The 72,089-nt window shown below is 35.1% G+C and overlaps 6 protein-coding genes across 6 annotated transcripts; all 6 read left to right on the top strand.

Annotated features, from left to right (window-relative positions):
• Positions 1 to 11,674: 11,674 nt before the first annotated feature.
• Positions 11,675 to 14,500, top strand: LOC107423091 (calcium-transporting ATPase 12, plasma membrane-type-like). Its single transcript, XM_060815430.1, has one exon. It carries the CDS (start codon positions 11,675 to 11,677, stop codon positions 14,498 to 14,500), a length of 2,826 nt encoding a protein of 941 aa, XP_060671413.1.
• A 31,658-nt stretch (positions 14,501 to 46,158) lies between these two features.
• LOC132803163 (calcium-transporting ATPase 12, plasma membrane-type-like) lies at positions 46,159 to 47,286 on the top strand. The gene has a single exon (XM_060815429.1). It carries the CDS (start codon positions 46,159 to 46,161, stop codon positions 47,284 to 47,286), a length of 1,128 nt encoding a protein of 375 aa, XP_060671412.1.
• Positions 47,287 to 48,408, top strand: LOC132803162 (putative calcium-transporting ATPase 13, plasma membrane-type). Its single transcript, XM_060815428.1, has one exon. The coding sequence runs from the start codon at positions 47,287 to 47,289 to the stop codon at positions 48,406 to 48,408; it is 1,122 nt and encodes a 373-aa protein (XP_060671411.1).
• Positions 48,409 to 52,252: 3,844 nt separating this feature from the next.
• LOC132803161 (calcium-transporting ATPase 12, plasma membrane-type-like) lies at positions 52,253 to 55,138 on the top strand. The gene has a single exon (XM_060815427.1). It carries the CDS (start codon positions 52,253 to 52,255, stop codon positions 55,136 to 55,138), a length of 2,886 nt encoding a protein of 961 aa, XP_060671410.1.
• A 4,302-nt stretch (positions 55,139 to 59,440) lies between these two features.
• Positions 59,441 to 61,850, top strand: LOC132803160 (calcium-transporting ATPase 12, plasma membrane-type-like). Its single transcript, XM_060815426.1, has 2 exons — positions 59,441 to 61,657; positions 61,755 to 61,850. The coding sequence occupies exons 1-2, from the start codon at positions 59,441 to 59,443 to the stop codon at positions 61,848 to 61,850; spliced, it is 2,313 nt and encodes a 770-aa protein (XP_060671409.1).
• Positions 61,851 to 61,852: 2 nt separating this feature from the next.
• LOC132803159 (putative calcium-transporting ATPase 13, plasma membrane-type) lies at positions 61,853 to 62,269 on the top strand. The gene has a single exon (XM_060815425.1). The coding sequence runs from the start codon at positions 61,853 to 61,855 to the stop codon at positions 62,267 to 62,269; it is 417 nt and encodes a 138-aa protein (XP_060671408.1).
• Positions 62,270 to 72,089: the final 9,820 nt, after the last annotated feature.

Genomic DNA, 72,089 nt, shown 5'->3' with positions numbered 1-72,089 from the left:
ATCCCAAATATTTCACTATTGTTCCTTTCAGTAAAGATATTTGCAACTTTAAAAAATAACTCATCATCATCAACAATTTCTAGAATCTCATTTAAAACTTGTATCACTTACACGCTACAACCAAGTTATCTTTACCTTATTTATTATACCATCAAGTAAAGAATTTATTTTGTTGAGATAGCTACTCCCTACTCCAACATTTTTAGAATCTATTTTCCTCTTTCTCTTTCTCTATTAGAATTCCAATTGTGTTATTGCAGCATGACCTTCAAACAATTGTGTTATCCCATTTATTTTTAAGAAGAAGTGTGTTTATTGGAGAATGGTAAAAAGAAAAAATTGTTGGAGACTGTGGCTGGAAAATTTACTTATTTTTAAAAAGAAGGGTCTGCTAGGCTAGGGCGCAAAGCCTGGAGATGACACTTTGAAAATTTGAAGGGAGTTAGGAGGTACTAAAGCCTGATCAGTTAGAACAAAAACAACAAAACGTATTTAAAAAAAAAAAAATGAAAAGCTATTACCAAACTTGGAAAATGCAAAAGCGGAGAAAAGGGAAAGAGGAAAAGAAAGAAACAGGGCCAATGTATAAATTTTATGTCGGACAATGGGCCATGCTCTCTTAAATGGGTGAGACCCATATGGACCTACTTACATGTGTAGATTCCATCAACTTGTAAGAGTAGGGAGTTGTGCTTTTGAAACCACCAGAAATTTGTCCTTTGAAAAAGAACGAAAAGTAAGGGAATACAAACAAGAATAGAAAAAGACATTAAGCTTATTTAAAAACACATTGCATAGATGTTTTTATGGAAATCCTTCAACTCAAAAATCTTGTAATCTAAGTACTACCATCGCCAAGTTTGAAGGCTTAATTATAGTTGTAAAATTTTAACAGATATGCCAACTTTTACCATACCAACTTTTTTTTATTAATAAAAAAATTAAAAATCATGTAAGATTCACAGTCCAACCATTTTATTGGAAGAAAATACCACTCATCCTAGAGAGTAATGATTTTAAAATATTTAATCCGATCAAACTCTTCTTTTCCATAATTTTCCATTTCAAGGAAAACTATGCATGAATATATATATATATATATATATGCAGCACAATAAATTTGTTTTTTTTTTCTTCTAAACGTCATTTTAAGAAAGTGGTATTTTCTTTTTCCCTAAATAGATGTCTTGAGGAATGATTTAAATTATACAGTTTTTTTCCCCATAATAACATGGTTTACGCGATTAAGTAATTTTAAGAAAGATTAAAGGTCTCATGTACAATTTTCCAAAAACTAACAGTTAAAATGCCCCAGCTAGTCAACTAGTTTTTTTAAATTTTTTTTTTTTTTTTTTTATCATTTACAATGATTTCCGCACTTTTCATTTCAATGTCACAAATTTATGACCTTCTAAATATAGAAACTAATCAACTAGTTCAGGGTAGTAGTTTTTGATATTTTAGGAAAGACCGAGGAGAAATTTAAATTTTAATTACCTTTGTCCATGGATTCATCTCTAATATATCCTTGGCTTTAGAGAGCTAGAGAGCTATTAAAAAAAAAGTCAAATACTTAGAGGGTATGGCTGCTGAATTTCTAGGTGAAAAGAGATGGAAAGTTTTAAAAGTGAAATAAACAGTAATTCTAGAGGCATAAAAGTTTTCTCCCGAATTTATTTACTAAATTGCATGGCATAATTTTATTGGCTCATTTTCCATCAATCTTAGAGTATATATATATATATGTATATATATTTTTGTCAATCTTCAAGTACTAATGTTATGTCATATTATTTTCTAAATAAATTTTATGAAAAAAACTAATATCTCTAGTATTATCCTAAAATAAAAGTATGGTTATCCAAGTCTTTTTGGCTTGATCACTTTCTAATTTTTTTAATAATGATTGTGTCCATTAATTGGTGGGAGGTTGAGGAAGTGTCAGTGTCAGGATCCGTCCAAAATTGCTTATTGGAACCCTATACAAGCCTTGATCTCAGGGAAACCCTACTGGACCTTCCAATGGAAAATCCGGCAGAACCTCTCCTAAGGGTTGGACTTACCACAAATTTCCTGTACTGAAAACATACTTCTATAAACACCACCTTATTCCTCACATCTTACTACAATTTGTTTCCACAAATTTACAGCACTCCAAAATAATAATAGGAAATTAATGCAGTATTTAATAAAATGTGTCTAATACAGTATACAGAGCATTATACAAATAAATATGAAATTAATACAATGTCAGATAAATAAGCAATATAAGATAAAGAGGAAAAAGGGAGGAAGTGCTTCTTGGACTTTCGGCAATGAACTGAGACATCGGGCTCGTCCCGGATGATCAACATCTCCCAATCCTTGTACCTAGGGGAACAGAGTTTAGAAATATAAGATGCTAATCATCTCAGTGAGTGACCCTATCTTCTATACAATTATAATAGTAACGATAATTATAGTACATTTGATTAATTAAAAATAAATAAGTAAATAAATAATAATTAATTAAAAATAATATTTTCTCTCAAAACCCTCACCATTCACTCCATTGAAAAGGTTCCCCTTTTAAAACATTTTCGCAAACCCAATCTTTTATGCCCCAAAAATCAAGGAATAATTAATTTAATAAATAATTAAATAATCCAAATGCGAATAAAATGTAATGAAATATAATAAAATAAATTTAGAATACTTGCATTAAAGGAATATAACATAAATCAATATATAATTTGTAAAATTTGATTTAATAAATCAAAATAAACAATACCAAAAATATAATTTAAATAATTACGAATAATCATGTAAAATAAGTGGTAGAAAATTACTATAATATTCATTTTGAAATATTCAACCAATCTATATAATATTTTTATGGCAAGATGTATTTTAAAAACATTAATTTAAAATAAGTGATATAAAATACGAATAAATACATTTTAGAAAATACTAATTGGAAATAGGTAATAAAACAAATTAAATTCATTTAATTTAAATGCTACTTTAAAACTTTAAGATTTGAAATTTATATATGAAAAATAATACTTGACGCACTACATTATATACCAGTGATGCCCTATAAAACCCAGCGTCCCGAGCACCATTTGGTGGGAGGTTAAAGAGAGAAACTTGCATGCGGTCGCTTCGGCGTCCCCGACAGCGTCGTTGCTTAAACCGTCAGCCCGGCCATGGAAGGGGGCGGCTTATGTGCACCTTATAGAACTTGCTTGCCTTCGGTCCAATGGCAACTCACGGGAGACATTATAACTTGCGCGCTCATCCACATATACAGTACAGAACACTAGTATTGTATGAATGCGTCTAAAACAAATAACCAAGTTTATTATTAAAATACCCAATTTTTCCAAAATTCACCGTGGGAATTATACCATTTTTTAAATTCACCATCCCACATTTTTCTTTAATAACATCAGCATAAATCCATCAATAATATATAATTTTTCTCATATCATAAAATCAATTAGATAATATTTCAAGTGCATAAATATATATTTTGAGAGCACCATAACTTAAATCAATATTTTTCTTGAAATCTTTAAAATCAAATCATACCAAAAACAATATTAAAACCACATGAATTTCATATATAATTTAATTCCACAAATCCTCAATACGATAAAATAATTTCCACAATGCATAAATTTATATAAATGCATTTTTTATTAATCAAAATAAATTCACAAATAAATTCCGTAATAAATCAAATAATATTACTTTTACAATTCCTTTAAATATCAAATTGTCATAAAATCTAGATTTCCATAATTTATCAAAAATCATATATTTCAATTTATTCAAATATGGGCATCAAAATTTAATTCACAATTTATCTAACAATTAACATAAAATAAAAACATTCAAATATTAAAATATCACAATAATTAATTTGACTTCCAAAATTAATTTCGAAGGTGGGTCACTCACCTCGACCACGCAATTAATCCAAGATCCTCTATGGGATCAATTCCACGACGCACACGTGCTCCTAGAACAACAATATTACACAACTCAAATAAATTAATATTTTATTCGGATAAATAATACCTGGTACCCGGGGGGACTAACACAAACGTTAACCAAAATTTACGAGTAATATACTGAAACGAAGCTTATGGAACGAGGATCGCATTACTGGCCTCCATTGACCCAATTCCGTTGGTGGTGGTCGGAATTTGCCCGAGAAGTACCGGCCAAACTTCACCTTCTCATAACTCGTGAACCACTTCGAATTTAAACAATTGGAGACCATATTTGAACTCAGAGGACTCAAAATAGGGGGAAAGGGGTGGAAGATCGGATTGGACTGGCCGAAAACGGTGAGAATGGCCGGAAAACTCAAACTCACCGCCGCCAACTTCACCGGCCCGATCTGGGCACGTCCGATGGCGTTTGGCCAGGAAATATGGAGGGTGGCATCCCCGAGGAATGGGCTCCTTCCCTGGCCGGAATTTCAGAAACGGCAAGGACCCGAGAGGAGGAAAAGGAAAGGGAAGGAAAGAAGAAGAAAGGCTCGGGGGGGCTGGGGGGTGTTTTTCCCACGTGGGGGAAGAAAAAAAAGAAAAGAAAAGAAAAAGAAAAGAAAAAGAAAAAGAAAGGAAAGGAAAATAAAATAAAATAATTAAATAATATTAAAATAATATATTGTATAGAATAATAATAAAATAATATGATACTTAATCATGGTTGACATGTGGCATCGCCCATTGTGACACATGGCACTCTTTATTAAGTCACACGTGGCACACTGTTCACATATTTAAAAATAATATTAAAATAATACTGTATTTGAAAAATTCTACAGGTCCATAACTTTCAAATCACATGTCCAAATCGGACGTACCACTAGTCTATGAACTCGTATCGACGAGTACTTCACAACCATGCATGAGTCAAAACTCAACCTTGCATGAACAAAAAGTCAACTTCGACACCCCTTGGACAATTTGGACCTCAACTTATTTTGCTCATAACTTTCAAACCGTAGCTCCATTTTCGACGTGCTACTAGTCTATGGACTCATGACAACGTGTACTTTTTAATGGTACCTCGGTCAATGTGAAATTCCATCAAGAACAAAAAGTCAACATTTGATTCCTTCTCGGTCAACGACAGTCAAATCCGATCAACCTTGGTCAAATTTTAGAAATTCCGATGTACTTCAGGATGGGGTATTACAGTTAGAGGATTTCATAAAAAGAAAGAAGAGTATTATTTGTTGGGGCAACGTGGCTTAGTTTGAAACTTCGAAGTTAATCCGAGGGTGTGTGCCGTATAGTAAGTTTTTTTTTTTTAAAATAGTAAATAAATAAATTAAAGAAGCAGTTTGTTAATAAAGTAGCTAGGTATTATTTATTATCAAAAGTTATATGAATATTGAAAAATGTTTTTCTTTTAATAATTTCTTAATTTTCTAACTTTTTTTTATTTTAATAAAAGCGATATTATCTCGTTAGGATAAAATAGGACCAATATCCTTTTTTACAACTAAAGGGAGAGCCATGAAGGACCCTTTTCCCCAATAGAAGCGATTGTACTTAATTAAGCTCTTGCAACAAAAAGAGAGAGCCATGAAGGCCTCTTAGCTACCATATTGGTTTCTCTGGATGATCAAAGAATCAAAGTAGCTTACTTTGGACTTTAATTATAAATTCCACCATATATTGCCCTCCACAGCAAGACATTCTTCCTTCCCCTTGAAGCAACAAGAAAGCCTGAAAAAGTTGCATTAAATGCATCCAAGTCGTATCCAAAAGTTAAAATCTAGATTGAATAAATGGCTCTTTTGGAATTAAGCTAAAAACTAAATTTAACTAGTGATTTTGAGTGCATATAAATAAATAAATGACATTTGAAAAGAGAATGCGGTCCAATGGCAACTCACGGGAGACATTATAATTTGCGCGCTCATCCACATACACAGTACAGAACACCAATACTGTATGAGTACATCTAAAACAAATAACCATATTATTTTTAAAAATAACAATTTTTCCAAAACTCACCGTGGGAATCATACCATTTTTCAGATTCACCATTCCACATTTTTCTTTAATATCACCAGCATAAATCCATTAACAATATATAATTTTTCTCATATCATAAAATCAACTACATAATATTTCAAGTGCATAAATATATATTTTGAGAGCACCATAACTTAAACCAATATTTTTTTTGAAATCTTTAAAATCAAATAATGCCAAAAATATTATTAAAACTATATGAAATTCATATATTCTCAAAATAATATAAACGCATTTGTTATGCATTATAAAATCAACATCAAACTCAACAATAATTAATTAAAAACTTTAAACCATAATTCCTTTAAAATCCCAAATACATTTTTCGCAAAAACACATATATTAAAACCATTATAAATCAGCATTGTAAAATTAAATGGAAATTCCTTTAAATATTGAACATATATTAAAATTCACATGAAAACTTTCTAATTACACAATATTCCAACAATAAAATTTAACAATTATAATAAAATTCCATATCCATAAAATTTTTGAAATCAAAATATTTTTTTGATGCACAAATAATTATAATTCATTCAAATTTGGCATCAAGATTTCAAATATAAATTTACTAAATATTCAACACAAAAACAGATTCTTCCAATAACCAATTAACACAAAATATATATATTTTAACATCCTAAAATAATTTTGAAGGTGGATCACTCACTTCGAGTACGCAATCCAACCAAGATCCTCCATAGGATTAATTCTACAGCTCAGACGTGCTCCTAAAACAACAATATTACACATGGTCAAATAAATTAATATTTTATTCGGATAAATAATATCCGGTACCCGAGGGGTTTAACACAAACGGTGTCCAAAATTCATAAATAAGGTATCAATGGAAATCTAAGGGGACGAGGAATACGTTACCAATTTCCGTTGGACTCAATTTGATTGGCAAGGACCGGCAGAATGGACGAAAAGTTTTGACCGAACTTCAACTTGTTGTATCTCCCAAATGACAAGGAATTGAGCTGAATGGACCTCAAAATCGAGCTCTGGAGGTCCAAAATAGGTGGAAAGGAGTATCAATTTGGCCGGGTGGTGGTCGGATTGCCGACTGATCCAATCTTGCCATCGCCGGTAACGAAGCCCGATCCGGCCACATCCGGCGACAGTTGGGCACCATTTTCCGGCTACTGGCCGGAATCTTCCCCCTCTTCCTCCCATCAGGCGCATGTGGCTTCATATGATCGAAAAAAAAAAGAAAAACGGGATGAAGCCAAGAGGGAGAAGGAAGGAAGAAGGAAGAAGAAGAAGAAGAAGAAGAAGAAGAAAAGAAAAAGAAAAAGAAAGAAATTTTCGTGAGCGTTTCCCCAGGTGAGGAAAAAAGAAATTTTGTTTTTTAAATAATAATAATAATAATAAAATAATAAAATAAATAAATAATATTAAAATAATATAGTATTTAATATGGTTAACATGTGGCATATTCTCATTGTGACACATGGCACCCTTTATTAAGTCACATGTGGCATACTGTTCATATATTTAAAAATAATATTAAAATAATACTATATTTGAAAAACTTTACAGGTCCATAACTTTTCAACAAAATGTCCAAATCAGGTGTACCACTAGTCTACGGACTCGTATCAATGAGTAATTCACATTTGTACATGAGTCAAAGCTCATATCCTCAAAAATAAAAAATCAACCAGCACCCTTGGACAATTTGAATCTCAACTTATTTTACTCATAACTTTCAAACCGTAGCTCCGTTTTTGACGTGCTACTAGTATATGATCTCATGCCAATGTGTACTTCGTAATGGGACCTCGATCAATGTGAAATTCCACCGGAAGCAAAAAGTCAACATTTAACCCCTTCTCGGTCAATGATGGTCAAACTTGGTCAACCTCGGTCAAATTTAAAAAAATTTCCGGTGTACTTCGGGACAGGGTGTTACAGTAAAAATAACAACAATTATTAATTAATAAAAAAATTCAAATAAAGTTAAAAAAAATCATCATAACATAATTATAATTATAAATCAAAATCAATACAATAGTCAAATGGAAAATAAAAAAGAAACCATGTCGTTCTAGTTTGATATTACATAATATTACTTGAAGATTAACATAAATAAATGAACAAATGTCATATCAAATATTTGTTTTCTTAAGCCACATAACTTGTCGGCTTAGTTGCTATACTGCGATAAACATTTCTAAGTTATTCCTTTCAATAAAGATATTTGCAACTTTCAAGAATAACTCATCATCATCAATAATTTCAAATTTCTCAATTTACATCATTTTCTTGATCCTACTGTGACAGCCCAGACCACCCGCATGCGATATTATCCTTTTTGGGCCTAGAAAATCCTTTTTGGGCCTAGAAAATCCTCTTACAACCTAGCCTTCAAAATTTTAAAAGACCTCGCAATAGTTAGGATGAATCCTCCACAGGCTTCCAGGCCCAATCACGATATTGTCCGCTTTGGGCCCAGCCCGTACGGTTTTACGTTCTCTCATGGGAAGGCCTCGCAAGGGACAGGTATCCACATCCACTTGTATGGAGTATTTCGTTCTCTTTTCCAACCAATGTGGGACTTCACACTACAACCAAATCTATCTTTATTTTTGTAAGTGATACTCATATAATTTGTTATGGCATCAATTAAAGAATTTAATTATTTAATTATTGAGACACTTTAGCTTCTACTCCAACTCGTTTAGACTCTCTTTTCCTTTTACTCTTTCTCTTTACCAGAAGTGCAATTAAGATAATAATTTTAAGAAGAGGATTATTTCATACTTTTCTATGGAGCAATTGTTCTAATTGAACCTCACAACTTCACAGGAATTTTATGATATTGTTACGTTTGTTAATTCTTTATTTTAAGAGAATGGTTGATTTTTTTTTAATATATATTTTGAAGAATGAATTAAATTATATAATTTTATTTGTTTTTCATAATAAAAAGTTTTATGTGTACTCCTAGGTTTAGTCCAATAATAAAATCAACAGTACACGTTTCGGTTCAATATTCAAACTTTTACCTTAGCAAAAATCCTTCCTCCCCCAAATTGTAATAAAAAAAATAAAAGAGGTTTATGCAATTACTTTAACAAAGATTAAAGGATTCATGCTTATTTTCCAAAGATTAACAGCAAAGATGCCCCACTTGATTACCTTTGTTCATGGAATCAACCGTAATATATCCTTTGCTTTAGTAAGCTAGAGAGCTATAAAAAATCAATTAATGAACCTTTGCTTTAGTAAGCTCGTAAAATTGTGAAGCCTCTTCCTCTGTTTACGTTTTAAATCCTTTAATTTATTACCTCTTCCCTACAACCATCTTGAAGCTCTCTGAACATTGGGTAAAAAAAAAAAAAAAAAGAAAGAGAAGAAAAGAAAAAGAAATAGATTATTATATTCGGGCTTAATATTGTGACCTTAATTTTCTGGGGTTCCTCCTAATAGAATAATTGATTAGTTGTTCCTAACCCAACAACCGCAGATAAGAAAGAAATGATGTTCCACATATTGTTCAACATTTGATGCCCGTCACGAGTCCTTTTTTTATTTTTTTGCTATTGCTTTTCATTTCAAGTGCCAAAATAATCAGATATAAACAGGTTTCCTAATTTCCATTAGAAAACTCAATTATTAGGGATAAAGAGTTGCTATAGCTATAGGAGACGTGGTCCTAATCAAGAGGCCAATTGTCTAAGGAGGCAAATAAGATGAAACACGCATCTTTCATTACACAAACCTTATTGGCTGGAAAATTGACTTATTTTTAAAAAGAAGGGTCTGCTAGGCTAGTGAGCAAAGCCAGGAGACAACACTTTGGAAATTTGAAGGGGAGAGAAGAGGTACTAAAGCCTGATCATAAGAACAAAAACAACAAAACGTATAAAAAATAAAAAATGAAAAAACTATTAACAAACTTGGAAAATTCAAAAGCGGAGAAAAGGGAAAGAAGAAAGAAGGAACCAGGGCCAATGTATAAATTTTATGTCGGACAATGGGCCATGCTGCATGCAGCACATGACCTTGAAAAGGAAGATATCTATTGTGCTCCCAGGAGCACAACTACCTCTCTCACAAATGGGTGAGAACCATATGGACTGACTTACATGTGTAGATTCCATCAACTTGTAAGAGTAGGGAGTTGTGCTTTCGAAAGCACCAGAAATTTGTCCTTCGAAAAAGAACGAAAAGTAAGGGAATACAAAAAGAATAGAAAGAGACATATTAAGCTTATTTAAAAACATATTGCGTAGATGTTTATATCGAAATCCAAAGCTAAATCAATAAAACCACAAAACAATCCTCCAACTCAAAAATCTTGTAATCCAAATGCTACCATCGCCTAGTTTGAAGGCTCAATCATAGCTGTAAAATTTTATAAGGATATGCCAACTTTTACCATTCCAACTTTTTTTTATTAATAAAAATATAAAAATCATGTAGGATTCACAGTCCAACCATTTTATTGGAAGAAAATACCACTCATCCTAGAGAGCAATGATTTTAGAATGTTTCATCTGATCAAACTCCTTTCTTCCATAATTTTCCATTTCAAGGTAAACTATGCATGATAATTGCTCTCTAGAATGGAAAATTATTGCCCTCTTTTTTTTTTTTTTTAATTAATATCATTTACAACAATTTCCACCCCTCTTCATCTCAATGTTTCGAACTTACAATCTTCTAAATATGGGTGTTAATCAACTAGTTCAGATTAGTAGTTTTGATATTTTAGGAAAGACCAAGGAGAAATTTAAATTTTAATTATTGATATTTTAATTATTGTTGACCCAAAAAAAATAAAAAATTATAAATTTTAAAGATATGGTAAATAAATAAATTAAAGATGCAATTTGTTAATTAAGTAGGTATTAATTATTATCAAAATTTATTACACTATTGAAAAGTGTTTGAATTTTTTTTTTTCTCCCCGACAAAAGAGATTGTATTTCATTAAGATCTTGCAACAAAAAGAGAGAGCCATGAAGACCTCTCAGCTACCATATTGGTTTCTCTGGTTTTATGCTGTATAATAAAAGAATCTAAGTAGCTAACTTTGAGCTTTAATTATCCATTCCACCATGTATTGCCCTCCACAGCAAGACATTCTTCCTTCCCCATGAAGCAACAAGAGAGCCAGAAAAGTTGCATGAAATCTATCCACCTCGCATCCAAAAGCTAAAATCTAGATTGCATAAATGGCTCTTTTGGAAGTAAGCTAAAAACTAAATTAAACTAGTGATTTTGAGTGTATATAAATAAATAAATAAATGACATTTGAAAAGTGAAGGAACAGAAAAAGAATGAAAGAGATGTGACATGACAATGACTCATGCATAAGATGAAAAGCTTGATTTAGAATGTGAGAAAGCATTTCTCGGAAACACAGCCATTTCTTTCCCAATTTCGTTCGGATTAATATTATATACATAATATCTTCAAAACAAAGAAGTACTGCAAAACCAGAATCCCCTCTCTCTTTTGTTTCCACCATTATTGGTTTCAAACCACACCCCACCCCTTCCCCTCCCCCCACAACCCAAAAAATAAATAAATAAATAAAAGTCCACCCCAACCCAAAAAAGAAAAAAAAAATGGTTGTTATGTCTATCAAACACTACAAACACAAAAAGATCATGAAAGTTGTGGAGAAGAAGGATTTGGATCGACTCAAAATGCAGCTGAAAGGGATTGAAGGTGTAGCAAAAACTCTCGAAACTGATATCAACAACGGGATTCCTGATAATGAAAAGAAGATTGCTCGACGACGTAAAATGTTGGGTTCCAACACATATAAAAAGCCAGCTCCACAGGGTTTGTTAATATCAATATGGGACTCTCTACGAGCATTTGTGGTCTTCAAGGAATTCGTTAGCGTTTTTGTTTCCTTTTTCCTTTTTGTTGCTGCGTCTGCCATTGGTAGACATAGACCCTCTCGCAAAAAGTCGAAAGCCAGCAACAACACTGTAAACCAAATCGAAGTTTTGCGAGGTGGGAAAATCAAGAAGATTCCGATATCTGAAATCGTTGTTGGAGATGTAGTTTGCTTAAACATTGAAGACAAAGTTCCAGCAGATGGCTTGTTCTTAAAAGGGAATAACCTGCATGTAGACGAATCGAGCATGGTAGAGGATGGTACTGATGATCGTGAGAGTCACAACGTGAAGATTGACGAGACGAATCCATTTCTGTTTTCTGGATCTCGAGTGGTTGATGGTTATGGTTGTCAGATGGTGGTCACCTCAGTTGGCATGAAGGCAAAATGGTGCAAAATCTTGAATCAACATAGTAGCAAGACAAGTGATCGGGAAACCACAGTAGAAGAGCGACTGAACAGGTTTACTTACTCAATACGTATCAAGATTGGTCTGCCAATTGCCATCATAGGTTTTGTAATCATGCTCGGCAGATACATTTGTGGGAAAGCCACAAACATTTATGGACGGCGGGAAGATTTTATGTCTGGTCTTGCTGATGAAAATTATAAATTTTTGGATTCTTCACTTGTGCAATTTGTAACAACTGCCTTTACCACTATTGTGGTTGCAATTCCAGAAAGCTTGAGATTTGGTGTGCAACTTACTATCTTTTTTTCAAAGAAGAGAACGATGGGTGAGATGCAAATGGTGATAGATCTCTCTGGTTCTGAGACTATGGGATCTATAACCGCCATTTGTACCAACAAGACAGGCACTCTAACCATGAACCACACCAAGGTCACGAAGTTTTGGCTTGGCCAATGCTCTTTGGAAAAAGAAGCTTCTTTTTCAAATGTTTCTAATCTTGTTCAAAACTTGTTACAAGAGGGAATTGCTCTGAATACAAGTAGTGGTAGAAATGGTACTCCAACTGATAAAGCAATTCTTTCATGGGCAATTCATGACTTGCATATAGATATGAAAGTGAAAAGTAGGTGCGCAATTCTTCGTCACTGCGTTTGCCATGATCAAGAGGCTGCAACTTTCAGTTCACAGTCACAGTCACAGTCACAGTCACACAAGAAATTAAGAAGTGGGATTTTGATGAAGAGGATGGCAGACAACACAGAGCATATCCACTGGAAAGGAGAAGCAGAGGTGATTCTAGAAATGTGCTCAAGCTACTACGACAAGTCCGGGACCATCAAAGATCTCGATGATAGACAAAAAGAGGAATTCCATCGAATCATTCAAGGAATGACCGAGAGCAGCCTCCAGTGCATTGCTTTTGCTGGCGTCAGAGTTGATTCGGATGGAAATCATCATCAAATGCTGAAAGAAAATGGTCTGGTACTATTAGCACTGGTGGGTGTTACTGTCGAGGAACCATGTCGTCCAGAAATGAAGGAAGCCGTGAAAGATTGCCACAATGCCAAAGTAGATGTCAAGATGTTCACGGGCGACGATGTTTCCACGGCAAAACACATAGCCAGAGAGTGTGGAATACTAACAGATCCATGCCAGGAGGGAGAAGTAATAAAAGGTGAGGCGTTTCGTAGCTACACTTTAAAGGAAAGAGTGCAAAAAGTTGACAAAATCAGAGTCATGGCAAGCTCATCTCCTGATGATAAACTGCTAATGGTAAAAACCTTGAAGGAAAAAGGAGACATTGTTGCAGTGTGTGGCAATAGCAAAAATGATGTATTGCCAATGGTTGAAGCTGATGTAGGAATCTATATGGGTACGGAAGGCACCGATGTAGGCAAGAAGATCTCCAACTTCGTAATCTTGGATGATAACTTTGCAGCAGTGGCCAATGTTCTGAAATCAAGCATATGCATTTACAACAACATACAGAAATTCATACAGTTCCAGCTCACTCTCAATCTTGCTCTTCTTGATATCATCTTCATTTCAGCAGTTTTCAAAGGTGAAATCCCATTTAACTCGGCCCACGTATTGTGGGTGAACTTGATTTTGAGTACACTGGCTGCTCTGGCTCTTGCAACAGAGAAGCCCACCAAGGAGCCCATCAAGAGGCAACCTTTGGGCCGGAAGGAGCCACTCATATCCAATGTCATGTGGAGAAACCTCTTGGGTCAAGTTGTATACCAGATTGTCGTGGTTTTCACACTAATGTTCAAGGCCAAATCAATTTTGGGTGTTGACGATAGTGAGGGCGAAATTTTTTTTTTAAAAAGAAATGCCTTGATCTTCAATGCTTTCATGCTCTGCCAAGTTTTCAATTTATTCAATGCAAGAAATCTAGAGAGTATCAAGAAGGTGTTTAAAGGAATACACAGGGACATTACGTTTCTACTGATCATTGTAATAACCATTTCTTTTCAGCTAGCGTTTGTGGAATTTTTTCTGCCCAGTGACGATGATTATGCAATTAAGAGGTTGAAGAAGCAATGGGGTATATGTTTTGGAATTGCCGTCATTTCTTGGCCTATCGATTGGGTCGTCAAGTGCATACCTGTTCCAGACAAACCGCTTCTAAGCTATCTAGGCATAGGTTACACGCGGTGGCTCAATGTATGAATAAAATTGATCACTTAGTGATCAAATGAAGATTGTGTTTGTGTGATCTCTTTGGTTTTCCGTTATGTTCAAATGAAGATTGTGTTTGTATGATCTCTTTGGTTTTCTGTTATGTTTTTTCTTATTTTGTGATGGATATTAGTGTCTATTTGTTTGCTTGCTTGCTTTGTATTGTGAAAACAGTTGATGATTGGAGACTTTGTTTCTGGATGAAAAATATCTTTGTATATTTTTCATTCAAAGGTTTGTAACTCTGTTTTAGTAATGGAATAATCGTTTGCTTTCAACCCCACCATGGATTGATATGTTTTGGGGGAAGATGATTTTAATTGAAACTTGATTATTTTACCTAATGCATTTCCTTTTTATTTATGTATTTTTCATATATTTTCTTTTTAACAAAACAATGATAAACAAATTTGTCCACACAAAAAAAAAAAAAATTATTTTACCTAATGCATTTCCTATCGGCCCGAGACCTCCGCTTCCACCACAGAGCCCCAAATTTTTCTCCAAAATTTAGTTTCACCAAATGGGTCGCACCGCGAGCTTTTCGGGTCGGGTCAACAAGAATTCGGGTCACAAACTCTAACAATCTCCACCTTGACACGAATTCCATATAAGGAATGAAAAACATACAAAATTCCAATCTCCGATAAAAGTTGCCATCCTCTTCCACAAAAGCCCCTAAAGGCAAAGCTCAACAACAAACACCAACCAAGTCCAAGCAATGCTCAAACTTGGCTACTGGAAGTGCCTTGGTCATCATGTCAGCAGGATTATCATGAGTACTCACCTTGCTGACAACAATATCTCCACGAGCAATAACATCACGTACAAAATGATACCGAACATCTATATGTTTTGTCCTCTCGTGAAACATCTGATCCTTAGTCACAATTGATAACCGTACTCTCCTGCTCAGAGCTCAACTCACCTATCAACCCCCTTAACCAAATAGCTTCTTTCACCGCTTCAGCTATAGCCATATATTCAGCTTCTGTAGTTGATAGTGCAACTGTTGCTTGCAAAATAGACTTCCAACTGATAGAAGTATCTCCAAGAGTAAATACATAACCAGTAGTGGACATCCTTCTATCAAGGTCCCCAGCAAAATCTGCATCAACATATCCACGTACACCCTCCTTACTTCCACCAAACTCTAAACAAGTGTTAGTAGTGCCTCTCAAGTACCTTAGAATCCACTTGACAGCTTGCCAATGTTGTTTGCCAGGATTAGCCATATACCGGCTCACAACACTAACAGCATGTGCAATGTCAGGACGGGTACACACCATAGCATACATCAAACTACCAACAGCACTAGAATAAGGAACATGTGACATATACTCAATATCTCTATCCGACTGTGGTGACATATCAGCAGACAATCTAAAATGAGTAGCTAATGGAGTACTTACAGGTTTAGCGTTCTTCATTCCAAAACGCTCCAGAACTTTCTCAACAAAAGATCTTTGAGTCAAGAAAAGTTTACCTGCAGATCTATCTCTCTCAATCTCCATACCAAGAATCTTCTTTGCCGCTCCCAAATCTTTCAACTCAAATTCACCACTCAATTCTGCTTTCAATCTGTTGATATCGGATTTCTTCTTGGCCACTATCAGCATATCATCAACATAAAGCAACAAATAGATAAATGAGCCATCTTCCAACTTCCTAAAATACACACAGCTATCATATTGGCTTCTAGAATAGCCATGGCTAAACATAAACCCATCAAACCGCTTGTACCACTGACGAGGGGATTGCTTCAAACCATACAAGGACCTTTTCAACAAACACACATGATCCTCTTTTCCTTCAACCTCGAAACCTTCGGGTTGCTGCATATAAATTGTCTCCTCAAGCTCACCATGCAAGAAAGCGGTCTTCACATCTAGTTGCTCCAACTCTAAATCATGCATAGCAACTAGCGCTAACAAAGCACGAATAGAAGTATGTTTAACGACAGGGGAAAATATATCATTAAAATCAACTCCCTGTACCTGCGAATACCCCTTCGCTACTAAACGTGCTTTGTACCTCGAATCTTCAACACCAGGGATGCCTTCTTTCTTTTTGTAGACCCACTTGCATCCCACAATCTTCTTACCCTCTGGAGGTAATGCTAACTCCCAAGTGTGGTTCTTATGAAGCGACTCCACCTCTTCCTGCATAGCAATTAACCACTTTGCAGAATCCTCACATGAAATGGCTTCATAATAGTTGCGAGGATCACTGGGACTCTCGATCTCCTGTGGTGCAACACAAGCAAAAGTGACATAGTCAGCTAAACTAGAGGGCTTCTTGATCTCCCTGCGAGGTCTATCCTTGGCAATCGAATGCTCCTGCACCTCCTCAATTCTCTCTTCTTCCACATGAGTGGGTGTCTCAAATGGGCCTGAAACTGAACCATTCTGTGAAGTACTTACTTCCTCCACCCTAAACTCCACCTGCTTTGGCACACTGTCTGAAACAACGGGCTCCCTTTTTGGATGCAGCATTGCCATCTCATCAAACACAACATCCCTGCTAATCACAACCTTAGATGACTTTGGATCAGGAAGCCAAACTCTATATCCTTTTACACCCTGCGGGTAACCAAGAAATATGCCCTTCTTCGATCTAGGCTCAAGCTTACCATCATTAACATGAACATAGGCAGGGCATCCAAATACCTTCAAATCTAGATAATTAGCAGGTTTTCCAGACCATACCTCTTCAGGAGTCTTGCAATCGATTGCTGCTGATGGAGAACGATTCACCAAGTAGCAAGCTGTAGCAGCTGCTTCTGCCCAAAAGTCCTGTGCTAACCCAGAATTCTACAGCATGCATCGGACTTTCTCCATAAGAGTTCTGTTCATCCGCTCAGCCACACCATTTTGCTGCGGAGTTCCTCTAACTGTGAGATGTCTAACGATCCCTTCGTTTCTACAAAACTCATTGAAAACACCATCACAGAACTCCAATCCATTATCTGTACGAAGGCGCTTCACCCTTCTTTCTGTCTGCTTCTCTACCAAAGCTTTCCATTGCTTGAAGATAGCAAATATGTCATTCTTGTGCTTCAAAAAATATACCCAGACCTTCCTGGAGAAATCATCAATGAAGGTCAACATATATCTGCCACCACCCTTAGAAGCAGTACGTGCGGGTCCCCAAAGATCTGAATGAATGTAGTCTAGAGTACCTTTGGTTTTGTAAGTTCCAGTACTGAAGCTAACTCTCTTCTGCTTCCCAAACACACAATGTTCACAAAACTCCAACTTCGAGATACTCCGATCACCAAGCAAACTCCGTTTGCTCAACATCGCCAAACCTTTCTCACTCATATGGCCCAATCTCATATGCCACAAACGAGTAACATCCGAATCTGACATGGACACTGAAACAGCAGCCGACCCCATTACCACAGAACCCTGTAGCCTGTATAATGTACCAACCAGGCTAGCTTTCATCACCACCAAAGCACCCTTCAGAACCCTCAAAACTCCACCTCCACCAGCAAAAGAACAACCAGACTTGTCCAAAGCAGATAAAGAAATTAAATTTTTAGACATATCTGGAACGTGACGTACCTCAGATAGTGTTCTGATAATTCCATCATGCATCTTCACCCTTACAGTTCCAATGCCGATGACACAGCAAGGATGATCATCTCCCATCAGCACAACACCTTTATCCACCGGAACATAAGAAGAGAACCAATCCCTATGGAGACAGATGTGAAACGAACAGGCTGAATCCAAAATCCATCCCTGCTTGCCCGAACTATCCTCAGTCACTGAATAAACATCTCCATCTTCAATTTCCTCATGTGCGACACTGGCTTCGGCATGTTCCTTACTCTTTTCATTATTTTTATTCTGAAGCTTACGACATTCAGTTTTGATGTGCCCCTTTTTCTTACAGTAGTGACAAATAAGGTTTCTGAACCTTGACTTCGATCTTGGCCGACTACCACCATTGTTATTTTGATCTCTAGATGATGTTCTACCTCTAACAATCAAACCCTCTCCTCCGGAACTCCCAAAATTATTGTTATCCGAACTGCTGGTCAACTCCTTATCAAACAACTCCTTAGAATATAAGGAAGCTTTCACGTCCTCCAATTTTAGGGTTTTATTACTGTAAATCAAAGTCTCCCTAAAATTTTTATATGATGGAGGTAAGGAACGCAGTAGCATTAGGGCCTGATCTTCATCATCATATTTAATGTCCATGTTCGCCAGATCCAACAAAATAGTAGAAAAATCATCTATGTGTGTTTTAATAGATGTACCTTCAACCATAGAAAGGGTGTATAGACGGTGCTTCGCAATCAGTTTCGTTGTGAGATTCTTTGTGATGTACAAAGATTCCAACTTGTCCCATAAGTCCTTTGTTGTCTTCTGATCAAGGACCTCCCTCAAAACTTCATTGGACAAGCATAGCTGAATGGTGGATAGGGCACGCTCATCAACCTCGGCTTTCTTTTCGGCATCCCACGAAGACGGCATCTGCTCCTTGCCAACCAACGCCTTGTGTAAACCGTTCTGTGTCAAAATCGCCTTCATCTTGACTTGCCACATGGAGAAACTCATGTTGCGCTCAAATTTCTCAATGTCGAACTTTTTTGCCATGATCGAAAGACAAAGAAAAGAAAAAAAAAAATTCCCAAATAGATCGACGCGGCTCTGATACCACTTGTTACGGAATTGGGAGAAAAACAAATGGCAACAGAAACAAAGAAATCGAAGAACAAACACACAATTAACGTGGAAACCCTTGACGGGAAAAACCACGGGCAGGGAGAAGCAAATCCAATATCGAAAGATTTGTACAAGGTGAGCCAAATTTCGAGATACCCTAAAAAACCCCAATGACGGCCGAACAAAAATACAGATATATATATAGTACAGAAGAAACCCTAAAATTGAACAGGTCCATACCGCGGGGGCGCTGCCCCCGCACCCCCGTCAGTCTCAGTGGTGGGCTACGATCTCAGGCCTATCAGCCCGAGACCTCTGCTTCCACCACAGAGCCCCAAATTTTTCTCCAAAATTTAGTTTCACCAAATGGGTCGCACCGCGAGCTTTTCGGGTCGGGTCAACAAGAATTCGGATCACAAACTCTAACAGATATTAAAATATTATTAAATTTATTTATTAAATAATACATATTAAAATATTATTAATTAAAATATTTATATACGATAAAATAAATTTATAAATAGATAAATAAAATAAAAAAATAAATTTAGTACTATTATATTATATTCTATATTATTTGGTAAATAAATTTGATAAACATTTTACTAAATTTAACATTACTATTACTGATTATAATATAAAAAGTCTAATTTGTTCCACCAATTGTTAATGAAAATAAAACTGTCATTCTAAATAATATAAATTTTGGGTTATATAATAATAATAGAAATTAATTAATAAAAACTAAACTTTTTTTTATTTTATTTTTTTGGGGTGATGGAATATAAGAATGATCAAAGAACAAAGAAAGTTTAATTAAAGAATCAAAATGACTGATTTTGGACTTTATCCATTCCACCATATGGCACTCCAGAGGAAGAGACATTCCTCCTCCAGCGACAAGAAAGCCTGAAAACTTGCGTTAATTAAAATTATAAATAAATGATTCTTTTGGAGTCAAGCTAATAAAATAGTGATTTTAGTACATACAAATAAATAAAAATAATAATAATAATGGCATTTGAAAAGAAAAAGTAAAAGTAAAAGTAAAAGTAAAAGAAAAAGAAAAAGAAAAAGAAAAAGAATTTCAAGTGTAACATCAAAATGAGTCAAGCATAAGACGAAGAAATTGATTTAAAGAATGAGAAAACATACATATATATATATATATATATATATATATATATATGAAAATTCTATGGTGAGGACGGTCCGCATGAGGACCGTAGTATTAGTGACGGTTTTTCATAGTATTGGTGACGGTTTTTCATAGTATTGGTGACGATTTTCTAAAAAATTGTCGTTAATACTATGAAAAACCGTCACCAATACTGTGATCCACATAAAGACCATCCGCACCATAAATGAACTGATATATATATATATATATGTATAGCTATATATAAAATCTGCAGTGTCCAATACTATTTCTATTTTTGGGCATGTTGAAAATATAGATATGCCCTTTTTTTTCTTCTTAAATTGCATTGTTTTAACATTATATTACAAGTTGGATAAATGGCCAAATTGGACATTACATTGATTTCGGTGAAAAAAAACATTTTTCCCAATATGTTAAAGTGTTTTACTGCCTTCAAATATTATATATGTATATATATATAATGGGTGTATATATGTATATATATATGGGTATTTGCGCTACTCTTTCTATCTCTGCCACCTCTGGCATAAGAATGGTGCAATTCCAAATTTTATGGAAGTCTTACACTGATGATGACTTTACCTAGATATTTTTATTTTCTTCTCGTGTACATATGGATATGGTTATGGGATTTAATTCACTTTGCTTAAGTTGTAAATAAATTGCATATAAAACACTTTTCTTCTATGTATTTTTTTAATGTAATTGTTTTTTTTTTTTTTAATGTAATACTTTCTTCTTCTAATTTTTTTTTTCCATCTCTTTACAACCTTCTAATGCTTTTTTTTTTCCCTCTTTGCAGGTCATTGCAATTTGCAAAGTTGTGAATGGTATGGAGATTTCAACTAATTTCAGGTAATATCTAGTATTTTCTTTTTTCTAAATGTTTGAATAAGTTTTTGTTTTAAAGAAAAACAAAATAAAAAAAATTTGAATTATGAAATTAGGAATAAAAGGTTCTCCATGTTTGGACGTCAAATTCAATTGAGATGCAAAGAAAAGTATAAGAAAATTACATTCCTCCATAAATAATTAGGAAAATTATTAATACAATGATTATTTCTCTTAAAGAAAAAAGTGAGGAAAAGTGGTGAAAATTTTCTACTTCACTTCTTTATCTTTAATAATATTATAAGTTAATACGTGTTTTAGTCGTTTAAGCCATATTTTTTTCAGCATCTAAGTTATTTTTATATCTTATCTATTTTTTAATCCTAATTTTTAAATTTTAAATCTGAATATAAAAATTATCAGCATAACCCGATTTATCAACCAAAAATAATAACAATAATAATAAAACACACATAGATTTGTGCATATTTATTTTAATTCTCTATACTATTTTTTTGGATAAAACCTTTTTGAAATTAATAATATCATTTGTAATATCTTAAATGTATATTATAAATTAATGCAACAAATTTAATTAGATATAACAAATTGTTTAATGTTATATATAATAAAAAATTAATAAAATAATATTTAACACTATTAAATAGTGATCACATGCAACGTGTGTGGCTATGCCTAGAATACATATGTATATATATATATAATATATATAAAAGAAAAAGATAGCGAATATATAGGACAGTGCCTTGTCTTGGTAATAATGTTCCTCGATTGGTTGCTCCATTCTGCACTTTCTTATATCATGCACACCGTTTTATTATTTTTTCTTTGCGTGATTTTTTTTTTTATAAATAAGGAAAGAAATTTTAACACCACATTTTGAATCCAATTTGGAGTTTATCAAAGCATATTGATTTTATTATTTTAGTGTGAATTTTTTTTGATAAATTAAAATTTAGTACTAAATTTTGAATGAGTTATCACTTGTAATCATTACAAATTGAACTATTTTAAAAGAACATTTTTGCGTGATTAAAAGTTACAAACATGAAATGAAAAATGTAAAATTTTTGCCTTTTAGCAATATTAACCTACCTGAAATGTTAAGTTAGAACTTGAATTCAAACAAAAATCTGAGATTCCAAGAAATTGAACACAAATTTATTAATTAAGAAAAGAAAGTTTAAAATATAATTACCTAATTGTGTTCTCTTTTGGAATGTGAAACGCAAGCAACAATCAATTTCTCACTTGCTCACTCAGTCGCTGGATGCATGTTTATTTTTAAGCAGAATACCATTTAATCGTATATTTAGTTTTTGTTTTTGGATAAAAATTAGTATAATTAGTCAAGAGATACTTTTATTTGTTCAGTTTTCGGCCTTCATATGCCATATAGATCTTGTTTTAGGCAGATATCACATAGATATTTAAAACCACGGTGTTTCTTGCACTTAATTACAAATATCTTTTCTATCCTGTCCAACAAAAAAGTAAAAATTATCCCCAAAAAATTATCATTTATTTATCCTATTTTTCATTAAACCAAAATCACTACCCTTCTAAAAATTACCAAACAGATATCGGTTACCAACCAAAAAATACTTATTGAAAACGAATGTAAGAGTTTAAAAATATCAATTATAAATTTTAAATCTATATGTGGTACAGAATGAAAATTAAAGATGCAATTTACTAATTAAGTAGGAATTAATTATTATTATCAAATTTTAAATCAATATTTATTTATTTTATTTTTTCGAAACAGAACGAAAACTTTTATTAAGCTTGAGAATCAGAAAATCTAAGGGAAACTAGTGCTGCAGGTTGGTTTGTTAGAACCCAATTAAAAGCAGGTCACCTATTAGGTCTCAAAAAGTGTTTCTTTGAGTTAAAAATTATTGGTTAAATAAATTACTCTTTTGGAATTAAGATAAGAAAATAGTGACTTTTGAGTATGAATGATATTTGAAAAGATAAAGAAAACAAGAAAAGAAAGAAAAGAGAAATAATGTCACAGTGAGTCCCGTATAACAAGACGAAGTCAACCAATTAGAAATCATTTCTCTGAAACACTACTGCCATTTCTTTCCCAATCTCTTTCCTAATATTATATACATAATATCTTCAAAACAAACAAGTAGTGCGGACGGCAGAACCAAAATTCATTCTTTCTCTTCCTTTTCCACCGTTATTGCTTTCAAGCCAAAAAAAAAAACAAAAAAACAAAAAAAGATTTTATGCCTATCACACACAGACAGATCATGAAAGTTGTGAAGGAGGAGAATTTGGAACAACTTAATGAGCAGCTGGGAAGGATTGAAGCTGTAGCAACAGTTCTCGAAACCGATACGATCAAAGGGATTCCTGATGATGAAAAGAAGATCGATCAACAACGTAAAAAATTCGGTTCAAACACATATAAAAAGCCACGCCCAAAAGGCTTTTTCCGCGCCGTATGGCGACCTCTACAAGAATTTGCCATTTTAAATGATTTCGTGAACATGCTTGCTGCCTTTATCCTTTTCGTTGCTGCGTACGGCATCGGTAGCTGCATGCCCTCTTCAGCTCACAAGTCCAAAACGATCATCAGCTTAGACGAAATCGAAGTTTTGAGAGGTGGGAAAAGCAAGAAGGTTTCGAAATCCGAAATCGCTGTGGGAGATGTTGTTTGCTTAAAGATAGGAGACAAAGTTCCAGCAGACGGCTTGTTCTTAAGAGGGAATAATCTGCTATTACTAGAGGAGGGGGATGGTGAGATCAGTGACAGTGACGTACCAGAAGTTAACGCGATGAATCCATTTCTGTTTTCTGGATCTCAAGTTGTTGATGGTTATGGTGGATGCCAGATGATGGTCACTTGCGTCGGCATGAAGGCGAAGTGGTGTGAAATGATGAGGTAACACAGTTGCGGTTCAAGTGATGAGGAAATTATCATGGTAGAGGATCAAGTATACGAGCTTACTTGCTCAATACGCAAGAAGGTTGGTCTGCCAATTGCCTTACTCGGTTTCATAGCCTTGCTCACCAGATACTTCACTGGGAACACCAAAAGCTATGAAGGAAATCAGGAATTCGTTGATGGTGATATCCGTGTTAACTTTTGGGATTCTTCACTGCTGGAATTTATAGGAACTGCTTTTACCACTGTGGTTGTAATCCCAGAAAGCTTGCGATTAGGCGTGGCTCTTACCACTTTCTATTCAAAGAAGAGAATGATGGCTGACATGGAAATGCTGAGTGACACTTCCGTCTCCTGTTGTGAGACAATGGGATCTGTCACCACCATCTGTACCAACAAAACAGGCATTCTCACCATGAACCAGATGGAGGTCAAAGAGTTTTATCCCGGCGAGCACTCTGTTTTGTAAAAGGAGGCTTATTTTTCAAATGCTTCTACTCATGTTGAAAATTTGTTGCAAGAGGGAATCGCTCTGAACACGAGTCCTAGTACTCCAACTGATAAAGCAATTCTTTCATGGGCAATTCGTGTCTTGGATATAGATATGGAAGTGAAAAGCAGGTGTACGGTTCTTCGTTGTGATCACCGTGATGATGAGGCTGCTTTGAACCTTAATTCACAGAAGAAGAAACGTAGTGGGGTTTTGATGAAGAGGGAGGTAGACAACACAGTCCACGTTCATTGGAAAGGAGAAGCAAAGGCGATTCTAGAGATGTGTTCTAGCTACTATGACATTTCAATTTCTGGAAACACCATAGATCTCGATGATGAGCAAAAAATTAAATTCCGGCGCATCGTTCAACATATGAAGGAGAGAAGCCTCTAGTGCATCGCTTTTGCACACAATCAAGTTGAACTGGTCGATGGACGTCACCCACTGAAAGGAGATGGTCTGGTACTATTAGGACTGGTTGGCATCAAAGATGTCAAGATGTTCACCAGCGACAACATTTCCTTAGCGGAAGACATAGTGTAACACCCCATTCCAAAGTACACTGAAAATTTCTTAAATTTGACCAAGGTTAACCGAGTTTGACCGTCGTTGACCAAGAAGGGGTCAAATGTTGACTTTTTTCTCCCGATGAAATTTCACATTGACTAAGGTACTGTTAAAAAGTATACGTTGTCACGAGTCCATAGACTAGTAGCATGTCAAAAACGAAGCTACGTTTTGAAAGTTATGAGTAAAACAAGTTGAGATCCAAACTGTCCAAGGGGTGCCCGAGTTGACTTTTTGTTCATGCAAAGTTGAGCTTTAACTCATGCATGGTTGTGAAGTACTTGTTGATACGAGTTCATAAACTAGCGGCACACTTAAATTCTACATCTGGTTAAAAAGTTATGGACATGCAAAGTTTTCTGAATATCGTAATATTTTAATATATTTTGACTTGAGTGAACAGTGGGTGCCACGTGTCGTATTTTCAACCAATCCAGTGAGTGAACAGTGTCACCCAGGGGTGGCTTTTATTTTGGTAAAACATGGGAGCCGGGGGAGGAGAGAGAAAGAGGGGAGGAGAGAGAGAGAGAGAGCTAGAGAGAGAAACCCAACCGGCCAACTGCTGTTCACCCATTTCCAACCACCAGAACAGTATACGCTCCACCCTAGCTTGAAGCCCACTCGAAAACCGACCGGCCAGCCAAAAATCACGTCCAACCGACCGCCGACGAGCCCGGATCGAGACTTTTTCCGGTGGCGGCGCCGATTTATTCAAACCCAGATTTCTCCCTATTCTAGCCTCTGTTTGCCTCACCGCCTATCCCGTTGAGTCACCCATTCCCCGATCTACCTTCCTACCAAAAATCATGGCCAGTGGCCATCGGAAGCGCCGCCGGCGATGGCGGATTCCGGTGACCATGGCAGCTCATCGGGAGATCGACTTTCCGGGAGTTTCCAGTTGCACCGCCCATCCTTTCCCACTAATTCTGACCCTCTGAACCCAAATCCGAGGTTGTTTTCCTCCAATTTGCAACGGATTGGGAGAATCGAGGACTTGAATTCCGAGAGCTTTCCGGCGAGATCCCGACCACCATGGGTCCGATCTCCGGGAGTTAAGCCTCAATCTGCCATCCTCGTTCCATAAGCTTCATTTCGGTATATTACTCATGAATTTTGGTTAGCGTTTGTGTTAAACCCCCTTGGTATCGGGTTTTATTTATCCGAATAAAATACTAATTTATTTGAGTTGTGCAATATTGTTATTCTAGGAGCACGTGTGCATCGTGGAATTGATCTCATGGAGGATCTTGGGTTAATTGCGTGCTCGAGATGAGTGACCCACCTTCAAAACTATTTTGGGTTGATAAATTTCATATATTTTATGTTGAATATGTATTTGGAAATTATATTCATGTATTAATTATTATAAATTATATTTGGGATTTTGATGCCACGATTGAATAAAATTATAGTATATTTATACATTAAAGTATAATTTCATTTTGGTAAATTATGGGAATTTTATTTTATGAAATTGTGGATTTAATTTTATTTAAATTGTGTTTGAAATAAATTGTGAAATTATTTTTGTTTAATAAGAATGTATTATCCATTGATGAATTGTGAGATCCAATTATATTTGAATTTTGAAGAATTGAAGTAATAATTATTTTTAATTATTGTTACATTCATGGATGGATTTGAAATTGATGGAAAGTATGCGATGGATTTATGATAATGAATTATAAAGGAATTGTGGAAAAATTTACGGGTTTAATTGAATGAAATAAACCGGTGGAATTTTTTTTGGGATTTGAAACTATATGGATTTTAGAATTTTTATGATGCACCATGTCAGGACCTGTCCAGAATTCCTCCCCCGGAACCCTAAACAAGCCCTGATCCCAGGGAAATACCACCGAGCCTTCCAACAAAAAATCCGGCAGCACCTCCCCTAAAGGTAGGACTAACCAAAAATTACCTACACTGAAAACACACTTCTATATTCATCCCCTTATTCCTCCCACAACACTACAAATTGATTCCACAAATTTCAGCGCTTCAAAATAAATAACAGTAACTCAGTGCATAAATAATAACTACAGGTCCAATACAGTATGCAGAGCATTATACAATAAATATGGAATTAATACAATGACAGATAAAGCAGTAATACAAGATGGAGAGGAAAAAAGGAAGAAATACTTCTTGGACTTTCTGCAATGAACTGAGACATTGGGCTCGCCCCGGACAATCAACGTCTCCCAACCTGGACCTAGGGGAACAGAATTTAAAAACGTGAGATGCTAATCATCTCAGTGAGTGACTATATCTACTGAACACCTTTAATATTAATAATATACCAAATAAAGGGATTTAATTAATCAATACCGAACAATTAAATAAATAAATAAATAAACATTTGAAGGTAATAATTTCTCTCAAAACCCTCACTATTCACTCCGTTGGAAATGTTCCCTTTTTAAAACATTTTCACCAAAACCCGATATTCGTACTTCCCGAAAACCAAGGGATCAAATAATTTAATAAACAACAAATAAATAAATACCTCAAATATAAATAAAATGTAATAAATTATAATAAATAATTTTTGTACTCTTTGGGGTTTGAAATTTCTATCTGAAAAAATTTGTACTTGACACACCACACCATATACCAGTGATGCCCTCCAATACCCAGCATCCCGAGCACCGACTGGCGGGGAGATTAAAAAGAGAAACTTGCAAACGGCACTTCGGCATTCCGACAGTACCGCTGCTGAACCGTCATCCCGGCTAAGGAGGGGCGCGGCTGATGCGCAATATATAAGACTTGCCTGCCTTTGGCCCAATGGCAACTCACGGGAGACATAATACTTGCGCGCTAACCACATATACACCGGAACACCAATACTGTATAAGTGCGTCTAAAATAATTAATAAATTTAATTATTACTGTACCGATTTTCCAAAAATTACCGTGGGAAATATACTAATTTTCAAATTTACCATCCCACATATTTTCCTTTAACATACCCGGTACGAAAACATCGATAACAATAAAACAATAATTTTTCTCGTAACACGAGGTTCAACAAATAATGTACCACGGGCATAATTATAAAATTTAAACCACCAATTAAACAAATAATTTCCTTAAAATATTTAAACCAATTATGTCCAAAAACAATATTAAAACCACATACGATTTATTACTGAAAATACCTTGCTCATGCATAATAAATAAAATTAAATCACAATAAATAATAATTTCCACAATTATAATTAAATTGCACCACATGAGCATAATTTCAAATATCAATTGAACACCAATTAAATATAATTAATTGTCCCAAAATATTTTTAAAGGTGGGTCACTCACCTGGAGCACGCAATTAACCTAAGATCCTCCATGGAATCAATTCCACGACTCACCCGTGCTCCTAGAACACAATTCACATACAGTCAAATAAATTAATATTTTATTCGGGTAAATAATATCCGGTACCCGGGGGGTCTAACACAAACGTTAACCAAAATTAACAAATTATATGTCTATGGAAAGCTTGTGAGATGAGGATCACATTACCGACCTCCATTGAGTTCAATTCGACCGGCGGTGGCCGTAATTTGGCCAGAAAGCTTCGGCCGAATTTAAACTTGAGGGATCTCTCAAACGGTGGGGATTTTGGGCAATCTAACCCCGGAAATGGACTCAGAGGGGTAAACAATGGTGGGGTAGAGGTATGGGGTGAGCTGGGTTGGTCGGAAACGAAGAAACGACGATGGTCCGAGAGGAAGAAGGAAAGGAAAAGAAGAAGAAGGAGGAAGAAGAAGAAGAAAGAAGGGAGGCTTCGAGGCTGGGTCCCCTTTTTTCCCATGTGGGGGAAAAGAAAAAAATAGAAAAAAGAAAAGAAAAAGAAAGAAAAAGAAATAAAAAGAAATAAATTAAAAATAATTAAATAATATTAAAAATAATATTATTACATAAAATAACAATAATATAATAATTTGGTTTTAAACATGGTTGACATGTGGCATCTCAACATAGTGACACATGGTCACATTTATTAAGTCACATGTGGTACATTGTTACACGTTTAAAAATAATATTAAAATAATACAGTATTTGGAAAACTCTACAGGTCCGTAACTTTCAACCCACATGTCCAAATCGGACATGCCGCTAGTCTATGGACTCATATCGATGAGTATTTCACAACCATGGATGAGTCAAAGCTCAACTTTGCATGAATAAAAAGTCAACTCCGGCACCCCTTGGACAGTTTGGACCTCCACTTGTTTTGCTCATAACTTTTAAACCGTAACTTCGTTTTCGGCGTGCTACTAGCCTACGAACTCGTGCCAACATGTACTTCGTAACGATATCTCATTCAACCTAGAATTCCAACCGGAACAAAAAGTCAACTTTTGACCCCTTCGCTCAACGGTCAAAGTCAAAGTCAACGGTCACGGTCAACCTCGGTCAAAGTTGGAAAATTTCCGTTGTAATTTGGGACGAGATGTTACACACCATACACGTACAGGTGTTCTGTATATGTGGATATGATTAGTGCGCACATGGATATGATAAGCGCGCAGGTGGGTGTGAGTAGCTCACAAGTGATTTATGGGTTGTCCTGTGGTTGCCATCGGACCGAGGGTCGGCAAGTTGATATCGGATGTAGCCACCCCCCTCCATGGCCAGGATGCCTGTTTGCAGCGACGCGATGGGACGCCATACCACCGTATGCCGGTTTCTCTTTTTAACCTCCTGTCTGGAGGTAACTCGGGACGCTGGGTACTGTTGGCGCCACCGGTATATAGTGTGTGCATCAAATGGATTTCACGATCTGATTTTTAATAAAATATATTTAATAGTGTTTCATTAATTATTTAAATTTAAAGGCTATGCAATTTTTATAAAAATGTTTTTGCGAAATTATTATTCAAATTGTTTTGGTATTTTGAAATCCATTCTAGTATATTATATTTTCCTTCAATTTATTATATTCTTAACATTTATTTTAAGTGGATGTTTTAATTGATTAAATTATTCCTTTATTTAATTGTGCAATTAATTGAGTTGTTCTAAATAATTAATTGATTATTTTCTGAATTGTTTTAATATGATTATCATTGATATCTTTATATTATCTGTTGATGATATGTTATTATTCTTTTAGGATTGTTACACAAGTCATTTTCATTTCTATTGTTACTCTCATTCTAATTTTGGATTCTTAATTTGTTGTGTTTTATTTGTAAATTATTTGGTTAATTATTCTTCTGAATCTTGGGCATAAAACATCGGGTTTTGTGAAAACGTTTTAAAAAGAGAACATTTCCAACTGAGTGGCCGTGAGGGTTTTGAGAGAAAAATTATTTTCAACCATTATTACTAAACCATTCATGTATTTATTTATTTAATAATTATTTATTCATTTGCTTATTAAAATACTTGGTTATTAGTAGTTAGTAGACTGGGTCGCTCACTAAGATGATTAGCATCTCATGTTTTCAAATTTCGTTCCCTTAGACTCAGGTGGTAAACATTGTTCGATCAGGACGAGCTCGACAGTTTGATCGTTTCCGGAACTCCGAGAAGTCTTCTTTCCTTCGTTTCTTATTATGTAATTTTCTTTCTACTTTGTTGTCAAACTTTCATACTTAATTGTATCTTATGATGCTCTGTATACCATGGGATATATTTCCTTAATTATTGCATTGGTTCCCTATCATTTATTTGAAGTGCTGAAATGTGTGGAATCAAATTGTAATAATGTGGGAGAAATAAGGTGGTGTATATAGAAGTGTGTTTCAGTGCAAAAAATTTGTGGTAAGTCCAACCCTTAGGGGAGGTTCTGCCGGATTTTCCATTGGAAGGTCCGGTAGGGTTTCCCTGGGATCAGAACTTGTCTAGAGTTTCGGTGAGGAATTTTAGACGGGTCCTGATACATAGCCAAAGAGTGTGGAATACTACTCGATATAGATGATCAGGAAGGAGCAGTAATAACAGGTGAGGAGTTCCCAAATTACTCTGAAAATGAAAGAATGGAAAAAGTTGACAAAATCTGAGTCGTGGCCAACTCATCTCCTAATGATAAACTACTAATGGTGAAAACATTGAAGAAAAAAAGATGGCATCGTTGCAGTCTCTGGGAACAACTCAAATGATGTATTTGCACTGTTGGAAGCTGATGTAGGAATCTCCATGAGGAACAAAGCTGGCACCGATGTCGTCAAGAAAGTCTCCAATATCGTAAAGAAAGTCTCCAATATCGTAATCTTGGATGATAATTTTGTATCAGTGGCCAGACTTCTGAAATCGAGTATATGCATTTACAACAACACACAGAAATTCACACAGTTTGAGCTCACTTTCAATCTTGCTGCTTTTGCTATCATCTTTATTTCAGCAGCTTCTGCAGGTGAAATCCCATTGGACTCCAGCGACGTGCTATGGCTGAACTTGATTGTAAATACATTGGCTTCTCTGGCTCTTGCCACAGAGAGGCCCACCGAAGAACCCATAAAGAGGCAACCTGTTGGTAGGAAAGAGCAACTCATATCCAACATGATGTTGAGGAACCTCTCGGGTCAAGTTTTGTATCAGATTGTTGTCATTTTGACATTACTGTTCAAGGTCAAATCGGGTTTTAAGAAGAGAAACACCTTGATCTTAAATGCTTTCCTGCTGTGCCAAGTTTTCAATGAATTCAATGCAAGAAATCTAGAGAGTATCAAAGACGTGTTTAAAGGGATACACATGGACGTAGCATTTCTAGTTTTTATTGGAATAACCATCTCTGCTGAGGTACTGTTTATGACATTTTTTTGGGACCAATGTGAGGGTTATTTTGTGATGTTGAACTTGTGGCACAGGGGATTATGTTTCGGATTTGCCGTCATTTCTTGGCCTATCGATTGGATCGTCAAGTGCATACCTGTTCCAAAGGAACCGCTTGTAAACTATCTTACGGATAAGTTTAAGGTGGTGGCTAGCTCAATTTGGTTTGAAAAAATAATTGAAGCCTTAGTCAAATGAATATTGTGTTTGTGTTCTCTTTGGTTTTCTGTAATGTTGTTCTTTATATATTTTGTGATTGATATTAATGTTTGTTTGTTTGGTTTGTATTGTGGAAATAGTTCATAATTTGACACTTTGTTTTGGATGGAAAATATGTTTATATATTTTTCATTCAGTATTTGTAAGTCTGTTTTGGTAATGGAATAACGGTTTATTTTGGTAATGGAATAGCGGTTAGCTTTCAACCCCACCAAGCATTGATATGGCTTCGGGGGAAAATGGTTTTTATTGGAAAATTGGTTATTTAATTACCTCATGTATTCTCTTTATTATTATTATTATTATTATTATTATTATTAAGATTTTATATATATTCCGAGTAACCAAATAATGATAAACAAATTTGTCCCAAAAAAGGAAAAAAAAAAAAAAGACAGTGGTATGGAAAATCCATGCGAAATTTTGTCATCCAATTGAAACGTGGTGTTTATGTAAATGAATTATGGTTATAAAAGTGTGTTAATAGCTTTCAAGTTTCATTTACAAACATTTGGTAAAAATAAAAACAATTACTAATTTATAAAAAAAGACATTCAAATAAACTAATTAAAAGGAAAATTGTTGTAAAATATAATTAACATAACATAATAATAATGATAATAGATCAAATATTTTGTGCTCTTAAGCTCCATAACTTTGCTCTAAAAAAAATAAAATAAAATAAAAAAGAAAAAGAAAGAAAAGCCACATAACTATTTGAACCTCGATCCTCTGCTATGCTTATTATTTATCTATTTTCCGCTGAAACTCTGCTATGTTTAATGGGTCCTTATTTATACTCTTCTTTTAATCCAAGCCTTTAAAAAAAAAAAAACATTTAATTTAATGGCCAGAATAAATAACATATATATATATATATTATGATGTGCATACGATCACGAAAACTCAACTCATGTACAATCCATATGATTTTTTTTTTTTCCTTATTTTCTTTTGTCTAAGTAGGGCAATTTATAAAAGATAGAATTCCATTAACCCAAAAAAAAAAAAGGGAGGGTAACAGAGAGAAGCCATGGGAAACCTGGGATCAAGATTTTTGAAGCTTGTAAACCAATAGTCATATCCAACCCAGTGAGGAAAAAAAAAAAAATCCCTTTCTAATTTCAACAATAAGTTTTGATTTTTGGCCTCTATTATTTTATTTTTATTTTTTCACAAAACCTCAAGCTTTTCTTTACCATGACCGAAAAACAGATCCAAGGAGGAAAAAAAAAATAGAAAAAAGAAAAAAATAGAAACTCATATACAAAAAAGTAGGTTCGCAAAAACAAATGCAAACCCATGCTCGTATTAAAAAAAATAGTAATAATAAAAGTAAAAATAAAAAGATGCAAAACCATCAAAACTTCCAATCTTGATCCAATTGGCTTTTCTGTTTTCTTAAAAATTTATATTTTTTTGAAATTCTATCATTTTTGATAGATTGAAGAACTTAGACCCCAAACAACAAAAAAAAAAAAAAAAAAAAAAAGAAAGAAAGAAAGAAAGAAAGAAAGAAAGAAATGGTGAAATCATATGGGTTGTGCATAAGTGAATTTTAGTAATCATGTGCAAGTCTTTTTTTTTTTGCTACGAAAAATGGGGGTTGTATTAACCAAAAAAGAGGAAACATACAGGAAACAAGCACAAACAGGTGGAGCGAATTAACCCCTTTCCTTGTTCATCTCCTCGACAAATTCTCTGGGAAGCAGAGAAAGGGGCACATCCCCAGACCAACTAGAAATCAGACCCCATCGAGAAACAATATGAGTTAGTTTATTATTGTTTCTTAGCATCCAAGCAAAATACACACACTACAAACTTGAACATAAACCTAGAGTATCCGAAATAAAGCCTACAAAGGCCCAATGACTGGCAGAGGAACCTGGAGTATTGAGGCTTTGAATCACAGCTTTGACGTCGCTTACGCAGCAGAAATTAAGGTGGCCTTCGTCGAAAGCCAAAGTCACTGCCCTAAGGATGGCTATCGCTTCTGCTGCTTTTGGGAGATCTACGGGCTCCTGGTAGACTCAAGCCTTCATAACCCATCCTTGGTGGTTTTTTACTACTAATCCAATGCTAGCCGATCCTCCCTTGACAGTTGCATCACAGAAAATTTGCATGACACCAGACGGGGGTGGGCACCAGGAGATATTATCCGTTGCCGAACCAAGTCTACAATTGATGGTCTGATGGCGAAGAGTCCTAGCCACCTTATGCTCTTAAAACCTGTTGATCAAAGCTTTCATATCATCATCCAGAGAGCCCCCAGAGTTTTCAAAGACAAGTCTATTCCGTATCCTCCAAATTGTCTCAAAAGTGAGGGCTGCGAAAATAATGAAATCGTTATGATCTACTGGGTGAACTGGCAGCTGTCCAGCAGGGTTGACTATTCGATCAAGGAAAGATTCCAAACTTGCAGGTTGTAAATCTTCCCACTTAACACTCCAAGGGGAAGCCAGCCAAAGAGCTCTAGCTACATTACAGAGAAAAAATAAATGGACTTCAGTTTCAACGCTGTCACAGCCAAAAGGGCAGTTAGAGTTCTCTAAGGACCACTGTCTTCGCAGTAGGATAGATCTCACCGGGAGACCATGAGACGACATCTTCCACAAAAGGAACTTTAGCCGGTCATGGATATTACTATTCCAAAGGAACTTCCACCAGGTAGAAGCCTCACTCATTCGAGAACTTAAAAACTTGTACACTGTCTTAACTTGAAATTTACCATCCTTGTTCCCCAACCATATCAATTTGTCATCTAAGGACACGTTACCCAAAAAATTCTTAAGATGTTTCGAACTGAGGCAGAATCAAACAGGCATTCCAACAAATTTCTGTTCCATTCTTCATTATCTTGAAGAAGAGAATCTACCATTCCAACCTTGTGTAACACCCCGTCCCAAAGTACAGCGGAAATTTTCCAACTTTGACCGTTGACCGTTGACTTTGACCGTTGACCAAGGGGTCAAAAGTTGATTTTTTGATCTGGTTGGAATTCTAGGTTGACTGGGGTATCATTATGAAGTACACTTTGGCACGAGTTCGTAGACTAGTAGCACATCGAAAACGAAGCTACGGTTTGAAAGTTATGAGCAAAACAAGTTGAAGTCCAAACTGTCCAAGGGTGCCGAGTTGACTTTTTATTTATGGGGAAATTAGCTTTGACTCATGCATGGTTGTGAAGTGCTCATCGATACGAGTCCGTAGACTAGCGGCACGTCCGATTTGGACATGTGGTTTGAAAGTTATGGACCTGTAGAGTTTTTCAAATACTGTATTATTTTAATATTATTTTTTTTAAACGTGTAACGATGTGCCACGTGTGACTTAATAAATGTGACCATATGTCACCATGGTGAGATGCCACATGTCAACCATGTATAATATCATATTATTTTATTGTTGTTTTATACAATAATATTATTTTTAATACTATTGAATTAATTTTTTTAATTTATTTCTTTTATTTCTTTTTCTTTTCTTTTTTCTTTTTTTTTTCTTTTCCCCCACGTGGGAAAAAAGGGGACCCAGCCCCGTTCTCCTTCTTCTTCTTCTTCTTCTTCCTTCTTCTTCCTTCTCCTTCATTTTTCTCCCACCGGTCGTCTCTCTCTCTCTCTCCCGTGTTCACCATTTCCGGCCACCACCTTGCCACACGCGCCGGCCACCATCCAAGACCACACACCGGCGAGCTCAGCAGCCAAATTTGGCAACCGGCCAGCCGGCGATGCGCCCAGATCGGGCCGGTGAAGTCGGCGGTGACGGCTTGAAATTTTCCGGCGATTCCGCCGTATTCCGGTCAGCCCAGTCCAAATTGTCACCCCTCTCCCCCTATTTTGGGTCTTCTGATTCCAAATATGGTCTCCAATTTCCAAAATTCGAAGTGGTTTGTGAGATGCGAAGGAATCAAGACCGGCCAAAGCTTTCCGGCCAAATTCCAGCCACCACCGGCGGAATTGGGGTCGATGGAGGCCGGTAATGCGATCCTCGTTCCATAAGCTTCGATTCGGTATATTATTCGACAATTTTGGTTAACGTTTGTGTTTAACCCCCCGGGTACCGGGTATTATTTATCCGAATAAAATATTAATTTATTTGACTGTGTGTGAATTGTGTTCTACGAGCACCGGTGAGTCGTGGAATTGATCCCATGGTGGATCATAGTTTAATTGCATGCTCCAGGTGAGTGACCCACCTTGAAAACTATTTTGGGCAATTTATTATATTTATTTTGTGTTTATTTGATATCTGGAATTTATGCTCATGTGGCGCATTTTAAATATAATCGGGAAAAATATTATTTTATATATAATTACTCATTGGTGCTAAATAGAAATTTAGGTCATTAGAAATTCCCGATTATTATTTTATTGTGATTAGATGGTATTTATTACACATGAGCAAGTATTTTCAGTAATTAATTGTGTATGGATTTTATATTATTTTTTGGCATAATTGGTTTGATTATTTTAAGAAAATTATTTGTTTAATTTGGTTATTTAATTTTTATAATTATGCCCACGGTATTTTATTTGTTGAACCTCGTGTTACGAGAAAAATTTATTGTTTTATTGTTATCGATGTTTTCGTACCGAGTTTGTTAAAGGGAAATATGTGGGATGATAAATGTAAAAATTGATATATTTTCCACGGTAATTTTGAAAAACGGTACGGTTGATTTAATAATTATTTTAGACGCACTCATACAGTATTGGTGTACTGGTGTATGTATGTGGTTTAGCGCGCAAGTATTATGTCTCCTGTGAGTTGCCATTGGACCGTGGGCAGGCAGGTTTGATATAGTGCACATAGCCGCCCCCCTCCTTGGCCGGGATGACGGTTTCAGTAGCGGTACTGTAAGGACGCCGTAGTGCCGTTTGCAAGTTTCTCTCTTTAATCTCCCCGCCAGTCGGTGCTCGGGACGCTGGGTATCGAAGGGCATCACTGGTATATGGTGTGGTGCGTCAAGTACAAATTTTTCGGATAGAAATTTCAAACCCCAAAGAGTACCAAAATTATTTATTATAATTTATTACATTTTATTTATATTTGGGATATTTATTTATTTATTTAATTATTCGTTGTTTATTAAATTAATTGATCCCTTGGTTTTCGGGAAGTACGAATAGCGGGTTTTACGAAAATGTTTTAAAATAGGAACATTTCCAATAGAGTGAATAGTGAGGGTTTTGAGGGAAATTATTATTTCCAACTGCTATTATTTATTTACCTATTAATTGTTGGTAATAATTAAATTCCTTTATTTGTTATATTATTAATATTAAAAGTGTTCAGTAGTTAGGGTCACTCACTGAGATGATTAGCATCTCACGTTTTTAAATTCTGTTCCCCTAGGTCCAGGTTGGGAGACGTTGATTGTCCGGGGGGAGCCTAACGTCTCAGTTCGTTGCCGAAAGTCCAAGAAGTATTTTTTCCCTTTTTCCTCTCCATCTTGTATTGCTTCCTTATCTGTCATTTTATTAATTCCACATTTAATTGTATAATGCTCTGTATACTGTATTGGACGTGTAGTTATTATTTATGCACTGAGTTGCTGTTATTCTTTGGAGTGCTGTAAATTTGTGGATACAAATTGTAGTAATGTGGGAGGAATAAGGGGATGAATATAGAAGTGTGTTTTCAGTGCAGGAAATTTTTGGTTAGTCCTACCCTTAGGGGAGGTGCTGCCAGATTTTCCGTTGGAAGGTTCGGTAGTATTTCCCTGGGATCAGGGCTTGTCTAGGGTTCTAGGGAGGAATTCTGGACGGGTCCTGACCTTGAGTTCAGCAGAGTTTGGATTTGGATTAGGCCTAAAATTGGGGTTTTCGGGAATCCATGGATCCTCCCAAAATTAATGTTATCCCCTCTTCCCACTCAAAAACAGATGCCCTTTACCAAAACCAGACGAATGCTCAGAACACCTTTCCACTACCAGGAATGAGTTCTCTTTCGTTCAGCACGCATAAACGACGAATGTGGGAAGTATTTGGCCTTGAGGGCACGAACCCAAACTAGCTCCGAGTTTTGCTCCAAATACCACCCAAGCTTGCACAATAACGCCGTGTTAACATCTTCCAACCTCCAAATACCCAAGCCTCCCTACATTTTAGACATACAAACTCGGCTCCATGCTACCGGAGTGAAATGGGATGTGGAGCGGGCCGAATCCTTCCAAAGAAAATTTTTGGCAAGCGTGGCTATGTTCCTGCACCAACCTAATGGCAATTTATGTGTAGAGAAAGTATACAAAGGAATAGCTGTGATCACGAACTTAACCAAACCTACTCGGCCTGCCTAGGACTAAAGATTGGCCTTCCAACCTTGGAGCCTGATTTCAACTCTCTTCTTTAGTTCCTCAAAATCCTTGCTTTTGTTACTTCCAGTGAAGAGAAGATTCCCTAAATATTTAGCGTCCTTTGGTAACTCTTTGACATTTAGGATGCGTTTGAGCTTGGCTTTGAGTGTGCTAGGAACGTTCTTGGAGAAGAAACAACCAGACTTAGCAAGGTTAGCCAATTGTCCCGTCCAATTACAATTGCGTTTCATACAATTGGTTACTTGCTGCACTTCTGTCTTACTTGCTTTGCAAAATATCAAAATATCATCCGCAAAAAAAAAAAGGGAAATAGATGGACCCGTTCTTCCAAGCTTAATGCCATGAATCTTTCCATCTAATTCTAGATTATAAAGTAATCTGGACAGCAATTCAGCAAAAATAATATAGAGATAGGGCAAAATGGGATCACCTTGGCGAATTCCACGTTCCATCTTTATCGTCCCATAAATACTGCCGTTGAGTAGAAGAGAAGCAAAATCACTAGAGTAACACTGACTTAGAAGACTAGTTACTGTTGTCGAAAAGCCTAGCTGAACAAGAATTTCATTAAGCACACTCCAATTAACACGATCATACGCTTTGTGCATATCAAATTTGATCCCAATGAGTCCACTCGATCCCTTCTTTTTCTTAAAGGAGTGACAAATTTCATTGACCAAGACGGTGTTTTCTCCAATCCAATGCCCGATAATGAAAGCCGTTTGGTTCAGGAAAATGATGTTACCCAAGAGGGGTCACAGGCGATCAACCAGCAGTTTGGAGAAAACTTTATAAATGGTGTTGCACAAGCTAATCGGGGGAAGGTGGTTAAAATGAGTCGGGGATTTGGATTTAGGAATTAGAACTAAGGTTGTTCTTTTCAACGCTGAGGGAATTCTACCAAAGATGAAACTGTCTTGAATAGATTTAACAACATCGTCACCGACGACGATCCAAAACTATTGAAAATAGCAAGCAAGCATTCCATCGAGATTGGGGGACTTAAAAGGATTCATCTTTTTTATAACTTCCATGATTTCAATCTCTGAAGGAAGAGCAGAAAGCATGCTATTCTCGTCCCTTGTGACAACCGGACTGAACAGAGCAAGCACGGTGGACAATGCTCCACACCCTCGCCAGTGAACAATTCTGTGAATTTTTCGAGTAAATGTCTTCCTATAGTCTCCCTAGAAACCAACCATTCACCATTGTCATCCTTAAGCACCCCTAAAAACAGTCTTCTTCGATTGGCCAAGGTAGAAGCATGGAAAAATTTTGAGTTCCTATCCCCGACTTGGAGCCACAATTCCCTCAAGTTTTGTCTCCAGATGAGTTCCTGTCTGTAAAGCCATTCATCCAGATCTCGCTGCACCCCTTTCATGCGCTCTAGGACATAAGTTGAAGGTTCCAAGCATTGAAGATAACTGAGTGGATTTTCTAAAACCTTAATTCTTGTCTGACAAAATCCAAAGCTCTCTTTATTCCATTTTTTTAGTGCCATTGCCATATGCTGAAGCTTTGCAGATAAGGATACTCTTCAAACTCCACTACTAGCATCTTCCCATGCCTTAGTCACAATGCTTTCACACGTAGGATCATGAACCCATGCTTCTAAAAATGAAAAGATCTGGGGGTTTTGCTGTGATCCATAGAAAGCAAAAGCATAATCGGCACATGATCTGACCGTGAAGCACATAGATGAATAATGCCTGCCTTATCAAAGTGTAGCCGCCACTCAGGACTAACCATAGCCCTATCTAGCCATTCTCGTATGTTAGCTTGTCCCCCTCTCTTGTTACACCAAGTAAAAGGCTGACCAGTAAACCCCAGATCGATAGCTCCCATGGATTGAGTAAAGTTTCTCAAATAAAAATTTTTCTTTCTAGAGACTGTCCTGCCACCCCTTTTCTCATCTTAAGATATGACATCGTTAAAATCTCCTATACAAACCCACTCATCGAAACCCTAAGAAATGCAACAACATAAAGAGTTCTAGAAATCATGTCTCAACGTTCTTTCAATAGGACAATAACAAAGCCAAAGACTCCAGCATAACCCCAGGTGGGACTTTACTGTGATTCCAATGATCCACTCAGAACTAAAGGTCACTTCCCAATCACACTCCTCTTTCCGCATAACAGCCAAACGCCCTTTACAGTTAAGAGTACCTACTATATGCCAATGGTCAAACTGGAGGGAATTACCTAATTGTGCCAACTTCTCTGAACTTAACTTGATCTCAATGAGAAAAAGACCCTGGGGGGAGGAATTCATAATCAAGCCTCGAAGGCTTCTAACTGCAGAGGGCCTCCCTAGTCCTCTGCAGTTCCAGGACAACAACTTCACTGGGGAGGAGGGGGCATGGTAAGGCCCGCTTCCTCAGCCAAACTGTTGTAAGGACAAACTTCATCATTCTGCGAGCTGAGAACTTCCTCGAAGAACCGATGCCTTGCTCTATTTTTCAAACTAGAACTCTTTTTTGATCTTTTTCTAATTTTCAGACTTATACAGAAGGGATCAGGGTGGGCCACATAAGGGAACTTGAGTGTCTCATTACACGTCCCTGCGGGCTCAGTAGTAGTAGGGTTCAGCAAGGTGTGGGCTTTAAAGGCTGTTGAGGTGGAAGTAGAAATCAGCTCTTTGGTAACTAATAAACTCTCGTCCAAATCACTTAGGCTAGCCAAGATGCTTTTTCGTTTCTAACCCATCTGTTTTTCTACTTTGTGAGCAGGTTTTTTGCCACCTTCAAAGGTCGAACTCTCACGAGCCCAGTTCTTTGGCCCACTGACCTTTGCAATTGAAGCGGGATTCAAAAATTCAAACGTAGTAGGCCCTCGGTCCCTGAATTGAACTTGATTGATGTTGGACAGACACACCATCCCCTTCTCCCACGTGCCTCGGTATAAGTGGCTCAGACTGAGACGCACCTCAAGGTTAAAGCCAATCAATTTGGAATTATTCGATCTACGTCCCCACTGTGTTGACTCGCCAATGAACCCTGAAGCTCGCCGTTCGCCGCCATTCAAGTTAATGAGGGCTTCTTCCTGACCACCCATACCCTCAACTGGATTGCTATCACTAGAGAGTGGATCAAAGATTTCTTTACGAGGTAATTCCATTCTCCTCAAGGAACTACCCTCAACTACAACAGAATAAGCATCTGCCTCTGCATGAATCCAAGGACCATACAGATACACATCTGAGAGCTGATTATGAAGGGTTGGGTAAGCACAAGCAGCGTTGCCATGTCCGATAACACCACAATTGTAGCAAAATTCCACCCAACGTTCATAGTAGAACTTGGTCCAGATCTTACCATGTCCAATTTTCTGCATGAAACCAGTGAGAAGAGGTTTTCTCACACCCACTTTGACTTGAATTCTCATGTAACGAGTACCCACAATGTTTGTCCGAGAAGCTGTGTCGCATTGAAGCACTTCCTTGAATAAACCCCCGATTATAATAGCATTGTCCCTGGTCATGTACTGGAGAGGGAGACCATGGATCTGAACCCAGAATAAAGAAAAGCTAAAATCTAAGTCATTAACTGCCATCTCATGACCCCATTCTCGTAGCAGAAGGTGTGAACCAGAGAGAGACCAAGGTCATTTGGCCCAAATATAGTTGCGGTCAAGAGCTGTTTTGAAAACAAACAAAAGATGTTCAGACCTAATTGTTCCATCCCGACTGGCTCCTATGTAAACCATACTCTTTTGATAATCACCGAAACTTTGCCTTGATTAACGATTTTTTCGGATAGAATTTTTCCCACTAAACGGCATTGTGATACCTTTTTTGCACTTTGTTCATCGGCTATCAAACTTAGCTCTAGGATACCAAGTTCTCCGCCGTAGTTTGGGTCTTCCATTGAGAAGAAGCAAGGGGGACTGTCACTAAGTTGGACGTAGAAAGTATACCAAGATACTTAGCTAAATAAACAACATATATTCATTGCACCAATTGTGTCTATTTTTCTTTTGGTTTTTATGTATATAAGTTACCTGTAAAAAAACGATATTTTTGTATAAAAGGAGAACACTGGATACCAAATTTTGTATACCACTAAGCATATATGTGCAAGTCAGATGCAATTAAATGATGTATCATGTATTGATTAAGTGAATAGCATAGACAAGGAACCTAAAAATGTGGCAAAGAATCCCAAATATTTCACTATTGTTCCTTTCAGTAAAGATATTTGCAACTTTAAAAAATAACTCATCATCATCATCAACAATTTCTAGAATCTCATTTAAAACTTGTATCACTTACACGCTACAACCAAGTTATCTTTACCTTATTTATTATACCATCAAGTAAAGAATTTATTTTGTTGAGACAGCTACTCCCTACTCCAACATTTTTAGAATCTATTTTCCTCTTTCTCTTTCTCTATTAGAATTCCAATTGTGTTATTGGATCATGACCTTCAAACAATTGTGTTATCCCATTTACTTTTAAGAAGAAGTGTGTTTATTGGAGAATGGTAAAAAGAAAAAATTGTTGGAGACTGTGGCTTGAAAATTTACTTATTTTTAAAAAGAAGGGTCTGCTAGGCTAGGGCGCAAAGCCTGGAGATAATACTTTGAAAATTTGAAGGGAGTTAGGAGGTACTAAAGCCTGATCAGTTAGAACAAAAACAACAAAACGTATTTTAAAAAAAAAAAAATGAAAAGCTATTACCAAACTTGGAAAATGCAAAAGCGGAGAAAAGGGAAAGAGGAAAAGAAAGAAACAGGGCCAATGTATAAATTTTATGTCGGACAATGGGCCATGCTCTCTCAAATAGGTGAGATACATATGGACCTACTTACATGTGTAGATTCCATCAACTTGTAAGAGTAGGGAGTTGTGCTTTCGAAACCACCAGAAATTTGTCCTTTGAAAAAGAACGAAAAGTAAGGGAATACAAACAAGAACAGAAAAAGACATTAAGCTTATTTAAAAACACATTGCATAGATGTTTTTACGGAAATCCTCTAACCCAAAAATCTTGTAATCCAAGTGCTACCATCGCCTAGTTCGTAGGCTCAATTATAGTTGTAAAATTTTAACAGATATGCCAACTTTTACCATTCCAACTTTTTTTTATTCATTAAAAAAAATAAAAATCATGTAAGATTCACAATCCAGCCATTTTATTGGAAGAAAATACCATTCATCCTAGAGGGCAATGATTTTAAAATATTTCATCTGATCAAACTCTTGTTTTCCATAATTTTCCATTTCATGGAAATCTATGCATGATAATATATATACATATATATATTTATGTGGCACAATAAATTTATTATTTTCTTCAAAACGTCATGACATTGATATGTTTGTTGATCCTATATTTTAAGAGAATGATATTTTTTTTCCCCTAAATAGATGTCTTGAGGAATGATTTAAATTATACAGTTTTTTTCCCATAATGAAAAGGTTTATGCAATTAATTAATTTTAAGAGAGACCAAAGGTTTCATGTATAATTTTCCAAAGATTAACAGTTAAAATGCCCTAGTTAATCAACTAATGTTTCTAATGTTTATTTTTATTTTTATCATTTGCAACGATTTCCACCCTTCTTCATTTCAATGTCACAAATTTATGACCTTTTAAGTATGGAAATTAATCAACTAGTTCAGATTAGTAATTTTAGATATTTTAGGAAAGAGCAAAGAGAAATTTTAATTTTAATTACCTTTGTCCATGGATTCATCTCTAATATATCCTTGGCTTTAGAGAGCTAGAGAGCTATAAATTAGTCAAATAATGAGAGGGGTATGGCTGCTGAATTCCTAAGTGAAAAGAGATGGAAAGTTTTAAAAATGAAATAAACAGTAATTCTAGAGGAGGCATGAAAGTTTTCTACCAAATTTATTTACTAACATGGCGTGGCATAATTCTATTGGCTCATTTTCTATAAATCTTAGAATATATATATATATATATATATATATTTCTTTTTTTTTTTTGTCAATCGTCAAGTACTGATGTTATGTCATATTATTTTCTAAATAAATTTTATGAAAAAAAAAATTAATACCTCTAGTACTATCCTAAAATAAAAGTAAGGTTATCCAAGTCTTTTTGACTTGATGACTTTCTAATTTTTTTAAAAATGATTGTGTCCGTTAATTGGTGAGAGGCTGAGGAAGTGTCAGAGGATTTCATAAAAAGAAAGAAGAGTATTATTTGTTGGGGCAACGTGGCTTGGTTTGAAACTTCCAAGTTAATCCGTGGGTGTGTGCCGTATAATAAGCTTTTTTTTTTTTTTTAATAGTAAATAAATAAATTAAAGAAGCAGTTCGTTAATAAAGTAGCTGGGTATTATTTATTAGCAAAAGTTATATGAATATTGAAAAATGTTTGAGTTTTTTTTTTTTTAATAACTTCTTAATTTTCTATTTTTTTTTTTTTAAATGAAAGCGATATTACCTCATTAGGATAAAATAGGACCAATATCCTTTTTACAACAAAAGAGAGAGCCCCTTTTCCCCGATAAAAGAGATTGTACTTCATTAAGCTCTTGCAACCAAAAGAGAGAGCCATGAAGGCCTCTCAGCTACCATAGTGGTCACTCTGGCTTTATGCTGGATAATCAAAGAATCAAAGTAGCTGACTTTGGACTTTAATTATCCATTCCACCATATATTGTCCTCCACAGCAAGACATTCTTCCTTCCCCTTGAAGCAACAAGAAAGCCTGAAAAAGTTGCATTAAATGTATCCACCTCGCATCCAAAAGCTAAAATCTAGATTGAATAAATGGCTCTTTTGGAATTAAGCTAAAAACTAAATTTAACTAGTGATTTTGAGTGCATATAAATAAATAAATGACATTTGAAAAGAGAATGGAAAGAAAAAAGAATGAAAGAGATGTAACATGACAATGAGTCAAGCATAAGATGAAAAAGTTGATTTAGAATGTGAGAAAAAATTTCTCGTAAGCACTGCCATTTCTTTCCCAATCCCCTTCCGATTAAAATTATATACATAATATCTTCAAAACAAAGAAGTACTGTAAAACCAGAATTCCCTCTCTCTTTTGGTTCCACCATTATCGATTTCAAGCCACCACACACCCCAACACGAACCACCCCCCCCCCCCCCCCAACCAAAAAAACAACAACAACCAAGCACCAAAAAAAAAAAAATGGTAGTTATGTCTATCAAACACAACAAACACAAAAAGATCATGAAAGTTGTGGAGAAGAAGGATTTGGATCGACTTAATACGCAGCTGAAAGGGATTAAAGGTGTAGCAAAAACTCTCGAAACTGATATCAACAACGGGATTCCCGATAATGAAAAGAAGGTTGCTCGACGACGTAAAATATTGGGTTCCAACACATATAAAAAGCCAGCTCCACAGGGTTTCTTAAGATCAATATGGGACTCTCTACGAGCATTTGTGGTCTTCAAGGAAATCGCTAGCGTTTTGGTTTCCTTTTTCCTTTTTGTTGCTGCGTCTGCCATCGGTAGACACAGACCTTCTCGCAAAAAGTCGAAAGCCAGCAACAACACCGAAAACCAAATCGAAGTTTTGTGAGGTGGGAAAGTCAAGAAGATTCCGATATCTGAAATCGTTGTTGGAGATGTAGTTTGCTTAAACATTGGAGACAAAGTTCCAGCAGACGGCTTGTTCTTAAAAGGGGATAATCTGCATGTTGACGAATCGAGCATGGTAGAGGATAGTACTGATAATCGTGAGAGTCACAACGTGCAGATTGGCGAGACGAATCCATTTCTATTTTCTGGATCTCAAGTGATTGATGGTTATGGTTGTCAGATGGTGGTTACATCAGTTGGCATGAAGGCAAAATGGTGCAAAATCTTGAATCAACATAGTAGCAAGTCTAGTGATCGGGAAACCACAGTGGAAGAGCGAGTGAACAGGTTTACTTACTCAATACGTATCAAGATTGGTCTGCCAATTGCCATCATAGGTTTTGTAATCATGCTCGGCAGATACATTTTTGGGAAAGCCACAAACATTTATGGACGGCGGGAAGATTTTATGTCTGGTCTTGCTGATGATAATTATAAATATTTGGATTCTTCACTTGTGCAATTTGTAACAATTGCCTTTACCACTATTGTGGTTGCAATTCCAGAAAGCTTGAGATTTGGTGTGCAACTTACTATCTTTTTTTCAAAGAAGAGAACGATGGGTGACATGCAAATGGTGATAGATTTCTCCGATTCTGAGACTATGGGATCTATCACCGCCATTTGTACCAACAAGACAGGCACGCTAACCATGAACCAAACCAAGGTCACGAAGTTTTGGCTTGGCCAATGCTCTTTGGAAAAAGAAGCTTACTTTTCAAATGTTTCTAATATTGTTCAAAACTTGTTACAAGAGGGAATTGCTCTGAATACAAGTAGTGCTAGAAATAGTACTCCAACTGATAAAGCAATTCTTTCATGGGCTATTCACGACTTGCATATAGATATGAAAGTGAAAAGTAGGTGCGCAATTCTTCGTCACTGCGTTTGTCATGATCAAGAGGCTGCAGCTTTCAGTTCACAGTCACTATCACTGTCACAGTCACAGAAGAAGAAATTACGAAGTGGGATTTTGATGAAGAGGATGGCAGACAACACAGAGCATGTCCATTGGAAAGGAGAAGCAGAGATGATTCTAGAAATGTGCTCAAGCTACTACGACCAGTCCGGGACCATTAAAGATCTCGACGATAGACAAAAAGAGGACTTCGATCGAATCATTCAAGGTATGACGGAGAGCAGCCTCCAGTGCATCGCGTTTGCTGGCGTTGGAGTTGATTCAGATGGAAATCATCATTAAATGGTGAAAGAAAATGGTCTGGTACTATTAGCACTGGTGGGTGTCATTGTCGAGGAACCATGTCGTCCAGAAATGAATGAAGCCGTGAGAGACTGCAAGAATGCCAGAGTAGATGTCAAGTTGTTCACGGGCGACGATGTTTCCACGGCAATACACATAGCCAGAGAGTGTGGAATACTAACAGATCCATACCAGGAGGGAGAAGTAATAAATGGTGAGGAGTTTCGAAGCTACACTCTGAAGGAAAGAGTGCAAAAAGTTGACAAAATCAGAGTCATGGCAAGCTCATCTCCTGATGATAAACTCCTAATGGTAAAAACCTTGAAGGAAAAAGACAACATTGTTGCAGTGTGTGGCAATAGCAAAAACGATGTATTGCCAATGGTTGAAGCTGATGTAGGAATCTACATGGGTACGGAAGGCACCGATGTCGGCAAGAAGATCTCCAACTTCGTAATCTTGGATGATAATTTTGCAGCAGTAGCCGATGTACTGAAATCAAGCATATGCATTTACAACAACATACAGAAATTCATACAGTTCCAGCTCACTCTCAATCTTGCTGTCCTTGATATCGTCTTCATGTCAGCAGTTTTTAAAGGTGAAATCCCATTTAACTCGGCCCACGTATTGTGGTTGAACTTGGTTATAAGTACACTGGCTGCTCTGGCTCTTGCAACAGAGAAGCCCACCAAGGAACCCATCAAGAGGCAACATTTGGGCAGGAAAGAGCCACTCATATCCAATGTCATGTGGAGAAACCTCTTGGGTCAAGTTGTATACCAGATTGTCGTGGTTTTCACACTAATGTTCAAGGCCAAATCAATTTTGGGTGTTGACGATAGTGAGGGCGAAATTTTTTTTTTAAAAAGAAATGCCTTGATCTTCAATGCTTTCATGCTCTGCCAAGTTTTCAATTTATTCAATGCAAGAAATCTAGAGAGTATCAAGAAGGTGTTTAAGGGAATACACAGGGACATTACGTTTCTACTGATCATTGTAATAACCATTTGTCTTCAGTTAGTGTTTGTGGAACTTTTTCTGCATAACCATGATTATGCAATTAAGAGGTTGAAGTTGAAGCAGTGGGGTATATGTTTTGGAGTTGCCCTCATTTCTTAGCCTATCGATTGGGTCGTCAAGTGCATACCTGTTCCAGACAAACCGCTTCTAAGCTATGTACGCATAGGTTACACGCGGTGGCTCAATGTATGAATAAAATTGAGCACTTAGTGATCAAATTAATATTGTGTTTGTGTGATCTCTTCGGTTTTCTGTAATGTTTTTCCTTATTTTGTGATGGATATTAGTGTCTGTTTGTTTGCTTGCTTGGTTTGTGTTGTGGAAACAGTTAATGATTAAAGACTTTGTTTCTGGATGGAAAATATCTTTATATATTTTTCATTCAAATGTTTGTAACTCTGTTTTAGTAATGGAATAATGGTTTGCTTTCAACTCGACCATGGATTGATATGGTTTTGGGGGAAAATGATTTTAATTGAAGCTTGATTATTTTACCTTATGGATTTCCTTTTTATTTATTTATTTAATTATTTTTTACATATGTTTCTTTTTAACCAAACAATGGTAAACAAATTTGTCCCCCCCCCCCCCCCCAAACCAAAAAAAAAAAAAAAAAAAAGAAGACAATGGTACATATAATCCATGTGAAATTTTGACATCCAAACGAAAGGGGTGTTTATGCAATTTAAATTATGGTTTTCGATGTGCTAATAGCTTTCAAATTATCTATGAACATATGGTAAAAATAACAACAACTACTAATTAATAAAAAAATTCAAATAAAATTATTAAAAAATCATTGTAACATAATTATAATTATTAATCAAAATCAATACAATGGTCAAATAGAAAATAAATAAAATAAAATAAAATAAAAAACCATATCGTTCTAGTTTCTTAAGCCACATAACTTGTCGGCTGAGTTGATATATTGCCATAAACATTTCCCAGTTATTCCTTTCAATAAAGATATCTACAATCAAGAATAACTTATCATCATCAACAATTTCAAATTTCTCAATTTACATCACTTTCTTGACCCTACAACCAAATCTATCCTTACTTTTGCAAGTGGTACTTTTATAACTTGTTATGGCATCAATTAAAGAATTTAATTATTGAGACACTTTAGCTTCTACTCCAACTTTTTAGATTTTCTTTTCCTTTTTCTCTTTCTCTTCTCCAGAAGTACAATTGTGATGATACTTTTAAGAAGAGGCTTATTTCATACTTTTCTATGGATCAATTATTTTAAATTGAACCCCACAACTTCACAGAAATTTTATGATATTGATACATTTGTTAATCCTTTATTTTAAGAAAATGGTTGATATTTTTTTAATATATATTTTGAAGAATTATTTATATTATATAATTTTATTTGTTTTTCATAATAAATAGATTTATGTGTATTCCTAGGCTTAGTTCAATGATAAAATCAACAGTACATCTTTAGGTTTAATATTCAAACTTTGACCTGAGTAAAAATCCTTTTGTAGCAAATTGTAATAAAAAATAAATAAAGAGGTTTATGCAATTAATTTAACAAAGATTAAAGGGTTCATGTGTATTTTCCAAAGATTAATAGTAAAAATGCCCCTCTCAGCTATTGATCAGATTAGTAGTTTTGATCTTTTAGGGGAGTACCTTAAGGGAGAGACTTAATTTTGATTACCTTTGTTCATGGATTCAACCGTAATATGTCCTTTGCCTTAGTAAGCTAGAGAGCTATAAAAAATCAATTAATGAACCTTTGCTTTAGAAAGCTAGAAAATTGTGAAATAAGCCTCTTCCTCTGTTTAAGTTTCAAATCCTTTAATTTATTACCTCTTCCGTACAACCATCTTGAAGCTCTCTGAACATTGAAAAAAAAAAAATAAATAAATAAATAAGACTATTAGATTCGGAATAAAAATTGTGACCCGAGTTTTTTTGGGTTCCTCCGAATAAAATAATTGATTAATTATTCCTGAAATGCTGTGCCACACCAAAATGATGGCTATAGAAATTCTGATCCCTTTGCATGGTCATGATCCATCCATGTGGCCCTTTTGAAATTGGGTTCGGAATACCAGCCCACCAAATCTTGTTCAACATTTGGTGCCCGTCACAAGTCTCTTTTTTTTTTTTTTTTTTTTTTTTTTGGGGGCTATCGTTCTTCTTTTCAAGTGCCAAAATAATCAGATATAAACAGGTATTTCCTAATTTCCATTATAAAACCCATTTATCAGAGCGAAAGAATATGCTAGAGCTATAGGACACGTGGTCATAATCAAGAGGCCCATTGTCTAATGAGACAAATAAAATAAAGATGAAACACACATCCTTCGTTACATAAATCCTGTCTGACAAAAATACAACATCTTTATCTATACTATAAAAATATAAACATAAATAATAAAAATAAAAAAATTAGAATAATTTATAATATTAAAAAAACAAAAATCCTGTGTGATGTCATACATGTCCTGTACTAACCGGAGCGCTGCTCAGATGAGGCTTAGCCGTTCTTACATCACAGCTGGAGCATCATCTTCTCTGGTCCAAATTACAATTGCTTGTGTGCCTTGAATGCTTTAGTGTTGCAGTGTTTTTAGGGAGTTGAAGGAGCGTGAGAATGATGGATGCAAATGAACCTCCATATCCTTGTGATAGGGGCATCTGACTTTCATGGGCATTTTGGATGGAAATTGAATTTTGTCTTTATAATGCACAATTTAAATGAATTTAGAAATTTAATTATTATAAAAAATAATTTGAGGATCGATAAAACTTACATAGGTTAGGGATTATCCTTTACAATTACTTATGTACATTTTAGTGAAAGGCCACATTGCCCTGATTCAGTGGTTAAAAGTTCACCACATGCAAATCTCAACCTCCAGTACTTATGTAGTTTTTATTTTTATTTTTTAAAAGTTTTGGTTATGGAAACATTACACGCTATTGGAATTTTGAAATATGGCCAAACATATTTCTTCTTTTAATCAATGAGAATATTCTCTTTTATTATATAAAAGTTTATTATACAATATTTTTATAAGTACTAAAATATTTATTAAATTTATTTATCAAATAATACGTGGTCAAATGTTATTTGTTAAAATATTTATATATAAAATGATAAACTTTTAAATAAATAAGTAAATTAAAAAAATAAACCAATTAAATATTATTACGTTATGTTTTACATTTTTTGATAAATAAATTTAGTAAACATTTAACTGAATCTATTATGATTATTTATGATATAAAAAAAATTCATTTATTCCTCTTATTCTTAATGAAAATAAAACCATCATTCTAAATACTACAAAATTGATATTGATTGGGTCAAATAATAATATTGATAACAATAATAATAGTTGAAATTAATTAATAAGAACTATTTATGAGTTGTTTTTTTTTTTTTTTTTTTGGTGATGGAATATAAGAATAATCAAAGAACAAAGAAAGTTTAATCAAAGAATCAAAGTAACTGATTTTGGACTTTATCCATTCCACCATATGGCACTCCAGAGGAAGAGACATTCCTCCTGCAGCGACAAGAAAGCTTGAAAACTTGGGTTAATCAAGGGTATAAATAAATGATTCTTTTGGAATTAAGCTAATAAAATAGTGATTTTTAGTACAAACAAATAAAAAAATAATGGCATTTGAAAAGAAAAAGAAAATGAATAAAAAAAAAAAAAAAGAATATTGAAAGAGTGTAATATCAAAATGAGTCAAGCATAAGACGAAGAAATTGATTTAGAAAATGAGAAAGCATATATATATATATATATATATATCCGAAGCACTGCCAATGCCATTTCTTTCACAATTCCCTTCCGAATATTATATCCATAAAATCTTCAAAACAAAACATCTAGTGCGAAAAACCAGAATTCCTTGTTTCTCTTCTTTTTTCCGCCATTATTATTGATTTTCGAGCCAACAAAAAATGGATGTCAAGTCCATCAAAGTCAAACATATCGAACACAAAAAGATAATGAAAGTTGTGAAGGAGAAAGATGTGGAACGACTTAACAAGCAACTGAAAGGGATTAAAGGTGTAGCAGAAACTCTCGAAACCGATATCAACAACGGAATTCTTGATGATGAAAAGAAGATTGCTCGACGACGCAAAAGATTCGGTTCGAACGCATACAAGAAGCCGCCTCCGGAGGGTTTTCTACCTTCCATATGGCGACCTCTACAAGAGTTTGCCATTTTAAACAACTTGGTGAACATTCTTGCAGCTCTTATCCTTTTCATCGCTGCCTCTGCAGTCGGAAGGTACATACCCTCAGCTCGAAAGTCTAAATTGATGATGAATGGTAACAAATTTGAAGTTTTGAGAGGTGGGAGAAGAAGGAAGATTTCGATATCCGAAATCGTTGTCGGAGATGTGGTTTGCTTGAAGATCGGAGACAAAGTTCCAGCAGACGGCTTGTTCTTAAAAGGTCATAACCTGCAAGTAGAGGACGGTGAGGGTGGTGACAACGTACATGTTGTTAGCGAGACGAATCCATTTCTGTTTTCTGGTTCTCAAGTTGTTGACGGTTATGGCTGCCAGATGATGGTCACTTCAGTTGGAATGAAGGCAAAGTGGTGCAAAACGATGAGGGAACACAGCCGCGATAGAAAAAGCGAGGAGAGAATCGCCACAGTAGAAAAACGATTGAACCGGCTCATTGCTTCGATTCGCAAGAACCTTGCTTTACCAATTGCTTTGATAGGCTTCGTAGTCGTGACCATCAGATACTTCACCGGGACCACCAAAGGCATCGACGGAAATCAGGAGTTCAGTGACGGTCACATCACGCATGGTGGCTTTTTCGATTCTTCAGTGCTGAAATTTTTAGCGGCTGCTTTCACCACTATTGTGGTTGCGATCCCAGAAAGCTTGCGACTGTGCGTGCCGCTCACTATTTACTATTCGAAGAAGAGAATGGTGGCTGGCATGGAAATGGTGAGTGACCTCTCCGGATGGGAAACCATGCCGTTTGTCACCACCATTTGTGCGGACAAAACAGGCACTCTCTCCATGAACCAGATGAAGGTCGATAAGTTTTGGGCAGGCAGGTACTCTTCGGAAAACGAAGCTTACTTCTTGAATGCTTCTAATTCTTTTAAAAAATTATTGGAGGAGGGAATCGCTCTGAATACAAGTGTTAGAAATGGTACCCCAACTGATAAAGCAGTTATTTCATGGGCAGTTCATGAGTTGGATATTGATATGGAAGTGAGAAGCAGGTGTACAGTTCTTAAATACGTTGTTTTCGATTCGGAGAACATACAAAGTGGGGTTTTGATCAAAAGGGTAGCAGACAACACAGTCCACGTTCATTGGAAAGGAGAAGCAGAAGCGATTCTAGCGATGTGTTCGAGCTACTACGACAGTTCGGGAACAACCAACGAGCTGGTTGATACACAAAGAGCGGAATTCCGGCAAATCATTCAAGGTATGAAAGAGAGCAGCCTCCATTGCATTGCTTTTGCACACAATAATGTTGTTACTGGAGATGATCAGGGTGGACAACAAGAAACGCTGAAAGAAGATGGTCTAGTACTACTTGCACTGGTGGGTGTCAAAGATCCACGTGGTCCGGAATTGAATGAAGCCGTTAAAGATTGTCGAAATGCGGGAGTAGATGTCAAGATGTTCACCAGTGATGATCTATCCAGCGCAATAGACATAGCTAGGCAATGTGGAATACTCGGTCCAGACCGGGACAACAACACAGTAGTAATGAAAGGTGAGGAGTTTCGAAGCTATTCTCAAAGGGAAAGAATGGAAAAAGTTGACAATATGGAAGTGATGGCAAGTTCATCTCCTGATGATAAACTCCTAATGGTGAAAACTTTGAAGAAACAAGGCCACATCGTTGCAGTTTGTGGTAATACCACAAATGGTGATGCATTGGCAATGTTAGAAGCTGACGTTGGAATCTCAATGGGAATCCAAGGACGAGGCAACACCGATGACGTCCACGTCAGCAGCGAGAAGATCTCTGATATTGTAATCCTGGATGGTAATTTTGCAACGGTGCCTAAAGTTTTGAGATCGAGTTTGGGCATTTACAACAACATCCAGAGATTCATACAGTTTCAGCTCACTCTCAATCTTGCTACTCTTGCTGTATTCTTTATTTCAGTTGTTTCTGCAGGTGAAATCCCATTGAACACCACCCAAGTACTGTGGCTCAACTTGGTTATAAACACACTGGCTTCTCTGGCTCTCGCCGTGGATCAAATGCCCCCTGACAAAGAACTTATCAGATTCAGAAGGCCACAACAACTTAAGGGTAGGAGAGAGAAAGTGCCGCCACTCATATCAAACACCATGTGGAGGAATATCTTGGGTCAAGTTCTGTATCAGATTGCTGTCGTTTTGGTTTTACTCTTCCAGGCCAAATCGTTTTTTGGTGTACAAGGTATTGCCGAAAGGAACAGCTTGATCTTCAATGCTTTCATGCTCTGCCAAGTTTTCAATGAATTCAATGCAAGAAGTCTAGGTGGGATTAAGAGCGTGTTCAAAGGAATACACAGGGACATATCGTTTCTGATTCTTGTAGCAATAACAATTTGTGTTCAGATAGCGTTTGGGGAATTATTTCTGTACAATGACAGTGATTATTTTGTGAGGTTGGGGGGGTGGCAATGGTGTATGTGTTTTGGATTTTCAGGGATTTCTTGGCCTATCGATTGGGGGGTCAAGTACGTACCTGTTCCGGAGGAACCGCACATGGACGAAGAGGGTCGAGTTTTCTATGTTGTGGAAACACGGGCGCAGCCAGGAAATGTATTGGTGGAAAGACGGGTGGAGCCAGGAAATAATCGCTAGATGCCGCGCCTTATTTCTTAATATATATATATATATATATATATAAATGTATACGCGTTAAATAAAATTATTTATCTCATATATCTGATCATATACACAGACAATACTCAATATTATATGATGATTTCATATATATGGGTCGTAAGTGCATATATATACTTGTGCCTATCTAAGAATAAGTTGGACGAGGCTCAATTTGGTATGAATAAAATTCACCTGGTGGAAAGGCTGCTGTAGAGAAGCCCTTGCTTCGAGCATGACAGTCTCATGGAAGTGGAAATATTCCAACAATATGGTGAAATATTTTATTCGGTAAATAACTTTGTCTGGTGCCCAAAAGTCTGTGAATGTTCAATACATCTCAATAAGAAAGTCTATTATTTGTGTGTTAAGAGGTGTTATTATTATTTTTTTTTCCCTATATTTTCTAAAAGAAACGATATTTTTAGCTATAATCATTAAATAGAACAAATATATACCTCCAAAAACAAATCTAATTTTATATATTCTATAAATAATATTGTTTAAATAAAGTTACAAGCAAATAATATTGTATACGTATATAGTGATTTAATTCTGTCATAATGATGTAAATAAATAGCTAGTAGTTAGCCATCCAAATTATTGTACGATGGAAGGTTTTTTGTGATCAATTTTTGTTGACTTAATTATTAGCCAGCCACGCACTCCGATCGACCAAATCTGGTTCTTTCCTTTGCGATGGAGGAATCTCTTGGGTCAAGTTGTGTATCAGATTGCTGTCGTTTCGGCATTACTCTTCAAGACCAAATAGATTCTGGGTGTAGAAGATATTACGGTGAGGAGCAGCTTCATCTTCAATGCATTCATGCTCTGCCAAGTTTTTAATGAATTCAATGCTGGGAATCTAGTGAATATCAAGAACGTATTGAAAGGAATGCATAGGGACATAACGTTTCTTCTTATTATTATAATAACCATTTCTGTTCAAATAGTGTTTGGGGAATTATTCTTTGCACCGTGACAGTGATTATTTTGAGAGGTTGCAGTTGTGACATTGGGGAATATGTTTTGGATTTGCCGGCATTTCCGGAGAAACCGCATATGGACGAGGAGGGTCGATATTTATACATGGCGGAAATTAGCAATATGTACATATGGAAATTAAAAATATAAAGGAAAATATATAATTATATATATATATATATGTATATATATTTTCATTCATGTGTATGGGTATGAATAAGATTCACTAGGTGGAATGAATATTGTGTTTGTTCTTTTTTTTTTTTTTTCCTACATTGTTTTTGTTTTGCGATCGATATTATTGTTTGTTTTTGTTTGGTTTGTATTGTGGAAACGGAACACTTTGTAGATAGAAAAATAACAAGGAAAATAATTTTATACATTTTCATTCGAATGTTTGTATAATATTTAAAAAAAAGTTTTTTTTTTTTTTTTTTTTTTTTGACAAGTCCGACAACTCTGTTTTTGGTAATGGAAAAATGAGGAGCTTTCCAACCCCACCATGGATTGAAAATTAAATACACTACACTGGCTTTCCAGCCCCACAATTGTCCTGAGTTTATAAATACACTTGCTTTCTCTGGCTCTCGCCATAGAGAAGCCCACCAAACAAAACATCAGAAGCCACCTGTGGGTAGGAAACAATTACTGATTAATAATTAAAAAAAAGGTACGAATAAAATAATTAAAACAATAATTGTAACTTAATTATAGTTATTAATCAAAATCAATACAAATTATACAAAAGTCCAATAGAAAATAAAAATAAAATAAAACCAAGTTGAATCTAGTTTGATAATACATAATTTTAACTTGAAGGCTAACATAAATAAAGAAATAAAAAACATAATTTCAAAAAAATAAAAAATTATATCATATCAAATAGTTGTGTGCTTAAGCCACATAACTTGTCTGTAGTGTTGCTATATTGCCATAAACATTTCTAATTATTCTTTTCAATAGAGATATTTGTAACTTTTTCCCCAAAAAAATAATAAATATTTGCAACTTTAAAAAATTATTCATCATCATCAACAAAGTCAAGTTTCTCATATAAAACTTGTTTCACTTTCTTCATGTGTCCTACAACCAATTTTTTCTTTACTTTTGTAATTGGTACTCTTATTTCTTAATGCATCAATTAAAGAATTTAATTGTTGGGACACCTTAGCTTCTACTCCAACTACAACTTTTATAGAGTTTCTTTTCCTTTTTTACCTTCTCTTTCATAGAAATGCTTTTTAAGAAGAAGAGGCTTATTTCAGGGAAAAATTATTCTAGAATATTTCATTTCATCGAAGTCTTGTTTTTCACAATTTTCCATTTAAAGAACGCTATGCATGATACAGCATTAGTGTTTTCGTGATGGCATGATACATTTGTTTTTCCTTTAAAATGTTAGTGAATTGAATCCAAAACTTCACATTGACATTAAACTGTCCATGCATGAATCATTGTGATATTGACATTTTTGTTATTAATCCTATAGTCTAAGAAAATTATATATATTTTTTTCAATAGATGTTTTGAACAATGATTTAAATTATATATAGTTTTATTTGTTTTTCATGATAAAGAGGTTTATGCAATTAATTTAACGAATTAATGTGTGTATTCCAAAGATTAATATTTAAATGCCCCAGTTAATCAGCTAGTGATCAGATTGGTAGTTTTGATCTTTTAGGGGAGTCCCTTAAGGGAGAAACTTAATTGTGATTACATTTGTCCATCGATTCAACTCTAATATATCCTTTGCTTTAGAGAGCTTAGAGACCTACAAAATGTCAATTAATGAACCTTTGCTTTAGAGAGCTAGAAAATTGTGAAATAAGCCTCTTCTTCTGATAAAGATTCAAATCCTTAATTTATTGCCTCTTCCTTACAACAATCCTGAAGCACTATGAACATAGGGAATATAAGGAAATAGACTACAGTAAAACTTTATAAATAATTGTTCGGTAAATAAATTATTTCACTAAAACAATAACTTATTCGGTACCAACTCAAGCATATTACTAAATTAATAATCTTTTCTAAATGTATAAGATGATAAAACTTATAATATAAATTACAAACATAATTAATTATATAAATTAATAATTGAAGAAAGTAGTAAAAAATAATAAATATATATATATATATATATATAAACATTTACAATACGTATTAGGGAATATATATTTACAATATATATTAAGAAAAATTTTACTCAACAGTTTTTATGTTTTCAATTTGGATTTTTTTCCAAAATATGAATTTAAGATTTTTTGCTTTTTCTTTATTATATCTAAACAATCATCAGCCTGATTTTTAATATTTTGTAATACATACACCACATTCGAATGTTCCTTTTATTTCTGTAGCAAATAATTATTTAAAGATAATAAGGCTTGAAAGATCTCACTGGAAAAAAAATTGGTAACATGCACAATTATCATCTAAATCATTATCATCGATGGATATAATTATTACCTCTTAGTATACTTTCTTCTTCAATAGGCAATTTCATCACTGTATATTTATCTAATATCTAATCATTGAATCTATAATGTTGACATGACAGAATCTGCTAAACAAAACTGAGGAAGGGTATTCTTATTCCAAAGAATAGCTATATAGATTATAAAATAAAACGAAAAGAAAAAGTTAAAAAAGCATATAATTATAGCTAGAGGAGACGTGTTCATAACCAAGAGGCCCTATCTTATGGCAAATCCACACGTGTCGTGCACTGAATGAGCGCCGCTCAAATGAGGCTGACATAGATGTCCTAACGTCGTAGCTGCAGCATCGTCAATGGGATCCATCTAATAAGGCCCACATATGACAATTGACATTGCTTCCTAATCTGGGTTTTAGAAAAATTCCTCATGGCCTTGATCCAGTGATTAAAAAGCGCTCACCACCTGTAGATGTTTGGGGACTTTATCCATTCCACCATATCCCACTCCACCGCAAGATATATATTCCTCCTTCCCCTTGAAGCAGCGACAAGGTATCGACCTCGTACCCAAAAGCTAACTAAAAATTAGATTAAATATATAAATCAGTACTCTTTTTCAATTAAGCTAAAAAATATATATATATATACTGATTTTTATTATTATTATTTATATATATATATATATATATAAATACATCAATGACATTTGAAAGCATTTGTCCGAAACACTGCCATTTCCTTCACAATCCCCTTCCTAGTATTATTATACATAATACCTTCAAAACAAACAAGACCAGGATTCTTTGTTCCTCTTCCTTTTTCCAACCATTATTATTGATTTCGAGCCAACAAAAATGGATGCTGTTATGTCCAACAAACAAATCAAACACAAAAAGATCATGAACGTTGTGAAGGAGAAGGATTTGGAAGGACTTAATAAGCGGCTGAAAGGGATTAAAGGTGTAGCAAAAACTCTCGAAACCGATATCAACAACGGAATTGATGATGATGAAAAGAAGATTGCTCAACGACGTAAGAACTTCGGTTCAAACGCATATAAAAAGCCACCTCCAGAAGGTTTTTTACGTACCACATGGCGACCTCTACAAGAATTTGCCATTTTGAACAAGTTGATGAACATTCTTGCTGCGCTTATCCTTTTCCTCGCTGCCACTGCTGTCGGAAGCTACGTGCCCTCAGCTCACAAGTCTAAAGAAGTGATGATGGATGGTCATAAAATAGAAGTTTTGAGAAGTGCTAGACGAAGGAAGATTTCGACATCGGAAATCGTTGTTGGAGATGTGGTTTGCTTGAAGATGGGAGACAAAGTTCCAGCAGACGGCTTGTTCTTAAAAGGGCAGAATCTGCAAGTAGAGGATGGTGAGAGTGCAGACGCCGTACAAGTTAACGAGCAAAATCCATTTCTGTTCTCTGGATCTCAAGTGGTTGATGGTTATGGAGGATGCCAGATGATGGTCACTACAGTTGGAATGAAGAAAAAGTGGTGCGAAATTATGAGTCAACACAGTCACGATGGAAAAAGTGATGAGGAGGAGGAAATTCCCACAGTAGAAAATCGAGTGAACCAGCTCATTCGTTCCATTCGTAACAAGCTTGCTCTACCAGTTGCTTTGATAGGTTCCGCAGTCGTGCTCGTCAGATACTTCACCGGGACCACCAAAGACATTGATGGAAATCAGGAGTTCATTGATGGTCACACTACGCATGGTGACTTTTTCGGTTCTTCAGTGCTGAAATTTGTAGCAGCTGCTTTTGTCACCGTTGTGGTCGCGATTCCAGAAAGCTTGCGGTTATGCGTGCCGCTTACTGTTTTCTACTCCAAGAAGAGAATGATGGCTGACATGGAAATGGTGAGTGACCTCTCCGGTTGGGAGAAAATGCCATTCGTCACCACCATTTGTACGGACAAAACAGGCACTCTCTCCGTGAACCAGATGAAAGTCGAAACGTTTTGGGTGGGCAAGTACCGTTTGGTTAATGAAGCTTACTTTTCGAATGTTTCTGATTCTCTTAAAAATTTGTTGGAAGAGGGAATCGCTCTGAATACAAGTGGCAGTGTTAGAAAAAGTACTACTCCAACTGATAAAGCAATTCTTTCATGGGCAGTTCATGACTTGGAGATGGATATGGGAGTGAAAAGCACGTGTAAAGTTGTTAATCTGGCCGCTTTCGATTCGCAGAAGAAAAGAAGTGGGGTTTTGATGGAAAGGGAGGTAGACAAGACAGTCCACGTTCATTGGAAAGGAGAAGCAGAGGTGATTCTAGAAATGTGTTCAAGCTACTACGATATTTCTGGGACCACCAGCGAAGATCTCGGTGCTGAACAAAAAGCCGCATTCCAACGAAACATTCAAGTTATGAAGGAGAGCAGCCTCCAGTGCATCGCTTTTGCACACATTGAAGATCAAGCGGCTGATGCTACCACTGGAGATCAAACGGATGGAAGTCGTCAAACGCTGAAAGAAGATGGTCTGGTACTATTAGCACTGGTGGGTATCAACGATCCAAGTCTTCCACAAATGAAATCAGTCGTGGAAGATTGTCAGAAGGCCGGAATAGATGTCAAGATGTTCACCGGCAACGATGTTTCCATGGCCAAAGACATAGCCAGAGGGTGTGGAATACTAACAGGTACTCCAAACCAGGAGGAGGGAGAAGTAATAAAAGGTGAGCAGTTTCGAGTCTACTCTCCAAATGAAAGAAATGAAAAAGTTGACAAAATCCGAGTCATGGAAAACTCATCTCCTGATGATAAACTCCTGATGGTGAAAACCTTGAAGAAACGAGGTCACATAGTTGCAGTCTGTGGTAATGCCACAAATGGTGATGCATGGGCAATGATAGAAGCTGATGTGGGAATCTCAATGGGAATCCGAGAAGGCACTGGCGCCGGTGGCATCGGAGTTAGCAGCAAGAAGATCTCCGATATTGTAATCTTGGATGGTAATTTTGCATCGGTGCTTAAAGTTGTGAGATCGAGTATTGGGATTTACAACAACATACAGAAATTCATACAGTTTCAGCTCACTCTCAATCTTGCTACTCTTGCTGTATTCATTATCTCAGCAATTGCTGCAGGTGAAATCCCATTGAACTCAAGCCACGTCTTGTGGCTGAACTTGATTATAAACACACTGGCTGCTCTAGCTCTTGCCACAGAGAAGCCCACTGAAGAACAGATCAGAAACAGGAGGCCACTTAATAGGGGTAGGAAAGAGAAAGTGCCACCACTCATATCCATGATCATGTGGAGGAATATCTTGGGTCAAGTTGTGTATCAGATTGCTGTCGTTTTGGTATTACTCTTCGAGGCCGATTCGATTTTTGGTATAGAATATGTCACGGTAAGGAACAGCTTGATCTTCAATGCTTTCATGCTCTGCCAAGTTTTTAATGAATTCAATGCAAGAAATCTGGAGAATATTAAGAGCGTGTTTAAAGGAATACACAGGGACATACCGTTTCTACTTGTTATTGCAGTAACCATTTGTGTTCAGATGGTATTTGTGGAATTTCTTCTGTACCATGACAGGGATTATTTTGAGAGGTTGGAGTTGAGGGAATGGAGTATATGCTTTGGATTTGCTGTCATTTCTTGGCCTATTGATTGGATCGTCAAGTACATACCTGTTCGGGAGAAATCGGACGTGGACGAGGCCTGATTTTTTGGGAACGAATAAATTCACTTAATTAGTCAAATGATTGTTTTTGCTCCCTTTGCTTTTTCTGTACTACTTTTTTTTTTTTCCTTGCGTGATTGATATTGATGTTTGTTTGTTTGGTTTTCGTATTGTGGAAACAAATGATGAAAACCTTGTAGATCGATGGAATAATACAAGGAATATATATATATATATATATATATATATGTATGTATGTATGTATTGTGCATACCTATGCCTATCTACGAAAAGTTGGGCGAGGCTCAATTTGGTATGAATAAGCTTCTCTTGGCTTTTGTTTTCCCTATGGTTTTCTTGTATTGTTTTTGTTTTGTGATCGATATTAATGCTTGTTTTGTATTGTGGAAACTGAACACTTTGTAGATGGAAAAATAATAAGGATAATATTATATATTTTCATTCAAATATTTGTATAATATTAAAAAAGATTTTTTTTTTCTTTTTTTTTTTTTTTTTGGCTGGTTGTTATAAAGTCAACAACTTTGTTTTTGGTAATGGAATAATGAGTAGCTTTCCAACCCCACCATGGATTGAAAATCAAAAATATTTTGACTATGAATGAAGGGCAGGACGATGAGATAATGTTTGATATGAAAAATTCTATTCTATTTGTCATGGTGACCATTACCATGATTTGCTTTTGGGGGCAAATGACTTTAATTAATTGAAACTTGATTATTTTACCTTATGTATATCCTGTTTATTTAGTTAGCTTCCTTTTAAAAAAATTTATATTTCTCATAACCAAACAATGGTCAACAAATTTTTTGATGGAGTAAGCAAATTTTTGAAAAAAAAAAAAATAACAATGATAATAACAATGGTAAAGAAAATCCATGTGAAATTTTGACATCCTAGCAAAGGGTTTGTTTATGTAATTTAAACCAAAAATGTTAATAGCTTTCAAATTTAATCTACGAAAGTATGGTAAAAATAAAAAATAATTTCTAGTTAATAAAAAAAATTCAAATAAACCAAATTAAAAAGACAATTACTATAATATAATTATAATTATTAATCAAAATTAATACAATAAATCCAATAAAAAAGGAATATATATTTATATATATATATATAACCATGTTGGTCTAGTTTACATAATCCTATTTGAAGATTAACATAAATAAATAAATAAATAATGACATACAGATAAAATATTTATGTTCTTAAACCACATATTTCATCTACTGTCTTGCTTTATTGCCATTAACATTTCTCTGCTTTTCATTTTAGTAAAGATATTTGTGGCTTTAAGAAATAATTTAAAACGTGCATTGATCCTTCAACATTATAATCAGGTTTTATCTTTAATTTTTGAATTTTATTATTTATCATCATTAGTGATGATAATCAGTTTATATAATAAATTTCAATTAAAAAAATTTAATTATAATATTTTTATATTAAAATTTTAAAATAAATATTTTAATAGTAATAAATTAAACATGTAGATCATATTAATAATCGATCAAAAATGACAAATAGCATTTTTCTTACTTTTTTAAGTGTTATTCTCATATGTTATAGCACCAATTAAAGAATCTAATTGTTGAAACACCTTAGATTCCACCCAACTCTTTTAGCCTATTTCTTTCTTTTTCTCCCTTCTCGTTAACACAAGGTGCATTAATGAAAGGAGATGCAATATTAGGGGGAAAAAAAAAGAGTCAAACATCAATTGTATTCTTAATTCTATAATTAAATTATTGATCATAATTCCTTTCTTCAATGTCCTCTTGGATATTGTTGTTATATTCCCTTCTTCCACTAAAGGATAATAATCATCTTCATTTCTTTAATAAAACCTTGTGAAGGTGCCCAAACTCCTTCTCGTGTGACAACAATATCTTTAAATAGAACATCTAGTTGGTCAACGTTTTTAAAGCCTTTAATCCAAACTTAGTAGCTTCAGATCTCTTCAACAATTAATATTCCTAACAAAATTAATGATGGAAAAAATAAATTTAATTACGCTATTTATAAATACTTACAAGCTTAATTAATTATTAAACCTTCAACGTCCACTCCCACCATTCATCTGCGGTATCAAAGGTTTGTTTATAGCATCCCAACCTAAACTAGTCTTCTTTCCTATTAAAATTGTCCACAATCACTGCCAATTCTTTTTTTAATTTGTATCCATTTTGTTTTTAATTTGCTTCTAGTTAATTTGTAGTTTCTTTTAGTTACCTCATTAATTTTTCATCCCTCACCAAAGGCTCCAACTTGTCGATGTCTATTAATTATCTCTGCAACACATATTCTTGATAAATGTATCAACAACCTTATCACCCCAAGTTGTCTTGTATTGTTATTCATTTTCTACCCCATTTGCAAATTGAGAACGATTACCTATTCTTAGACATCTTCTACTGAAAAAATATAATAATGTTAATTATTTGACTCACCAGTCTAAATTTTCAAATAACTTATCAACCTTATAACCTAGGAGAGATAAATAAATAAGGTATCAACCAATTGTTCCCTATGCTATCCACACATGTTTTCTAATTTTCCTGTGGGATTCTTGCTGATCATCTATGTGCTTTTGCATGACTTATAATATGTACACACACACACACACACATATATAGTAATTTGACTCGTTTGATAATAAATTTATTTTTTATTTTTTATTTTTTTTATTTTTTCTAAAATTTATATAATTTTCTTATTCAATAATTTATTAATATTAATTTATAATAATTAGAGTTTATTAGACATGTGAATTAATTAGAAATATTTAAAAACCAAATTATTCAATTAATCAAATTACATATAATTAAAATATATATATATATTATTTTTATAGACTCTGTCGATCAGAGCGTGAAGGGGTTTACTTGTACGTGGACTCAATACTCATTCTTCAATCAATCGAACGGATGGTATTTGAAGGTACGTACCAAACTGGTTTTTCCAATGCACTTTCCACTTTAACTTTTCTTTTTTTAATTTTCTCTAACTTTTAAAAAAGAAAAACGGAAGAAAAATAAAAGAGGAAAGAAAACGAGGGTGGCCAGCGTTTTACGGTTTTAACCATGATGCTTGCCATGCCTATATACATTTTTATATAAATAATAAATAATAAAATAAATTAATATTTAATTACCTTTTCAAATGCCAGAAAATGGATCAAAATAGGATTTTGGGTTTTTCATATAGAGTTAATTAATTATAATTTCAATACTTTCTACAGTAGTATCCTATCTAACTTTCATAATTTCACTTCTTTTTATTTCTTCCGTACGTACCGTACCTTTCAAAATTCCACCTGCTTAGTTTTTTCAAACCTGACCAAGATGATGGAATTAAATGCCTAAAGTGATTGAAAAAACGAAATAATGATTTAAAAGGAAAATAAAATAAAATTGGAATTGATAATACAGAAGAATAAATGACGCAAAAGTAGTAATCCTTTGATGGTTTTTGGGACATTCCTTTTCTTCAAAAGAAAAAAATAAATAGATAGTCTTAGTAATTCATGTAATAAGAATTCATGGAAATATGTCAAAACTGGTGGCAATTCTGTAGATAAAATCTCAATGTCATAGGGAAAATATTCTGTAGATAATTTTTTTTTTTTTTTGGTTCCTTTATTTTTTAACTAAATTTATAATTATTTGATATTTCTAATAAATGTTCTGACTACCATTAATACTAACAAACATTTAAAGTAAATAAATTACTCATATTAGATAGAAAAACCTCCAAGAAAAAAATTAACACATTACCAAAAGACATCTAAATCAAATATGACCAATGGGCAAAGATAAGAATGCATTCCAGTACATGCACTCCATTGCCCCAAGTTCAACCCTTCAAGCTTCGTAGGCTTCTTCAGAATCTCTAACATCATTACTTGAAAAGACCACGGTCAATATGCAATTATGCATTTAAACAATTTATCCTTATGTAACCCCTCAAACACATTCTTCTTCTCTTACTTTCTTGTGTTTAACTCATTGAAAACTTGGCAGAGCACGAAAGTATTGAAGATGAAGTTTTAATTTATCCCTTATCAAATTCACCCACAGTAACTGAACTTTGGCAGGGATACAAATTATGAAACCCAAAATATAGTTTTGGTTTCTTTCTTTTCTTGATCTGTTTTTTCAATTTCAACAAATGCAGATTTCACCAATTAAATTCCGAACCTATCTTCAAATTTCTATATCAGCCATAAAATAAAAAAGCAATTGCAAATATAAGTTAAAATAAGCATAAAAATAAATAATAATAAATATATAGTGACATTTAACTGTATCCTATATATATCATACAAATCAACAAATTAATATTCTCATATATAGTGACATTTAACACTATCCTATATATATCATAGAAATCAACAAATTAATATTCTCTGCTTTACTATTGAATACCAAGGTCGTTATTCTTGAATAAACATAACTGCAACTTCTTCTTCTTCTTTCTGTTATTATTATTTTTATTTCCTTCTCTTTTCTTTTGCTTCTCAAATGTGGCTGTGAAGTTTGTCAGATTCCAGAGAATCAAAGAAACGCTTGGGTGGTAGGTTCGCCATTTGATTTTGAAGACAGAAACCAAATCTATATTTTTGGGTAAAAATTTGATTAGGATAAAAAAATTGATGGACTTCTCTCTCAAGTCATTCATTTAGTCATTCTTATTAGTCACCGTTTGCCATACATTTTTACACATTCTCTAGAACTCAAAACCATAAGCCTTAGCTTTGATTATCATCAAATAATCAAAAAATTCTCTTACTCGCAATCCAATTGCTTCGAGTAAGTCTTTCTTTCCATAAAACTCTCTTCTTGTTTAATGAACTAGCTATAACTTATTTACCTTTTCCTTTTTACCATTTTCATATATAGAACGAACCCTTAACTTTGATTATTATCCAAAATCAAGAAATGCCTCTTACATTCCCACATCTCAAGTGGCTTGGAAATTTTTTTCTTTCTTTTTTTCTTTTTTTTTTTCTTTTTTTTAATGAGACTATCTTCTTGTTGATCTTTTTTTTAGTTTTTTTTGGTTTTTTTATCGTTGTTTAATTAGATTCCAGCCTTTCTTTTTTTTTTCTTTTTTTTCTTTTTTTTTTTCTTTTTTTTTTTTACCATTTTCACACAATTCTAAAACCCTAAGCTTTAGCCAATTATTTGAGTCAACAAGGTTGAAACATAAGCCAACAAGTTGTCACAAGCCTAACTCTCTCAACCTTCCTATGCAGCACGTAGTATCTTCTTTCTAAGTCAGCCTTATTCACAAGGCTTTGCACAAATGCAGAAGCGAAAAGGAGTAGTGTAGGAAGTAGTAGATCTTGAGATAGCTTGAAAGAATATAAGTACTTGTATTACTAGAATTTTTAGATTTCTTGGATGTCTTGGATATGTTACAAATGAAGGTCAAACCCTAGAAGACTTGGCACATCTCAAAATAATCTACAACATTTTAAATATGAACACATGGTATAAATTTAGTTAAGATTTTAGACTAGTCTAGGATTATCTACATGATATTGATATGGAATATTCTAAAGAAATTCTTGGATGTAAATATATACACATGGCATACATGTAGTTAAAGTTTTAGACTATTTTAGGATTATGTAGCACCCTGTCCTAAACAACATCAAAATTTTCTTTACGTTGACCGAGGTTGATCGGGTTTAATTGCCATTGACCGAGAGGGGTCAAAATTTGACTTTCTGATAAGGATAGAATTTCTCTTTAACCGGAGTATCGTTGCAAAGTATGTATTAACCCGAGTCCATAGATTAGTAGCACGTAAAAAACGGAGCTACAGTTTGAAAGATATGAGCAAAACAAGTTAAGGTCCGAACTGTCCAAGGGGTGTCGGAGTTAACCTTTTGTTCGTGCAAAGTTGAGCTTTGACTCATACATGGTTGTGAAGTACTCGTCGATGCGAGTTCATAAACTAGTGGTGTCAGGACCCGTAGACAAGCCTTGATCCCAGGAAAACCCTACCGGACCTTCCAATGGAAAATCCGACAGAATCTCCCCTAAGGGTTGAACTTACCAAAATTTTCTTGTACTGAAAATACACTTCTATATACATCCCCTTATTCCTCCCACATTACTTCAATTTAAATCCACAAATGGCAACACTTCGAAAACAAATTAAATAAAAGGCATATAATGGAATTAATTTAGTAAATAACCAATTAAAATATATCATCATAGATTCTCGTCCGCCCACACCACCCACTTAGTGCTACACATGTCAAATACACTTTAAATATCGTTTTACAAATATGCCAATGCATAACATAGAAAAAAAAGGTAAAACAACATCACATTAACAATAAAAAATATATATATAACAAACGTTTTAATGATGATGGTATTGATGTAACTTGCCTGAGGGCTATTATATTTCCATACATATATTAATGTAACTTGCCTGAGGGCTACCATATTCCTATACATGTATTAATGTAACTTGTCTGAGGGCTATCTCACCTACCCAGAGGCTACCACTTGTCCGAAGACTATTATACTTGCTTGATGGCTATCTTTCTTGCCCGTAGGCTGTGATATTTATCCGAAGGTACCATATGGCAGTAATAATAATAAAAATAATAACAAAATTAAAATTAAAGATCTCATAATAATGTCAATAAAAATAAAAATAAAAATAATAATCAATAATAACAACTATAATTATAATAATGATAATAATAGAAATTGGAATTACAATAAAAATAATCATTGTAAGTAATAATAACAATCCCGATAACAGTGACAATAATAATTAAATAAATAGTTAAATACAATTAATAGGAATAAGAATATAATAATATCGATTAAGAATATTAGTAAGAAATTAAATTACAAATAGATAACATAACATAAATACGTAAAATCATATCTTAAAATCCATAGCATAAAATGAAATATGCACGCTCGTAATGGAGATATGTACGATACCTTCTAACATGCTACGTGATCCATGATTCCAGCTGTCGCCGACACTCTGCTACCAATACAAACCAGGGTGGTTGCCTATATTGGCCGTCCGATCCCCTGGACTCGTAGGCAACATGATTATGGGGCTGGCTCTACATGGACCACATTGGTTCGCCGCCTCCGTATGGTGCGGTATATGCAGTATAATATTAAATAATATAACATACAAATATATGTACGAACATATAAAAAAATACTTGATGCATTATACTATATACCAGTGGTGCCCGAAGGTACCCAGCGTCTCGAGCACCGACTGATGGGAGGTTAAAGAGAGAAACTTGCATACGGTCGCTTTGGCATCCAGACAGCACCGCTGCTTAAACCGTCATCCCGGCCATAGAGGGGGGCGGCTTATGTGCACTATATCAAACTTATCTGTCCTTAGTCTGGTGGCAACTCACGGGAGACATTATAACTTGCGCGCTTATCATAATCACATATACAATACAGAACACCGGTATGTGTATGGGTGCATCTTAAAAAGAACTATAAATTTCATAATATTATAAAATATTAAATATTAAATTTAGATAAAATATAATCCAATTCATATGCTTTTATCAAATACATAAACAATAATAATAAATAATAAATAATTAAATATACAAATATATCCTTGATCACAATAATTTAATATAATTATCTTTTTCTTCTCAGTCCTTCAATTCAATTTATATCAAAATTTATCATCAAGGCCACATACAATTTCACATACAAGTAAAGATACAGAAATACATTAAAGATATCGCAATACAGTTTATTATAAGTCATCCATAGATATCTACGTATATATTCGCATATATATATATATATATATTTACATTTTCACACATTTAAATATATATATATGCACGGTAAAACATTTAACAATCAATTTAACAAGCGCAATGTCCAGATACATATGTATAAATACATTTTGATATGCATAATCAAAGGCTTCAACAATACATATTGATACATATATATATATATACCCACTCACACATCTCAATATATATTCACATATCACCATGTATTTATATACATCACGCACATATATATATATATATATATATATATATATATATAATGCATGTATTTATCAATACTCCCATACACATGTATACAGAAAACACACACACACATATATATATATATATAATATACAATTTAATTTAAATCTCCATTTTTCATATTTAATTTAATAATTTAATCAAAAATACCAACCTCTCAAATACACATCCATAATTTACAAACAAGATATCAATGCGAAGCTAAGGATATGGAGAATGCAATTCTGACCTTCGATTGGCTTGAAACTGTCGGCGGTGGCCGGAATTTTCATCGGAAGCTACTGCCGACTTGCCCCCCCCCCCCCCCCCCCCCGGTACACCATGAACGAGCTTGAATTGGAGAAATTGAAGGTCACCATCAGCTTCAGAGGATCCAAATTAAGGAGAAGGGACCGAGAACACAGTCGAAAACGGTGGGAATCCGGTGACCGGACGGGGTGCTGCCGCCAGCTTCCATGGCGGTTTCCCGACGCATCAGCGGCTTCCTCGGCGACCAAAGCACACTTCGATGAAGCTCACATGATGGGCTGCCAGGTGGTGTGGTCGGTGCAGCTTGGGTGTGCCAGAACACTGCGGATTCGGCCGGAGAGAGAGAGACGGTTGCCGCCTCTTCCACCACCCGATCTGGGCACGTCGCCACCTGACCGGCCACCAAATTTGGCAGCCAAGCTCAGTGGCGGTTGGGCTATGCCTATGGCTGGCGCTTCTAAGCAATGGGTGGCCGAAAATAGTGAAGGCCGATGGACCCGAAGGAGAGAAGAAAGAAAGGAGAAGAAAGAAGAAGAAGGTCCTTTTTTCCCACGTGGGGGAAGGAAAAAAAAAAAGAAAAAAAAAGAAAAGGAAAAGAAAAAGAAAGAAAAAGAAAATAAAAGAAAATAATAAAATAATATTAAAATAATATTATTGTATAAAATAATATGGTATTTAATCATGGTTGACATGTGGCATTTCACCGTTGTGACACATGGCACCCTTTATTAAGTAACACGTGGCATACTATTCACATATTTAAAAATAATATTAAAATAATACTATATTTGAAAAATTATACAGGTCCATAACTTTCAAATCATATGTCCAAATCGGACGTACCGCTAGTCTATAAACTCGTATCGACGAGTACTTCACAACTATGTATGAGTCAAAGCTCAACTTTGCATGAACAAAAAGTCAACTCCGGCATCCCTTGGACAGTTTGGACCTCAAATTGTTTTACTCATAACTTCCAAACCGTAGCTCTGTTTTCAACGTGCTACTAGTCTATGAACTCGTGACAACGTGTACTTTTTAATGGTACCTTGTTCAATGTGAAATTTCATCAGGAGCAAAAAGTCAACATTTGACCCCTTCTCGGTCAAACCCGATCAACCTTGGTCAAATTTGAGAAATTTCCGGTGTACTTCGGGACGGGGTGTTATAAGTGGCACGTCTAAAATAGATATATGGTTTAAAAGTTATGGATCTGCAAAGTTTTTTAATACATTATTATTTTATTTTACATTATGTCATTAATTTCTTTTCCTTTTCTTTTTTCTTTTCTATTTCTTTTTCTTTTATTTTTCTTTTCTTTCGGGCACGTGAAAAAGAGGGGGGAAGGGGTCCTATTCATCATCACCTCCCTCTCTTTATTTTTCTTTTCTTTTGGGCACGTGAAAAAGAGGGGGGAAGGGGTCCTATTCATCATCACCTCCCTCTCCCTCTCTCTCTCTCTCTCTCTCTCTCTCTCTCTCTCTCTCTCTCTCTCTCTCTCTCTCTCTCTCTCTATCCCCC

This window comes from Ziziphus jujuba, chromosome 3, assembly GCF_031755915.1.
Source record: "Ziziphus jujuba cultivar Dongzao chromosome 3, ASM3175591v1".
Taxonomy (NCBI): domain Eukaryota; kingdom Viridiplantae; phylum Streptophyta; class Magnoliopsida; order Rosales; family Rhamnaceae; genus Ziziphus; species Ziziphus jujuba.
Note: the sequence above shows the minus strand (reverse complement) of the source record. Positions and strands in the feature narration are given on the sequence as shown.

Coding starts and splice junctions, on each gene's coding strand:
- LOC107423091 (XM_060815430.1), top strand. CDS start 11,675: ATGAAAGTTGTGGAGAAGAAGGATTTGGATCGACTCAAAATGCAGCTG.
- LOC132803163 (XM_060815429.1), top strand. CDS start 46,159: ATGGTAGAGGATAGTACTGATAATCGTGAGAGTCACAACGTGCAGATT.
- LOC132803162 (XM_060815428.1), top strand. CDS start 47,287: ATGGTGAAAGAAAATGGTCTGGTACTATTAGCACTGGTGGGTGTCATT.
- LOC132803161 (XM_060815427.1), top strand. CDS start 52,253: ATGGATGTCAAGTCCATCAAAGTCAAACATATCGAACACAAAAAGATA.
- LOC132803160 (XM_060815426.1), top strand. CDS start 59,441: ATGGATGCTGTTATGTCCAACAAACAAATCAAACACAAAAAGATCATG. Junction 61,658..61,754: donor TCAATCTTGCTACTCTTGCT/GTATTCATTATC, acceptor TGGCTGCTCTAG/CTCTTGCCACAGAGAAGCCC.
- LOC132803159 (XM_060815425.1), top strand. CDS start 61,853: ATGTGGAGGAATATCTTGGGTCAAGTTGTGTATCAGATTGCTGTCGTT.